This window comes from Lotus japonicus, chromosome 4 (assembly GCF_012489685.1).
Source record: "Lotus japonicus ecotype B-129 chromosome 4, LjGifu_v1.2".
Lineage (NCBI taxonomy): Eukaryota > Viridiplantae > Streptophyta > Magnoliopsida > Fabales > Fabaceae > Lotus > Lotus japonicus.
The window spans coordinates 63,111,284-63,182,424 of record NC_080044.1 but is presented as its reverse complement, the minus strand read 5'-3'; the positions used below and the strand labels follow the sequence as shown (position 1 = coordinate 63,182,424).

The 71,141-nt window shown below is 36.9% G+C and overlaps 8 protein-coding genes and 1 long non-coding RNA gene across 11 annotated transcripts in view; 4 read left to right on the top strand and 5 right to left on the bottom strand.

The window, feature by feature from the left end:
* Positions 1-12,313: 12,313 nt before the first annotated feature.
* Positions 12,314-13,501, bottom strand: LOC130713134 (protein FAR1-RELATED SEQUENCE 5-like). The gene has a single exon (XM_057562930.1). It carries the CDS (start codon positions 13,499-13,501, stop codon positions 12,314-12,316), a length of 1,188 nt encoding a protein of 395 aa, XP_057418913.1.
* A 30-nt stretch (positions 13,502-13,531) lies between these two features.
* Positions 13,532-14,807, bottom strand: LOC130713133 (protein FAR1-RELATED SEQUENCE 5-like). Its single transcript, XM_057562929.1, has 2 exons — positions 14,754-14,807; positions 13,532-14,671 (listed from the first exon to the last, which is right to left on the bottom strand). Exons 1-2 carry the CDS (start codon positions 14,805-14,807, stop codon positions 13,532-13,534), a joined length of 1,194 nt encoding a protein of 397 aa, XP_057418912.1.
* Positions 14,808-26,601: 11,794 nt separating this feature from the next.
* LOC130716232 (uncharacterized) lies at positions 26,602-29,628 on the top strand. Of its 2 annotated transcripts, none has more exons than XR_009011895.1 (3): positions 26,602-26,944; positions 27,026-27,150; positions 28,992-29,628. It is a non-coding gene; the product is annotated as an uncharacterized LOC130716232 (long non-coding RNA). The 2 variants fall into 2 exon arrangements; XR_009011896.1 differs by having other exon boundaries at positions 26,602-26,948.
* A 2,292-nt stretch (positions 29,629-31,920) lies between these two features.
* Positions 31,921-38,876, top strand: LOC130711052 (potassium channel AKT1). Its single transcript, XM_057560491.1, has 11 exons — positions 31,921-32,252; positions 33,168-33,533; positions 33,626-33,683; positions 33,790-34,107; positions 34,188-34,433; positions 34,537-34,635; positions 34,738-34,770; positions 34,857-35,042; positions 35,971-36,171; positions 36,253-36,328; positions 37,736-38,876. The coding sequence occupies exons 1-11, from the start codon at positions 31,936-31,938 to the stop codon at positions 38,641-38,643; spliced, it is 2,808 nt and encodes a 935-aa protein (XP_057416474.1). The 5' UTR covers positions 31,921-31,935; the 3' UTR covers positions 38,644-38,876.
* Positions 38,877-47,749: 8,873 nt separating this feature from the next.
* Positions 47,750-51,472, bottom strand: LOC130714921 (uncharacterized). The gene is made up of 7 exons (XM_057564901.1): positions 51,314-51,472; positions 50,968-51,209; positions 50,083-50,168; positions 49,831-49,977; positions 49,014-49,137; positions 48,197-48,483; positions 47,750-48,043 (listed from the first exon to the last, which is right to left on the bottom strand). The coding sequence occupies exons 2-7, from the start codon at positions 51,152-51,154 to the stop codon at positions 47,951-47,953; spliced, it is 924 nt and encodes a 307-aa protein (XP_057420884.1). The 5' UTR covers positions 51,155-51,209; positions 51,314-51,472; the 3' UTR covers positions 47,750-47,950.
* Positions 51,473-55,792: 4,320 nt separating this feature from the next.
* LOC130711364 (EG45-like domain containing protein) lies at positions 55,793-57,120 on the bottom strand. Its single transcript, XM_057560945.1, has 3 exons — positions 56,953-57,120; positions 56,370-56,670; positions 55,793-56,252 (listed from the first exon to the last, which is right to left on the bottom strand). Exons 1-3 carry the CDS (start codon positions 57,071-57,073, stop codon positions 56,246-56,248), a joined length of 429 nt encoding a protein of 142 aa, XP_057416928.1. The 5' UTR covers positions 57,074-57,120; the 3' UTR covers positions 55,793-56,245.
* Positions 57,121-58,362: 1,242 nt separating this feature from the next.
* On the top strand, positions 58,363-62,975 carry LOC130711363 (uncharacterized). Its single transcript, XM_057560944.1, has 7 exons — positions 58,363-58,750; positions 59,808-59,943; positions 60,504-60,585; positions 61,664-61,839; positions 61,983-62,120; positions 62,207-62,346; positions 62,426-62,975. Exons 1-7 carry the CDS (start codon positions 58,633-58,635, stop codon positions 62,686-62,688), a joined length of 1,053 nt encoding a protein of 350 aa, XP_057416927.1. The 5' UTR covers positions 58,363-58,632; the 3' UTR covers positions 62,689-62,975.
* A 4,790-nt stretch (positions 62,976-67,765) lies between these two features.
* Positions 67,766-69,315, top strand: LOC130715234 (probable histone H2A variant 3). Its single transcript, XM_057565312.1, has 2 exons — positions 67,766-68,022; positions 68,797-69,315. Exons 1-2 carry the CDS (start codon positions 67,918-67,920, stop codon positions 69,091-69,093), a joined length of 402 nt encoding a protein of 133 aa, XP_057421295.1. The 5' UTR covers positions 67,766-67,917; the 3' UTR covers positions 69,094-69,315.
* A 1,773-nt stretch (positions 69,316-71,088) lies between these two features.
* The window catches only part of LOC130711601 (3-ketoacyl-CoA synthase 11), a 2,617-nt gene continuing 2,564 nt past the window's right edge, over positions 71,089-71,141 (bottom strand). For both annotated transcript variants that reach the window (XM_057561287.1, XM_057561288.1), the window contains exon 2: positions 71,089-71,141. This exon is cut by the window's right edge. The gene's annotated coding sequence lies outside the window, so the exon portion shown is untranslated.

Genomic DNA, 71,141 nt, shown 5'->3' with positions numbered 1-71,141 from the left:
AATAAGTTTGAAACATTAAAAACACAGTACATTAAGTTGAACAACACTGAGATTATCGCAGTAAATTGGGGAAGATGTTGATGGTCGTGTTACACGCAACTCATCAAGGAGCGACTGATGCCAGATCAGTTCTGCAGTTGCTAAAGCAATGCTTCTGTACTTAATTTGTTTCCGTGCTAGACTGAGATACTACTGCTTGCTTTTTTCCTGTCCACGATATCAAAACTATTAATTTTGATTGCACATTAATTAAAATTGTTTTTTACGGGTTTTTCATATTTTAAAACATTGCTGCCCGTAAAAAAAATCACTAACAATTATCCTAAAAATATAAAATAGTATATGTAGTGGCTATGAAGTTTGAAATGCATTCATAACAATTTTATTTTGAAAAGAATATGGTTTTAACATGAAAAATGTAAGAAGGAACAAAATTTTAAGAAATATAGAGAAGAAAATAGATCTAACTATAGGGTTCGGCTAACATGGAGCCCGATTTTCGGGCTCCATTGGAGCCCTGTGTTTGACCGGTGATCACAGGTTGCTTTTTTTTATTTTATTTTTTATTTTTTTTCCTAATTGTCATTATGTTTTAATTAAAAAGTGTTTTGAAATAAATAATCTGACCCTACTATAATAGAATATTAGGTTTTGTTGAGGTAATGGGTATCCAATTTGAACTGTAATTGGGTCCGGGATCGAGCATCGTGGATCTGCCCCATCTCGTTGGCCGCCGTTGAAGCTTAACCGCAACGGCCGCCGCTGAAGGTTGACCTCGACAGTGAAGTTGTCTGTGATGGAGGAATTTCCAGCAACGGGCATCGTGGATCTACCTACTCCATGCTCACCTCGTGAATTGCGGTACTGTACAAACTTTGAATCTCCCGGCAATGATGTTCTATATGTTGTATCCATGATGTTCTATATGTTCTATGTGTTATCTCAGTCGAGTACAGGCTCAGATCTTCTGAGATGACAATCAAACGAATATTAGAAGTTTTTTTGGTAGGATTTTTGATGTGTTAAGGTAGGTTGGGCTGGAAGAGGTCCCGGACCCGTATTTTTGTTAATTTGAGGACCCCCTCAATTTATTCGGCTGTAGATATTAAATTTATTTGGGCTTGCAGAGGCCCGAACCCGTTTTTTTTACTAGGTCTGTTAAAAGTTAAAAGTAATTTCTTTTCGTAGCACCTATGTGTCATAGGGACCCATGTGCCATAAGCAGACAAATTTTGTATCCACTATCATCTCCATTCCATTGCATGGAAAAGTAGATTCAGATGTTGACACATGTCCCCACTAACCCCAGTAACCGTCACATATGAGTTTATGACCAGACCCCAACCCAACTAGTGTTTGTATTATTGTTTTCCATGGTCATGGTCAAGAGGCTAGTGGGACCCTAGTGGACCATCTTAAAACTGCCAGTTAATATGCTTCCAGTAGCAGATGTGAAAAAGAAAATGTGTTCCCTTGACTCAGCACATTTTACGAAACGTAGCCTTGCATGCATATATATGGAACTTACACCATTAGTTGAACTTACAAGCATTTTCTTTCACAGTGTAATGGCTGATGTTATTGAGATCTCTAGCGATTCATCGAAGGAGGAGTATGAAGAGTTCCTGCCGGAATGGGATGTTGTGCTAACTAAGCATCAGGCATCAGGGGGATAAACACTGGTATGAGCTTATTATTTTTTATCCTAACCCTTTACATTCATGTATATTTGTTTGCCTTGTTTATTTTGACATATAGTGCCTTGTATGATTTTGATTTCAGGGTATCCCGGCAAGTATTGTGAAACGCTTCCTGAGCCACAAGCCAAAAACACTTCAGATCTGGGTTGACACCGATGGCGACCTTTTTAGGGAACCCATAAGAACTTTTGAATTGAAGTGGTGGGACAATAGACCCAGGGAAAGCTGTTTTGCGAGTGGCTGGTATGAATTCTGCCACGACAAGAAACTATGCTGTGGTGATCGTGTGACTTTCATGTTGGATGGTGATAATGGTAACTGCACTAGTGCAACCATACTCATAACAAGGAAAAGAAAGAGGGGAGGGAGGGAGGGAGGCCCTAGCCAGTAAAACACTGTGTGCTATGTTCTTTACTTGTTTTGGTTGATCTTGTTCAAGTGTTTATTGTACACAAATGAAGTGTTTTAAAGAAATGTTATTTTCGTCGGTGTGTTTATCCTTATTTTTCTAATTACTCAGCTCATTGCACACACATCATAACAAGTTTGTGAAAAAGGACCAATGAAAGAGTTGAACAAAGTTAAAGCACAAGGTAAATAGAAATTATGCATAGAGTATTTTGGTAATACACTCAAATAGTAAGTAATTACAGACATAGTTAAAGCACACATTTAACAGAGTTAAAACCTCACATGAGGGTTCCAAAAGCAGAGTACATTTTAGTTCCCATTGCCATCCATGAAACGAACGAGTCGAACGTGCAATTCTTGTGGGTTTCCAGCATTCCAGAAGGAGATTGTATCACCGTCCTTCATGTTCAGGGCTTTGCACAAGGTGTACCATCCTGGTCCAACATATACTTCCTTTCCCCCACCCCGCTTATAAACCTTAAGCTTAGCACGACGTACATCAGGCATTCCGTTGCAAAGCAAATCAATGGTGCTCTTTCCAGGTAGGAGATAGTCACGGACAATTTGAGCAGGTATATGCTTAAAAAAAGAGAAATAGAAAAAAACTGATTTAGAATAAATTCAAGAGTCCTAAAATAAACGAGCAATAACTAGAGCCCCAATAAGGCAATAACTATTTCAGCAAACAAATGAAATGCTAGGAACAATAAAATTTAGATACACTCACCAAAGGGTTTTTACCCCTAGCAAATTCTGTGGTCACATCTCTATCCCACAATAGAATTTGTTGTGGTTGTGGCTATGGGTTCTCCACAGGTTGTTCGATTATGGGATTTGCAACAGGAAGCACTTGTTCTGGAACAGCAACATCAGCATCTGGTTGGGGGACAGGGTCTGGGTACTGAATTTCTTCCAACTTCTCATTCAGTATTGTTATGTCAAACATACACGCTCTTCTGTACTCCATTCTTAACCATTTGAGACCCCTAAGACCATAAAGATCGACTAGTTTGCATGTCTCCTCTAAATAACCTATAGTCACTAAATTCTGCTGCATCTCTCTTACCATCAACCTAGAGACATTACCTTTTGGGTCTTTTAATTGAACTTCTCTGTTGAGGATCTCTTCCTTATGTAGTTCATAAAAAGTCTTGTTCAAATAAACAGAATTCTAATCATAAAACAGATAAGTTAAGTGTCAGTTATTGCTAGTAATCTATTAAGAATATTTTGTCAAAATCATCAACAAAATAGGTTACTAAATGGCTAAAATTGCAAGTAATTGCTAAAGAAAAAAAAAACACAACTAATGTCATGTAAGTTAGAGAGTAAAACTTACACGGTCAGAACGGATTCTGACAGCGAAAGTAAGCATGTTCGATTCAGTCCCAAAAGAGTCCATTTTGTCACTGCATGAAGACAAAGACACAAAAAAGGTTCTCAATAGGGTAACCCATAACATGTGAAGAAGGTGACAGTGTATGTAGAAAACGATAGTTACTCAAATAAAAACAAATTTTCAACAATGTGAATCTGGGGCTTTTGAGGATAAGTTAAAAAAAAACATTCATGGGTCCCAACAATTTTTTTTGTCAGATATGGTAAACAAAGAAGAGCATATATTCATTGTGCATGATAAAAATCGTTTTAACACCATATAGTTACCATTTTTTCAGTAATAGGTAAGCAAGATCTAACGAAAATTTACCTTATGTTTTCTGGGTTGATTGGATCGATAAGAGGTAGACAATGTTTGGTTTTTGATTTTTACTTCTTGTGGGATGGGATAACTTCGAACTTTATGAGGGAGAGATTGAGTGAATGGTAAGAGAAAAAAATGATGGTTGAGTAGATATGATAATGACGGTTCGCAGTTTAAAAAATTAATTGCAGGAAGAAGGCTTTTCACCTTTCCACGCGTCTTATCACAAAGAACTAGTGTCATGCAATTTATTATTATTACTTACTTAAATTTATTATTATTACTTAAATCTTAAGTTAAAGATTTAGCAAAAAATGTGTACAAAATTTATACGTAAATTTCAATTTAAATTACCATATGTTTTAGTTAGTGGGTTTTAACTTTAAATTAAAATTCCACAATGGTTTTTTAAACAAAAAAGTTTTAGTATAGCCCAATCCTTTGGTTGGTTTTTGTTAACTTCATTTTTTTTATTATGGTTTTTCCCATTGTTTATTAAGATTTATTTGTGCTCGAAAATAGTAATAAAAAAACAGTTTGAAGAAAGGAAAAGTGGAGATAAAAAAACACAAAAAAAACAAAAATTGGAAAATAACATAATTTCATTCATGACAAAGAGGAAGAGGGAAGGGGAAGGGGAAGAGGAAGGGGATGGGGGAAGGGGATGGGGGATTACATTTTCATATTAAAAAAAAAGGGGGGGGGGGGCATGGAAGCCTACTCCCATAAGCCCCCCTGAACAAAACGCCCCTGGTGGCCATTGTTGTGCCAGGGGTAGGAGATTTCGCCTTCACCATCCACCGTCATCCTCATCATGAAAATACCAGAGGCTAGCATCTGGAAGTGCAATCGGACCGGGCCGTTTGGATGGTAGAGGCTGATCACCTCTTTACTGAAGTCTTTCCAGAAGTAAGCATGTTTGCCCCAGCGGCGAAGACGGCAGGAGAAGGAGTTGTCCACAGGGTCGATGATGGTGACTTCATCGTCGATCTCGTCTGCCCAGTCATTCCAGAAGTTTTTTGGGATGAAGAAAGAACGTTGCTGCAGAAAACAAAAACAGAAACAAAGACATTAGTAAACAAACTTGAAAAAATCAAACAGAAAGCAACAAGTGTAGTGTAGTGTTGCAAACTTACATCTTCCCGATCCCACTGGATCGTGAAAGCTCTCCAGTTGAATCCCCAGACGAAAGGTTCCATGAATCTGGTAGTGGAGTGTTCTGGGAAAGTTGAAGACGAGAAAGGAGAAGATCTAGTGTAGTGTTTAGGGTTTGTGAGTTTTCCTTATTTGCCTCATGGAAGTATTTATATAGTTGTGGAAAGGTGGTGAGTGCGGTTGTGAAGGTTTAATAAAACGTGTTTCATTGATTACCCCACTACTTCGTGTTCCGCAATGGTTCATTTTCCCGGAGTGATTTGAATCGTTTTGCCCTTTGGATCCAACCTTTCATTTAATCCTACGGTTTGGACGCGGCCAGGCTTTGACGTTGATTTAATCTATTTAAATGGAACCCTTTGGAATCTTAATCAATGGTGGAGAATGCACGGTTGCACTAATTCGAAGTACAACTGAGCGTAGATAACCAATATTCTAACTTTGGAGGATGAGATGGAGTAATTTTTTTTTCGGAAAAATCTCCTAATAATGACCTCCGAAACAAAATTTAATGTTAATAATATATGTGGGTTTTTATTTAAAAAATCACACATATTTTTATTTAGTTAAATAATGATTGTTTATTAGCTAATTATACAATTACGTAATGAAGTTACAAATTAGTTAGGATTTTAGGTAAAAGTTTTGTGTTTATGAAAGATTAAGGCCAATTAACAAAGGTTGTGTGTTCTAATAGGTTTATGATAATTAAGGCCCATTAGCAAAGGTTGTGTGTTAATAGGATTATGATAATTAAGGCCCATTAGCAAAGGTTGTGTTAATAGGATTATGATGACCTTATGATAATTATGGGTTGCTGACTAGGGTTTGTAGCACTAGAGGTGTGATTAGGAGTTGTTGACCAGGATTATGACCTTATTTAGGGTTTGCTGACTAGGGTTTGTAGAACTAGAGGTGTTCTTAGGAGTTGTTGACCAGGATGATGACCTTATGAGAGTGATTAGGGTTTGCTGACTAGGATAGTGCATGTGTGATTATGGGTTGCTGACTAGGGTTTGTAGCACTAGAGGTGTGATTAGGAGTTGTTGACCAGGATGATGACCTTATGAGAGTGATTAGGGTTTGCTGACTAGGATAGTGCATGTGTGATTATGGGTTGCTGACTAGGGTTTGTAGAACTAGAGGTGTTCTTAGGAGTTGTTGACCAGGATGATGACCTTATGAGAGTGATTAGGGTTTGCTGACTAGGATAGTGCATGTGTGATTATGGGTTGCTGACTAGGGTTTGTAGCACTAGAGGTGTTCTTAGGAGTTGTTGACCAGGATGATGACCTTATGAGAGTGATTAGGGTTTGCTGACTAGGATATGTAGCACTAGAGGTGTTCTTAGGAGTTGTTGACCAGGATGATGACCTTATGAGAGTGATTATGGGTTGATGACTAGGATATGTAGCACTAGAGGTGTTCTTAGGAGTTGTTGACCAGAATGATGACCTTATGAGAGTGATTAGGGTTTGCTGACTAGGATATGTAGCACTAGAGGTGTTCTTAGGAGTTGTTGACCAGGATGATGACCTTATGAGAGTGATTATGGGTTGCTGACTAAATGTCTGATAATTGATATTTTGAAAATAAAAAATTATTTTTTTTCAAAATATCAATTATTAGAAATTCATGAATAGGATAAGTTAAGTGTGATTACGGTTGATTAGGATTTTATGATTAGGATAATTTAGGTTTGAGTAGCACTTGTTATGTAAGATTATTATAATTAAGGGTGTTTCACATTGTAGTTGATTAGGTTAATTGGGTTAATTACTGTGTGATTAGATCTATTTGACGAAGATTATGACGTATAGTGTTCAATAAGACTTGTTGATTAAGATCATGACCCTAATTAATTTAGAACGTCCTAATTTATTCAGATAATACAGTTATCGGTAATGGAAACCGCCTTTCCTCTCTCTCGCTGAAAATGTCAAATCAATTCAAATCAAAGTAGATGGAGCCAGCTTGAAATCGTAGGTGACGTAGGCCTGCGATAGGTTCAGCTGCGTCAGACGTAGCAGCGCCAGCGACAGAGTTGCTTGATTGATCTTTACGGAACCCTATGACAATCAATCACGGTACAAAGTCAGTCATTGCAGCACCACTAAAATGTGAAAGAAATTGAAATCAGCCAATCAGGTCAAGGTTTATATGAGACAAAAAGCAATAAGTGGAGACCTCACATGTGGATGGAGGGTTTTATCAATTGGATTGTGGTTACTGAATTACATTAATGACCCCTCATTAACTTATGGTGTATATGAACTAGGGTAACCCTATGAACTAAAACTTAATTATTGGACCCATATAAGTCATATTAAGAAGCACATAAAAAGCAACCTTATGTTTAGTAAATTTTGTTTCTTACAAAATTTGTTTTCAAAAATTTAAATCAATTAAATTTTGGAATCTCCCTCATTTGATGAACAAGGACAATAGGGTCATTATACGTGTGTAGTGGAATGTAGTAATGAGGAAATGGGGACCAAGTACAGAGATGTGATGTTACTTCTATGAAAACTGCAATTAAAGCAAACTTTGTTTATCCTTTAGGTTGTGTCACATTTAAACAATCACAACGGCTAGTAAAGGCACATTGCCTATATATATGGCCCTTTACTTTTATCCATTTATTTAATCACATTCACCTAGACAAACAAGTTCTTCCCTTGCAAATTAGCTTCTGTTGTGTGGTATGGAGGCTCCAATGATCCACCAGCGTCCAAGATCCAAAAGATATGTGGTTTTCAAGGGTAGGGAGCCAGGGATATACTCTTCATGGGGTGAGTGTAACAATCAGGTTTCTGGATTCTCAGGCAATTTGTACAAGGCATATAACAGTGAGGAAGAAGCTTTGTCAGCATGGAACCTGTACTGGGCCAAAGCAATGTCAACGAAATATGAAATGGCTCATGTGGACATGTCAATTGCTGGAGATGTGCAAACTAAATCACTTCCTGGAGATGAGTGTATGCCACAACTTACGGACATTCAAGAACCAATCAAGAGTTCTCATCCACATGAAGCCCCAACTGTCAAAGAAGAAATTGTTGAAGGCAAACTAACAACTGGTGGTGCCATTCTTTTTGGAATATTCGTGGGTGTAATCCTATTGAAGATATGGCAGCTCATATTTTAAAGTGTTGTTGCCTGATCCACCTAATTGTTGTTAGGACCTTGTTGTTAATTATGCTAATTTGGGTATATATACCCCATCAATGTTTGAGCCTAATCCTATAATTTCCTTTGCATTTCAATTTGTGCCTCTTAATATTTGTGCCCCCCTCACATGGAGATCCAACTACATATCCACTGGATAAAGAATTTATGTGCTGAACCAACTTTGTTTAGATTGAACTAAATAGTTGAACTAGTTAGTAAGCGTTGAGTTGCGTGCTGTTTAGTTTAAGACAAAATTAAAAACAAACATCGTCGTACGACATAAGTAGTTCAAACCAATTATGCGGTGACACGTAACCACACTGGTTTTAGAGGGAAAAATTTTGTTCGGACAAGCTTCTTCCCAATGTGGACCAAAATAAGAGAAACAACCAATCACCATATGGACACGTAGCGCGTTTACTTTTGAAGAAAATTAGGTTTCAGGAGCGAGAGCATCCCAATGTAATAGGTTGGCCGAATGAAATCGTGACACGTAAGCTCACCTACTTTATGTTCAACAAAGGTCTGAAGTGCTTCATTCACATTCTACACACTTGACACTTCTATGCACTGCACCTCTGTTTAAACAATCCAACAACCAAAGTGTCAACAGTTGATCTGAAGATCCCATGGAAGATCCCATGGAAGAGATTGCATCAATGAACTCTGCCGGTGTTGAAGCAAACAACAACATGTAAGTTCACTTAAACCATAAACCCTATTTGTTATTTTTCCCTTAAACCCTAAACCCTCAGCTCAAACTAATACTTCTGTCCTCTTTACTGCAGGTTGGAGAAGGCTCACATAGAGGACAAAGGGCGCGGAAACGGAATGGATGTTAAGGACGATATCTCACAAATTAAAATGGCCATTAAAGCCCTTACTGAAACGGTGACAAAATCACTTGTGCAGAACAAGGTAAGTTTATCTTTTCCAGTTGCTATTCATAAATCAAGTCTGATGTGGTTTAAAAGCTCTAATAAATTGTATTTTTTACTAATAACAGGTGATGAACACTCGTGTTGACGAGTTGAGCTTGACAATGACCAGCATACAACACTCCATTCACATGATGGGGAAATCAGTATCTGCAAGTGATGTAACACATCTGAAGCACACTCCAAAACAAACAACACAAACTGATGGAAGTCAAAGCTGCACCCCAGTGGCTGCAAGTGAGAACGTAACACCAAACACGATTGCTGCTAAATCTGTAAACAAGAAACGCGAGGTGGACCTTATTGGGGATGAAGACCTTGACTTGCTGACATATATTTCAGATGATGAATACGTGGCTGATGACAATGACGAGGTTATGCTTAGCCATGAACAACACAAGAGTGGTGCCTTTTCTATCACATGGGGTCAAAGATTCGTTAACCAATCAGTCAACAAAGCACGCAAGACACCAGAACAGCCTAGCCCTACTCAGATGGTGGTTCATTACCAAATTATTTTTTTATGAATCGTATGTGTACTGTAGTATGCTTGCTGATGGTGTAATATCTTTGTTGTGCATCGACAGAGTCTGATTCGTGCATTCAACGTAGATGATGGACTAACAGGGAAAAAACTTTTTCATTCACCAACACCAACCAAACGCAAGGGCAAAGATTCCAAAGCCGATGAAGATGAAGACCTTGTTAGCGACAGCACTGAAATTTTACCTTCATCAGATCCCCCAAAGCCTGACAAAAAGGGAAAGGGCAAATTGTCTGCTGCAAGTACTCCAAAAAATGGTAAAAGGGGTAAAGAAAAACCACCTTCTTCAGTTGCTGAAACACCTAAAAAGAAAGGAAAGGAGATTGATACTACTCTGAAGCCAGTTGAAGCTATCCTCAAAGAGATGAAAGAACCTAAGGGTCACACATTGCCTCAGGTTGTTTTAGTTCCTTTTTCTTGCATTTTCCTTTGATGCAACAGTTTATGATGAAAATGACATGTTTATGTTTGTTTTGACATAGGGGATTCTATGCTATTTTCCCCCAACAGAGGAAATGCTACTGGGGATGACTGAAGTGAAGCTTGCTTGCTATGTGTTTCATCCAGCTCTGGAGGTAGGGTGAGCATCTTTTTACTAAACATTAACGACGTGAACATTATCTTAATTGTCACATAAAAACATAATTGGATGAAATTTGGATACAGGGAAGTGTTGATGCGTTTGGGAGACATGTCATTGACCAGGCTAGATTTTCACTGCATGTGCCCAGAGATAGACATCAGACTAGAGGTAATGTAGACATTACTAGAAGTACAATCACTAATATCTGAATGTATTACAATCATAACTGTATGCATGACACTTTTCTCCATTAATTCCAGATGGTAACCTTAATGAGCATGAAGAGCACATGCGTGCAACATGATGCAATAACTCCAACGGTGTGGTCACTTCCACCAGCTTTCGTGGTGTGTTACGTGAACAATTATAGTGTTTATAATATAGTAGTACAATATTGGTCAAAATGGAAAATTTCATTGAATTGCTGCTTTTTGCAATGATCATGATGATGTTTTCAAGGGACATTCAATTAAACAACTAACAGAGACATATGCTGAAGTCTGGATGAAACCTTTTGAAAGACTGAAATATGTAATCCCTCAGCAAATCTTGTCAACTTTAATTCAATATCAATGTCAATGTCAAATTGTTTTTGGAATTCCCACGTGTTGACTACAATTTCTTCTTTGTGACACAGGTTTACCTTCCCATAAGAAATGAATATGGCCATTGGTTCTTAATGGTCATCTCCCTTGTTCATCAAAAGGTTTTCCATCTAGACTCATATTTGAATCGGATGGATGTTCTACAACGGTCTGACATGATCACTACTTTGGTACAACATATTAACCTTTGTATAATTGTGAATTAAATCTGGAAAATGTATTAGAAGTTGTCTTCACATTTGTGCTTTAATCAGACCACCGCTGTATCGGACATTGTGACAATGGGGGTGTACCCACCATTGTTGACAAAGCTTGCTGCGAAGTTCCCGTCCTGGAAAATCAAAGAGGCTACGGGCACACCGAACTGGGGAAACAGGTTGGCCACATCATTGTAGTCCGTAGTTGCCAATAATATTTTGTTACTGGATAGTTGGTAATCCATTGACTGTTTAACGTAACAATATCTTCATGTATTGAAGCAAACACTCTGGCATTTGGACAATGCATTGGATGGAGATGGAGGATGCATTCAATCCAAATCTTATTGTCAGTGTAAGCACACTCTCACTCTCACTGCTTTTTTGTTGAATACAATAGCTAAACTCAAAAAGAAGCTTACCATATTTTACTTTCAGATGATGCCAAGCCCTTTGAGGATGAGGTTGACTCTTTCTTTGCTGACTGGATGGTACAATGAGGAGAGGAGGAAGCTACAGACAAGCAGTGAGGCCTTCTGGGATACTCTGACAAAGCTGAGTTGATGTTGGGTGGTAGTAGGTCATGCACATAGTAGCTTAAGATTTTTTGAGAACTAGACGAGTTTTTTGGTACTGTGTATGTTCCCCTCGTACTTTTGGTTTGTAATGTGTATGAACCTGGTTAATGGTCCAATGTTGTGGATCTTGGTGCTTCTGAACCTGCTTAACACTTTTGGCTCGTAATGCTTACGAAGCTGCTTATTGGCCTGGGCCCGTTAACTTTTTATTTTGGGCTGGCCCAGAAAAAAAAATGTAATTGGATCTTTAGGTGTTTCTTTTGACACACTTATGGAAAAATATATGGTTGTTTGTGGCAAATTCTGTTTTTCGTTCATTCTACACTTTTAATTTTATTAGTGCACCTTTAGGCAGCACTCATAAACCCTTTCCTACCCCAATATGAACTGCATATTAAGTCAAAACATGCAAATAAACTACATATTAAGTCAAAACAATAACACAATATGAATCCAACATCAAATTAAACTTAATACACACAATTCAACATTTACTCAATACAAATCCAACAGTAACACAAATTGTTTTGTACCTAATACACCACAATCTAATTATACGCATACTAGGGTTCCATAGAACTAAACTACGTCAGCCTCCGTAAACCACACCAGAAAAGGATCCACAACCTGAAATTTATACGCACATTAAGCACAATGAAACCATTCATTTGAACAACATAAGCACATGAAATCATAAAAGAGAGGATAGTTACCTCCTCAACATCTGTCTCAAACATTTTCATTTTCTTCTTCAAATAGTCTCTGGGTGAGACCAGCACCAATAGATCCCTCTTGAGTTCCTTGTTGAGTTCCTAGTTGAGTAGACGTTTGGCCATCTCTACGTGTGCATGTTGTGCGGTTGTGTCCTGGCTTGCCACAGATACCACAGCGAAGAGTACGCTTACCTTTCATTGACCGTTGAGAGATAATGGCCCCACATCCCTTAGATCTGACAACATCAGGATTCCTAATGTGCCTCTCTTCACCTTCCTCACCCTGTCCCTCATCAACTGTTGCACCATGGTCAGCAGCACCATCTCCAGCTGTCACGTCAACCTGTGAATTACTGCTCAGTCTTTTACAGTGCTCAAATACAAGTGATTTGGTCTCTAGAAATTGTGCACTTGTGCGACAAGCAAGTTTGCACAGGTTTCTACAACTTGCAAGCAATGCAGAATATCGACAGACTGTTAGTTGATCCCATTCATTCATTTCAGTTTCTCCAAAGCCCTCAATAGATTCCTTAGCATTAATAGTCCACCTACCAAGAACAAGGGATTTAGGAATCTCAACCATATCTATGTGCACCATCACAGAAACAATGTGATCACAAGGAAGGCCTACTGACTCCATTCTCTCACAGCTGCACTTTAACTCACTAGTAGGTTCATAATAAGTAACTTGCCAATTCCTTCCAGTTGAGGGGTAATGCTTCACAAAGTAGATAACACACATTGCTGTTCTCTTGAACCCAAAAACCCTCCAGGTTGAAGCCCTTTGAAGAATAGCCCTAAAACGAAGAAATATGTTACGCGTGTAGATCTTTGATGCGGACCTCTCCAGTGCTTTTAGAGATGTCAACAACACTTGTTCCCCATGTGTTGAATTAAAGTCATCTTCAACCTCCTTGAACCTAAAGTAGGTCATGCACCTGTGAAAGTTCTTCAAGAAATTACACAAATTATTTTTATAATTCACATATCTACCGAGCTGAGCATGCAAGCCTTCAACTCGCGAGGTGGTCCTAAAACCACCAAAAAACTGACCGCGCATGTATGCAGAAGCCCACATTTCCTTCTTCTCATACGTCTCCTTCACCCATGGTTCATCTTGAACTTCAAATTCTATCACCATCTTTTCCCACCTATCTTCAAACCCAGCCACCTCATAGTCACCCAACATGCATCTTTTAAACATTTCTACGAATTTGGGCTTCTTCACATTCCTTCATGCGTTCTCCAATAAATGCCACGCACACAACCTATGGTGGGCATCGGGGAATACTCTTCTAATCGCATTCGTCATGGACTTGCATCCATCAGTAATGACAGATACAGGAGCTTTGCCTTTCATTGCATCCACAAATTTTTCCAGCAGCCATACATAGGTTTCTTCTTTCTCATCAGATACAATTGCTGTGCCAAACACAATGGTCCTGTTATGATGGTTGACTCCAGACAATACCACAAGTGGGCAACTATATTTGTTTTTTCTATACGTAGCATCAAATGCTAACACATCACCAAAAACACCATAGTCTCTACGACTGTGTCCATCGCACCAAAACAAGTTCAGCAACTTTCCTTCCTCAGACTTCTTATGGCTCCAGTACATGTCTGGATCTGTGCTTCGCAAAGTACGCAGATAGCCAAATGCACCTCTTGCATCAGGCAACTGGTTTCTCCTCTCCTTATCCAATACATTGTACATGTTTCGCTGATTAAAATTTACATTCAGATACCCACCCGCTTCACCAGCAAATGATGCATAAACTTGGGGAGGTGAAATACCAACTCCAATCATGTTGTTCATCTGGGAAACATCCATGTCGCACATCTTCCTATGACCGGCTAGCAAACCTACATGCTTATCAGGGACAACCAAGTGACTATGGCCATCATCGAGATGTTTAACAACCCAACGTTGACCATATTCAGATTCATCAATATGGACCTTGCAGTGTGCTAAACATCCACACCTAATGTCCCTCCTAGGTTCACGCTTGCGAACTCCATCTTCCCCAAATCTATCTTCTCTGTGACCTTGTTTATGACAGACAAAATTCTGCTGCACAATTTCTCCCTTAAAGTTTTTCTTGACAACGCTCCGACGGGCAGAAAATCCATTAAAGCGAGCATACATATTGTAAAAATCGCAGGCAACATTGCGATTTAAAAACCTGTATTTCTTCATGTCTTCAAATGTTAAAGTGACGAAATTGATGTTACCCATATCTTCAACACCATCTATGGGAATTGTACAAGTTTCTCCAATGGATTGCACAGCATCTTCACCATCACAGAAGTCTTCAATTTCCTCACTACCAGAAGTCTCATTCTCATCATCACTATCGGACTCCTCGTTCACCTGAACAAAAATAACGAAACCATTCGCAATAAGGAACAAGGATAGCATCGTCAATAAGGTTTGAAAACAATAATTACCAAACCTGCAAAAAATCTTCTGCATTATCAATCTTTCTTTCTCCTTCCCCAGTTGCCATCTTTGAAGAGTTGAATAATCGCCGGAGTGCTGCCGGAGCGATCTACAAACAGTAAATCACAAACATCAGTTATGTGTATTCGAATTGAACTAAGAGCATCTCAACATAAAAACGCGAATTGGGGGTTTTCAGATCTATAAACACGACAAACGAAAAATCGTGATTTCGAAGGATACCTTTGTTTTCGCTGCTATGGTTACGGGGTTCGTGGGTTGGATCTGCCGGAGGAGGCTGGTGGGGGTACAACCAGAGGTAAGGAGCTAAGGGTAAAGATGAATGTCCTTCTTCTTGAAATGTGAAATTAATTCCAGCTGAGAATATATACTGGTAATTAGTGCGGAATCATGATTAGCAATTAATGGAATAATTAAAACTTTAACTAAAAACATTTACTTTTAATTTTATTTTTTTTTAACCGGAAGGGTGATGGTAGGTAAAAAACAGGGCTCCAAAATTAGAGCCCGAAAAGATGGGATCCATGGTAGCGGGACCCCTAACTATAACATAAAATAATGTTATTCTGGAATAAAAAGTTAAAAAGTAGAAGAACTTTTTTTGAACAGCAAGTGTGACAGACTAATGGTAGAAGCTTGAAAAAGTTTTGTGCAGGTTATATATAATCCTCTTGTATGAAAATTCTCTTATATTTTTTATTTATATTGATGTCTTGTTAACTATTTCACTCCTCATAAACATCCACATGGGCTCATCTTAGTCATCAATTAATGCATACAAAGAAGGGTTAATCGTCTACTTGGTCCCTGTCTTTGTCTCGCCGTCTGAAATTAGTTCCTCCCCGGAAAATTTGCAAATCTGGGTCCTCTCGTTTGCAATAAGTCTGGAGCAGGTCCTCGCCGGAGCCCGGAGCTCCGGCGAGTGATGAAGTGGCACGATGACTGTGTTAATAATGCTTACGTGGATTTAAAGAATAAAAATAAAAATTACACATCAGAAAATTAAATTAAATTAAATTAAGTTAAAACCCCAAACTAAATTAAATTAAATTACACATCATAATTTTTTTCTATTTCCAGAAAATAAAAAATCTTCATCTCCTTGTTCATCATCTTTATCATCTCACAAATATCTTCATCTTCTCCATCCCATCATCTTCATCCTCCTTTTACAATACCCAAATTGAAAAAAATTAAGATCTAGAACCTATCAGAACACGAAACAGGTACCAATTAAAAAACATAAATCCAATAAGCTATGAAGCAACATTTCCACCTAGAACCAAAAACCAGATCCAAATCCCCCCACATGAAGAGCAACCCGCAGCCAGAAAAAGCAAACACAGTGGCTAAATAATTGCCCAGGATACGTTGGCCCCAAGCCCCCAACATCATCAATAATCATCATTCCAAGTTTAATAAAGAGATGCACCAGTGGTGCTACAAACCCAGTTTAATTGGAAAAAGAGGTACAGGAAAAGAAAAAATGCACACACGGCATGGCACAAATAGTCTCAGCCTTACTGTTGCAGAAACCAGCAAATCATCCTTCCATGTTCATCAAGCTCTTCACCATTTTCATAAAATCAACTCCTCAAACCCAGAAACAATAAAACCCCAGAAAATAAACCCTCAAAAGTCATATACTTCATCATTTTCATCTTCATCATCTACCTATAGAAACCATATTTCACACATCAAATCCCAAACCACCAAAACATCCCAGAACACAACACAAAACACAAAATTCCTAAACTTTCAAAACCCAGAAGTCCAACAGAGAGAGACGATATCGAGAGCAGGGAAGTCATGATTTCTCCATCTTTTCACCTTCCACCCTCTCCCACCATACCCACCCACTCCCCACCGCCACCCTTAACCCCAACCTCACCCCAAACCAAAAACTCATAAAGCCAACAAACCCAAATTTATTTCTTCTTCTTTCAATTTCAGAAAACCGTACCCAGTATCGAACCCAGATTCAGGAGAAAAATTCAGGAGACTCAGATCGGCGTCTCCCTTGCAACGGCGGAGACTACGACCCTTCAGTATCTAACTCCCTCATGTCCGCCATCATGTGCACCCAGGACAACCAACGCCGCCACCCCAAGAGCTCCTCCAAATTATGCAGCAACAGAACTGGGCGGTGGAAGACGATTCGCAACTCTGAAAGGACCTAGAACAAATCGCTTAGGACAAAAACACAAAGACGATTCGCAGATTGATGCTCAGATCTAGAAACCGTGTGTGGATCTTGGCGGTGGAGGACGGAGGTGGTGGTGTGGGCATGCAGGCGCGAGTTTCGGTGGTTCTGGGTTTCTGATTTGTTGAGAGGAAGAAGATGAAGGGTGAGGGAGGTTGGAGATGTCTCGGTTTTCTTGGAGATAGAAGGAAAATCAATGAAAGAAGAGCATGTGTGGGTGAGGCAATCTTGAGGTTTGAGAAAGAAGGAAGAGAATGAAAAATAAGGGGTGGACGGTGGAGGGAGAAATATTTGTGAGTGGAGAGATTAATTGATAAAGAAGAATCTTGATGGGTGGGTATGTTTTTCTGGGTTATGGTTGATTTTCTGGGTGGGTATGCTTCTGATAAATCCCAAATTGATTTAGGAATTTTTTTATTTGGGGGAAATTGATTTTGTTAATTAGATTAGGGTTTGATTTGTTAATAGATTTATTATTAGTTAATTTGATTAATAAATATGACTTGTTATTTATTTTTTAATTTTGTTTAAATCCACGTAAGCATTATTAACACAGTCAGCGTGCCACTTCATCACTCGCCGGAGCTCCGGGCTCCGACGAGGACCTGCTCCAGACTTATTGCAAACGAGAGGACCTAGATTTGTAAATTTTCCGGGGAGGGACTAATTTCAGACGGCGAGACAAAGACAGGGACCAAGTAGACGATTAACCCTACAAAGAAATTGACACATGAGAGAATTCACTCCCATTTCATGAGGTGTTTGAGTTGCAAAGTAAAAGCGAACCACCCGGTTGTGGATGAAGATGAAATATGAATTAGAAGTGAGATTGAGTTGGGGTCTATCAATAATTGAAAGCAAAAATAAATATAAAAATATAAAAATATGTGATTTCATCCAACAAATATTGCTACCTGGAGTAAGAAGTAGTACCAAAAGGGCCGACCTAACACCAAATGAGACCTAAAACGAATTTTAATTTTGAGGGCCTAGAGACATGTTTGACCTAAGATAAGATTTTTTTAGTTTTCATTTTGAGGTACGGTCTTTTTTACTTAGTAAAAAAAATTTGGGGCATTTTTTACTTAATAAAAAAAACTTGGAGGCCTAAAACCCTTGTTTGGGTGACTTTACCCTTAGGCCGGCTCTGAGTACCAAAGGGGTTGCTTAACAAAATTTGAGTTTTTGGGGATACTTAAGGTAAAAATAGAAAGCTATGGGGGCAATTACTATTTTGTGGGGACAATTAATTAAACACTTAGTGTCATAATAAATTAAGAACATAGCATAAGCATTAAATCCTTATTTTTATTTATGAATTTAGTCTATATATAGTTATATACTCGATCATAGTATAATTGATTTTACAAATGTATTCAATTATGTTCTTCTATTTTTATTTTAAATATTTTTAAATTTAACTTTAATTATGAGAGATAACAAAATAATGAATTATAATTAGGGGAATGTTTAAGACTTTTATTAATTTGTTTTTAACTCATGGGGATCAACGAATGGAAGATTATACCTATGAATATAATCCGTACATGATTCTGCGTATGATAGTGTTCTCTCTAAAATCAAAATTAAATATCAAACATAACCAAATCATACCTGAATGTAACTCAATTCAGTTAAAAAAATGACCATATAAAAATAATTATTCATTACTCTTAGCTTTATTTTTTTTCTTTTTCCATATTATTCTCCGTGCGACGCACAGGTTCAGATACTAGTTAGGGGAATGTTTAAGACTTTTTTTATGCTGTGATTGTATTAGACTATGCAGCTCACGGGTTTAAACTAGTAAAAGAGACAAATGAGATTGTCAGTAAATCGTGGTCATAAAAGAAAAAAGACAAATTTTCATTTTGAAAGTGATTCCAGAGTGTAACATACTGTTTGGTTCAAAGGAGGGGAGAGGAGGGGAGAGATTTTAATACTTATTACGTTTGGTTCATAGGAGGGGATGGGAGGGAAAATAACTTATTTTTATTTGGTTCATGAGGGGAGGCAAGAGATTTTATAATTAAAATTACTTTTATCCCCTTTTATATATTTACTTGAATTTAACAACACCCCACAATATAACATCCTTCTTCATCAACAATTATTCTGCATAATTTATGCCTTCACCATAACCTCACAAACCAAAATCAAGCTTAATTATTCTGAATTACGTGATTTCAATTATTGTACAAAAGAAAAATTGACAACCCAAATCCATTTGGCATGAAAACTTGTAGATCAGATCAACCATGTAGCTTCGATATCTGTTTCCAAATACATTTGAAGGTGTTTTAAGTTTTAACCAAGTACTTAATTTGGAGCCTGTTCGCATGTGGACAGCCCTTATTGGATGCCATTTTTCTATTGTTAAATGCTGGTTGAATCAGATACAGTGGAGGGAGGGAGAAGAGAATTCCAGATGGAATTGCACCCAAAATCTCAACTTTTTTCACTGTTAATTTCTAATTGGCTTAATCCTCAAATTAGTCCTTGTCTTTGTCTCGCCGCCTGAACTAGGTCCCTGACCGGAAAAATTTGTGGAATAAGTCCTCTATTTTGTAAAACGTCTGGAGCAAGTCCTCGCCGGAGTCTAGAGCTCCGGCGAGTGATGATATGGCATGATGACTGTGTCAATAGTGCCTACGTGGAATTTATAAAAAAAAATAAAAATTACACATCAGGAAAATAAATTAATTAAAATTTTCAAAGTTAATTAAAAAAACCCAATTTCCCATAAATTAATTAAAGTTAAAAAAGAAAAATTTATTAAGCAAAAACAACCAAACTTGAACCCAGAGAAATAAATCATCTTCCCTCACATTCTTTATGTTCTTCAACAAACAACTAAACCCAGAAACATGAAAATCAAGAATAACCCCTCCCTCCAAACCCAGAAAATTTACCCACAATTTTTTTTAATAACCCAATAATATATTAAGGAAGTACCAAAACCAAGAACAAATCTCAGGATTATAGAAGCTAGAAACAATAGTAAAAAGAAAAAGAAAGAAAGAGATACAAGAATGGTGCTAAATTACCCATCTCAGGATTACAGACGCTAGAAACGGAACCAACACTAAATCAACCAAAGCTATACTAGCAATACTTAGAAGGTTTTTGGGTACAAAGGGGTGCCAACCCTTACAAAGGAACATAATAGAGAGGATACAAGGGGAAGAGAGAAAGTAAAATACAGTAGAAACAGTGAAACCGAAAACAACAAGGAGTCCTACAAAATGAGAGCCAACAACAATGCTTGTCCATCCTTCAAACGGTTACATGATCCACCAGAAGAAGACCAAAGCACGATGACATGACCAGGTCTGATTTGATCATTCATCCAATTATTCCAATTATGCAGCCAGCAACCTACTTGTTCCTTTAGCTATCAGAAAATCCACTTCACACTATAAAAAATATGGATCCAACATCCCTGCCTAGTGCCTAACATTCTTCAAACAGCACAGAGCCAAGGCTAATTACCCCACACTTCTGATGTATAAAATAGGTTCTGATAGCCATTCATAGAAGGAGAAATGGAAATCCTTGACCTTCACCTTGAGCCACAACCATGCTCGAAGGAATGGAGTTGCTGGAGAATGCTCAGCAATCCTTAGAAGGTAAAAGTAGCAACCGAAAAACCAGCAAGGGGAAGAGTAATTCCAACACGCTGCCAAACCAAAAACATGGGAACCACCAGATTGTTATAATCACGCACGCCCTGTCCATAAACCCCAAAACCCCATCTGCTTCATCTCCTCCTCCTTCATCTTCTTCTTCTCCAACCAACCCCCAACTGCAATCGGAACCCCAACCCCAGCCCCACTCCCACCTGCAATCAAAGGTTCAGAGGGTCCAAAACCCCAACCCACCTGCAACCGAAGGTTCAGAGCGTCCCCAACTCAGAGCGTGCGATGGTGATGACGGCGGAGCAAGGGCGTGGGCTCGGAGGAGATCCCCAACTCAGATCTCCATCGATCTGCTCTGTCCAAGTTCGAGAGAAGACCCATCGTGCTTTCGGAAGTGGTGGTGGTGGCCAAGCCGTGAGTGGTAGTGGTGGCGGTGGCCATGGAAGAAGAAACCCAGGAGATTGAGACCCAGAAGTGGTGGTGGCCAAGAATCTCGTTCGAGAGCCCTAGATCCACGATTGAGAAGAGAAGAAGAACAACAGTATGAAGAAGAAGAACAACAGTAGAATGAAGGAGATCGGGAGAGGGAGAAGAAGGAAATATTATGAACCCTAATTTCTGAGTTGATGAAATGGGAATTGGGGTAATTTGGTGGGAATTAGGATTAGTGTGGGAGGGGGAATTAAGTTGGCTTAATTAGATTTGGGTTAGAATTAGAATTAGAGTTAATTATGTTAATTATATGATGTGTAAATTAATTTTACTTATTTATTTATTTTTAGTGCCATGTCAGCTTCATTTACATAGTCATCATGCCATATCATCACTCGCTGGAGCTTCAGACTCCGGCGAGGACTTGCTCCAGACATTTTACAAAACAGAGGACTTATTCCACAAATTTTTCCGGTCAGGGACCTAGTTCAGACGGCGAGACAAAGATAGGGACTAATTTGAGGATTAAGCCTTTCTAATTTGAACAAAACTTAATTTAGATGAACTAACAAACAGTAACACATCAAAATTCTTCAAATCGTGTACAACATGACCGATTTCTTCTCTATTCTTTCCACAAATTAAGTACATGTAGAAGGGGCTGTTAGAATCATGCTGCTAACACATACTTGGGTTGCGGGGATGAAGGGTCGGCGCCGCTGAGAGAGACCGGAGAGAGGGGCAGCAGCGGTTGGTATGAAGAAAAAGGAAATAACGTGAAATAAAGAAGAAAAACTCTAGGATAAAAAATTGGAATTTTAGATTTGTGCAGGGTTATTTTTGTCTGAAATTTATTTCCCCTCCTAATTCTCCCACTTTTGAAGGGATCAAAAAATTGAGGTTGAAGGGATTTTGCTCCCCTCCATTTCCATCCCCTCCCCTCCTAAAGCTTGAACCAAACAAAATCAGATTTTAAAAATCCCTCCCCTTCCCTCCGTTCTCCCTCCAACCAAACAATTCCTAAAAGCCACTGAAGACAAGTCACAAGAAGAAAGAAGGAGGCTGAGATATTAACTTAATATTATTTCAACGCTAAAAAAATGAGAAAGGAGACAAAAATATATAGAATAATTTTTAATGATATTTTTTTAAAAAAAATTAATTTGTTGACCTATTATAACCGGTCAAAGTAAATGGTGTAAAACTGCATTACTATAAAAGTGGTGCATATTAGGGAGACCCTCCTTTTTGGTGACCTCTAATATGCACCACTTTTATGCTTTGTTTGATAGAGAAGAGAGAGATAGAGAAGAGAGAGTAGGGAAGAGAGAAGTTGAGTAGAGAGAAATATGTGAGAAATATAGTGGATTTAGAGGTTGTTTGGTATGATAGAGATAAAAGAGAGAGAAGAGAAAGAATAACGTGTAAAGTTATATTTTGTGTAAAAGTTCATTTTTATCTTAACATATATAATATTAAAAATAGAGATAGTGATAACTTTAAGGGCAAAACAGGAAAGAAAAAAAAGTAGCATCAACTTTATTGATCTCTCTTCAAATTGAAGAAACTCCAAAAAGCTTTCCATCTCTCTCTCCACGGTCCCTCTCTTCTCTGTATCATTCATACCAAACAAGGTTAGTATTGCCATCTCTCTTCCAATTCTCTCTTCAGCATCTCTCTCTCTCTCACATCTCTATGCTAACAAACATAGTGTTAGAGTGGTGCAATTTTACACCACTTTTTTTAACATGTTATAACATATTAACACATCTTTTTTAAAATAAATTTAATATATAACAAATTTTTAATGATATTTTTTTAAAAAAATTAATTTGTTGACCTGTTATAACCGGTCAAAGTAAGTGGTGTAAAACTGCACCACTATAAAAGGAATAATGTTTCATTCACACCTTACTTGGAGGTGGAATGAGGTGGAATGAAGAGAGAGATAGGAAGAAAAGGAAAAGTATGTGAGGGAAAGTATGAGATGTGATATATGATAAGAGGAGAGATGGAAATAAAAATGAGTGAAAATGAAGTGTTTTAAAAATGAGGTGTGTATATATCATTGCCGCTATAAAAGTGGTGCATATTAGGGAGATGCTCCTTTTCCTTTTTGGTGACCTCTAATATGCACCACTTTTAGAGTGGTACAATTTTACACCACTCTTTTTAACCTGGTATAACAGGTCAACACATCTTTTTTTAAAGAAATTTAATATATAATAAATTTTAAATGATCTTTTAAAAAAAAATTAATTTGTTGACCTATTATAACCCGTCAAAGTAAGTGGTGTAAAATTGCACCACTATAAAAGTGGTGCATATTAGGGAGACCCTCCTTTTTGGTGACCTCTAATATGCACCATGCAAATTTACACCACTTTTTTTAATTTGGTATAACATGTCAACACATCTTTTTTAAAGAAATTTAATATATAACAAATTTTTAATGATATTTAAAAAAAATTAATTTTTTGACCTATTTTGACCGGTTAAAGTAAGTGGTGTAAAACTGCACCACTATAAAAGTGGTGCATATTATGGAGACCCTTCCTTTTTTCACAGTAAATTTCCTATTAATTATGCATTAATATTACCCGCTCCGTCAAGGTTTTCATAACCACTTTTTGGTTTTTATTGTTATTTTTTCTACTCTCATTGTGATGGAGACTTAATCCGTCACAAAATCTTAGGAATAATAGAAAATAATTTAATTGCACTTTTAATCCCCAAATTAAGGCGAAGGTGCAATCGGAGTTCTTAAATTTCAGAAATCGCATTTTTTTTTATCTCAAATGTTATACAGTCAACAATTTTGGTCTCCCATTCATAATCTGTTAGAAAACTAAATGTTTTATGAAAAATTCAGCATAAATAATCATCATCTTCAAATATTTTCCCATCAACTTCATCATGTTCTCCATAAAATATAAAAATCATCATCTTTCATCCTCATAGTCTTCATCTACATTCTTCCATAATCAATATGAACAAGAAAAAAAAACATAAATTTTGCAAAAAACAACCCTTAAAAACCAAAGAATAAAAATTGCTAGGTAAATTTTGTGGTACCCGCATTTTTTTCAGTGTGATACACATTAGGTGATCTAGTAGATTATTGACATGTGGTAATTGAAATTATAATTCTCGAAGTTACAGTTCTGGTGCAATAACGTTCTCGTTCATTGGGCAACTCAGTTGTCCTCCAACGACCTTTGTTAGCGTCGATCACGACCTTGAAACAGATGTCGCGAATCTCGATCCTAGCATTGGGCATGAGCAACATGGTTTCGATCAAGGGATGTGCCTAACACCGATTGAATTGATGCCATTAGTCTTAAGATACATTATTGGGAAAATAAAATCGCTGACTCATGTGATAGATGGGTCTTTATTACCATGCCAACTCATTTTAGGCATGATACCTTAACCTGACTTAAGGTACCACAACAAGCACCAAATTGCTATCTTTATTCTCCCTCACCTAAAACCCATATATCAAAGCTCCATTATACCACCATGTTTTAGTTCATGCTGCAAATTCCAATCAATACAATTAGGAATTTTTTACAAAAATCAACTTCATTCAAAACTCATATCTGATTCATTTCGTGAGAATCTCTCCAACCCACATATGATTCTTGTCCTTTAAAGAGAAGGGAAAATATCCAAATTTCCCCTTTCTAAATCCAAAGATGACGACCTCCACGATTGACATCTTCAGCTCTACAATCAGCAACCCTAGAACCATCCAGTACTACAATCAGCGATCCCAGTGAGAGGAATAGCCTAAAACACAAACAAACCCAGATAAGGGAGAGATTGAGACAATGATGGAAGCTGGAACGACCTGAGACGACGGTGGCAAAATAAAACCCCAACGACGACCCTGGTGGCTTGATGGTGAGATATACGGCCCAAGCATCGGGGTGGCTTCGATCTGCTAGGCTCGATTTGGCTTCGATCACCGGGCTTCAATCTCTGCTCCCATTTTAGATCTAGACATGAAAATTGTAATGTCTCAATTTCTCAACCAGGGATAACATTAGTAACGCAACAAAGTCGAGGGACTAACTCGAAATTTTTCAAAAAGGTTAGGGTTTTTCGAAAGCAACCCATCTTCACCAAAGCTTTCCTTAGTCACCAGGAAAACGAGGTGTGTCACCATGGACAACTTAAGTACTAAAATTTTCCTTAGCCAGAACAACCCAAGAACTTCTCACCAAGATTAGAAAATTTTATTTGTCGCATCGCTTGAGAAAACAATTTCAATTTTAAATTTCAAAATACGACTTATCTTTAATTATGATAGAATAAATACCAAGATAAAATAATACAATATAAATTCAAAATATTTATCTTGGACCCATATGCTTCAATAAAAACCAAAGAAAACTAAAATTCAAAATAGTAGATAATGAGATAATAGAATTAAGGTTTCTTCGTAGCCACCACATCAAAGATAAAGTCATAAATCTGCATCTTCACCGCCTCAAGCTTCTCGTCAATTCTACGGTCAATCACCGAGTGATTCTCCATAGTCTAAAATGGCGTTCGACGCCTAAACAACAAGTAGCAAACAAAAAGGATTAACTCAAACAAATACAATTCACACAACAAGAGCATACCATTCAAACTTAAATTCATATTGATAGATAAAATAACGACATCATTCAAAAATATTATCAGCGAACTCAAGATATAAAAACATATCAACAATTCAAAAATATTATTAACAACAAACAACATATCAAAAATTCAAAAATATTATTTTATATATAGTGCAACTATATGCTCAAAATTAGCCCCCAACAATATGTGATAACCAATAATTTATCGAAAAAATCCAGCAAGCATTACCTTCATGAAACTTGCTCAAAAACCACGACAAAAAAGTCCCAACAATTGCAAATTTTCGATAGAAAAATCAGCAAGCAAATTCATGATGAATTCAAGCTAAAAACTCGATTAAACAACATATTAACTAAGAGAAATTGCTCAGAAACTTTAGCAAGCAATATAATCAACAAATTAAAGCATGCTACAACATCACAAAACAACAACAGAATGATAACACATTCATCTCAAACACATGTAAATTGGCATAGGCACACAAGACGTACTATATTTTTAACGCTTTAGGATCGAATTACTCTTGCCTCCTTTGATAGTAGTGCATAAACAGTTGGGAACCTAAAAAGCCTACTATATTTGTGTAAAATAAAAGAAAGCAAGGCAACACTTCAGTATTATTATTATATAAGGTATTCTCACAGCCGGTAGTTTTTTTTGACAGTTATGTATATACTAGCTAGTATGAGGCTATCAAGGGCACACTTTTGTACCTATGAATTTAGTCTTGTTAGTAAGAATTATATTAACATATATACAAGAATTTTATTACCAGATCATCATTTAACTCATTCACTCCCTGCTATTTCTCTTGTAGAATTTATTTTAATTGAAGTAAATATTAAAGAAAATATTATATGATGTGTGGCCATATATTGCATGATCATGAATAAAATTAAACAAAGCACCTTGGGGCAGTTGTATATGCTTTGGTTTCCTCTTCTCTGCTGTATTTTATGAGAAAAAGGATAAGTAGAGCACTGACTTTTCTTGTTGAGCGCCAAAATAGGCAATGCTGAGTTGTTTGTTTATTTGTTGACTGGCGTATAGTACTTAGTTCCACTAGAGTCAAGATTATGCGTGTTAAAACAATAAGAAACTTACGCTAACTAAATGTCCAGTTTCTTCATACGAGCAAGGATGTGATAGGAGACACACCAAATAATGTATTTATTATTTGTTTCATTCCCTCTTGAGAAATGCTTCATTTTTGTCAAATTAGTTTTGTTAGTTATGGTTGCGGTGTTTCCAATGAAATATCACTGTCCCGGCCGGGTGGGTCAGTTTTGCCTTCTGATTTGCATATATTTCCTGAGTTTACTCCAATCTTAATAACAAGTGATTCTCTTGCAACAGTTCATGAAGCTCGAGCACAGAATGGCCAAGAAGTTGCTGTGAAAGTTTCAGTTGTTGAAGAAAGCATATATCAAGTATCAACTCTTATAGGTGGTTTGTTGATCGCCTTTCTCTAAATTTCATAGGTAAGCCTATAAAGTAGCTAGAGAGGAACTAGAATTATAATCCTTACTTTTTTTTTGAAATAAGAATTATAATCCTTACTGATGTATCATAAAATATGTATAAATGCATATGGTATATTATAATTACTTGACAAATAGAAATTTCATGCTTTTTTGCGATTAATTCCTTCAATTCTCTCTAATTGTTAAGGTTATATATTGACTAGACATGCTTATAAAAAAAAATAGACAACAATCCTTTATCAATTAATTTCCACATTTAAGCTAACTTTTTGGCACGTTAGGTTTAACATAAATTCTAAGAGTATCATAATTTATCCTAGGTGGCGAGAACATTTGATGGGAAAAATTACTGACGATCTCCACTCTCGGTCGGTGGCAAAAACAATTAAGAAAGAAAAAACGGAAAAATTTATTATGGTCCTCTAAAAACTTGTGTAAAGTTACACTTCTACCTTTTAACCTGCCACTTCAGGTTTTTTGTATTTTTTATATTTTTAAAAATTAAAATAGTTAATATATTATACAATTATTAAATAAATAGTTAGAGAATGATTAGGGTTCATTTAAGATTAACCCATGTGGTAAATAATTAAGGTAATAATTTATCCTTAATCTTTTCCTCTTATCTCTCCCTTCTTCATCTCTTCTCTCTTCAACACCAGATCCAAACTCTATCAATATCCAAACCCCAAAACCCATCCCACCATCTCTGCAAAGCCAATCATCATGCTTTGTTCTTCCTCAACCCAAAGAAAAAAATTCAGGTGCAACACACGACACAGAGGAAAAAAGAAAAGAAAACCCATATGGGGAGTTTGAGAAGAAAAACAAGAATTCAGAGGACAAAATTAAAGGAAGTCATATCTAATCTGAAATTCAAAGATGCTGTTCCAGAAATCAAACGAGGTATCGATTCAGCGGAATATCCGTCCGTACGACTTTGAAGCACCAGCGGAGACAAAGAGCGGTTCAGGGAAGGGAACCTCTGATAATTATTCCTTATCAATTCAATTCATTTTTCTGTTCCTTTGGCTTGTTAAAATTGAAAACCAAACCATCATCATTACTTATCAAACCCAGAAAAGAAAAGAAAAGAAAACCCAGAAAGCAAAATTACACTAAACACCCACAATTTTCCTTCACTACCCATTCTCTCTTCATCTTCCCCACAAACCTTTCTCCTTCATAGAATCCATAGAAAGCTTGAATCTACCAAACAACAAACCCAGTACCAACAGCAACCAAAACAACAGATCTGTAAAGCCTTACTTTTCTCATCCTCTTCCCCTCTCTTCTTCTCCAAAAAGACCCTAACACCTCTGCCCAATCCAGCCGCCGCCTCTCTTCCCAATCTACACGACAATCATCTCATCTCATCTCTTCTCAATCCACACCTCAGTCATCTCTTCTCTTCTCAAATCGACTTCAACCGCGATTTCTCCTCTTCCCTCACCACTCTCCACCGCGATTTCTCCTCAGATCTGGTGGTTTGGGTTTGCGGGTTTTGGAATTTTCTGGGTTTGTTGGTGGTTTTAGGGTGGGTTGGCTCGGTGTGTTCCAGATCCAGATTCAATTTGTATAACGTGGCTGCTGGGAAGATTAAGTGGTTTTATGCTTCTTTTATCCATTTGTATAATAGTGGATGCTGGGAAGATTATGGATCTGAGGAGGAAGAACATGTTTGTTTGGTATCTCAGAAAATAAATCTGCAGGAGGAGAGAGGACCTGAGGAATTGTGGAAGATGATGATCAATAATTATTTTCCTAATTATATCATAATATATTAAATATTTTTATTTTTATAAAATATAAATTACCTGCTAAACTTTCTATTGCAGGTCAAAAAGCAGATGTGCAACCATGTACAAGTTTTTAGAGGACCATGATAAACTTGTTCAGATAAAACTTACCAAAAGTTGTGACAATTATGACAGTAACTGTCGATCAGTTCACAAGTCACACCCCTCGAGTTGACAAACTCGCCCCCTTTCCTACGGACACGACCGTCAGTAACTCTATTAACTGTTTATCAGTACCATTGATTAACTTACCAACAGTGTAAACCAACTGTAAAATGAATCTTTTATAGGTTAATGCTGGCAACCTATATAAATGAGACGTACCCCCACACATCTTCTATTCAATCTGTTTTTTTTGGTACATCTTCTATTCAATCTTTCTTTCCAATTCTTTAATATTTGTTTTTAGTTTTTAATTTTTATTTACTTTTAGATTTTTTTCCCTTTATTTTGTAGTATAAGTATTTGCGTTTTGAAGGGCATCTCTATACCGTCTTGCACGTCATCGGATTAGCATGACTATGTTTATTCATATACATATATTGTGGGCGTGTATAATTATTTGAAAGTAATATTTGTTTAGCATGTAAGACTAAAATTGTATGTAATTAATTAAGTTGTTGTTGGGGAGACAGAGGAGTCCATGGGTCGAGGAGCAAGATACTAAGAGATATCGACGCCACATCTTAACCCATTAGACACTAAGAGAATGGGTTAAGATGTGGCGTCGATATCTCTTAGTGTCTTGCTCTTCGACCCATTGACTCCCCTGTCTCCCAAACAAGTGGCATCGAGCCGATGGTTCGTGAGACCATGGTAACGGCCCTTGTGCCGAAAGTCTTCCTAGCAGTGTGGCTAGACGGCGGGTTCCGTTAGTAGCGAACAGCGGTACAAGGGTGGATATGTTTCCGAGGAGGGGGGCCATGATAATGTGGAGGTGACTCGCACTTGGGGGGAGATTGCTGAGAATTCAAGTGCGGAGTTGGAGTCTCACACTGGTTAAGTTTGGGTGAGGAGAAGACTTTATAAAAGATGTGACTCATAATCCTAATGCCTTAAGGTTTTGGATTAAGATGTGACGTCGATATCTCTTAGTGTATTGCTCCTCAGTCATGGGCTTCCCTATCTCCCATATTGCAAATATATGTCTTGTATGGATTTTGTTTTATTGTAAAGATGAATCTTTTAACAATGGATAATAAGTTTTATAAGTGGGAAAAACTTAATTTTTAATTTATTATATCTTTTATGACAATATATATTGTAATCCCACTTATCTAAGATTCATATTACATTCTTTATTCTCAAACAATCATAAATTAATTGTCATTTTATTAATGAAATATTTACTATATAGTGAAAATTACTAATAGGATGTAAGTTGAATTTTGAAAGGCCTTCAAATTATTCATTTATATCAATTTAGTCATCCAAGATGATATAAATTAATTTTTCATATATATGATCCATTCCTTATAAAAAAAAAAAAACTCTAATATCCACTAGTTCAATATGCCTGGGTAGTATCAATATGAAATTAGAGTGTGTGTGGGTTCACATTTGATGGTGAACAATTGTGAAAGAATAAATGACAAATAAAAATAAATAGGGGTATTACAGTCTAAAATTGTATTAAATAATGAGTTCTTAAACAAGAGTAATGATATATACACACCTCATTTTTTAAACACTCCATTTTCACCTCTTTTTATTTTTATCTCTCTCCTCTTATCATCTATCACATCTCATATTTTCTCTCTCTTACTTTTTCTTTTTTTTCCTATCTCTCTCACCATTCCACCTCTCCACCTCAAAAGAGAGGTGTGTATTAAACATTACTCCTTAAACAATGTTCATTGTGTTAAAAATTAAATTTTAAGGCCCCATCCTAGATCTTTTATCTGACATAATTTTGATTTCTTATGTAATTAAAATCCTATAAATTTCTTTGTTTATAAAAGGAACCTCAAATAGAATTAATTAGAAATAGGCCTCCACTACGTCAACGTTCGCCAACTACACGACCGCTTGGCGAACTTCTTCCACTCAAGCGGAATTGAGGAAAGAACTCGCATTCTTAGTAAGGAAGTTAGCTATGCTATTACTAGTATGACGTACAAAAGAGAGCGAAACGAAATAAAAAAGAGACTCATAAAGGAACGACAGTCAGCAACAGCACCGACCAAATTTTAGCAACAACACCGACCAAATTTCTTACTTCATTCTACCTATAATCTCTAACATCTGACGTATTCTAGTAGGGGTCGATCTCTTCCTAACACGAACAACTGCATCATCAGACTTCTTTTTTGTTTTCTACTTTTCTCAAACAGTCACATTTAGACACTTTAAGCGACACATATTGAATAGCTACAATGAATAAGCCGCATCCAAATTAAATAAATTAATTTTATCTAAAAGTTTATTTAATCAAAAAGATTAAGCTCATCCCAATCAAAAAGTCTGATAAACCTAATATATCAACTTATTTAAATAAATTTTGTTAATATAAATATAAATTCATTTTCATTACAAATAGTGTAGTAGAATAGAACAAGACAAATCTATTTACACGTGGGTAAAGTAATTTCTTTATTTAACCTATTTCCAGTGCTACCTAGAAGCAACAAGGTAGAGTAAGGTAGAGTTGATAGAGAAAGAAAAAATGTGAACCCTAACGTGGACCACTTTTAAAGTAGTATAATGTTAGATCACTTTTTTTAACTTGCTATAACAGATTAACACATCTTTTTTTAAAAAAATTTAATACATGATAAATTTTTAATGATATTTTTTCTTAAAAAAAATAATTTGTCGACCTGCTATATCCAGTTAAAGTAGGTGGTGTAAAATTACACCATCTAAAAATGGTACATGTTTAGGTTCTCCCAAGAAAAAAAGGACAGAATCTGCAACTAGTAAAAAGGTAACTGCGCATTCGTCTGTCTTGAAGGTGATGTATCCGTGTATATATATAAACGTCATGGGTCATGGTGTCTTGGTTTCGCAATCACTCTCTTTCTCTCACACACAGAAACACGGTGTTCACACATTGTATCAATTTAGAACCGCCACAACTTCCATTCATTCATGCCGCCTAAAACCCTCTACTGATAACACACAGAACAGAAACATGGTGATGCCGGCGATGATGATGTGCGGCGAGGAAGAGCTTGAGCTGTCAAGAGACGGCAGCCACTACAGTCTCTCCACCGGGATTCTGCCTTCTCTCGGCGCTAGAAGTAACCGCCGGATTAAGCTTCGGCCTTTCATTGTGTCACCCTATGACCGCCATTACAGGTATTTCAATCTTCTTTGCATGTCAGAGAACAACAAGAACAAGAACAAGAGCTTCTTCAATCACTTTTTCTTTAAGCTTGTTTGGTTGTTTGTTGAACACTTTTTAGTTCTTTTTTCTTTTCTGCTTTTTTGATTTAGTGCTATTATTTTATTAGATTCTTCATTCTTGTGACCCTTCCTTGTTCCCTACTTTTTGTTCTTTTTCTTTGGCTAAATGCTATTATTTGGCTCTTTTGATGAATTTCTCTGTTTTTTAGTATCTTTCCATTCCATAAACCAAAATGAACAACATAGAGTCCTTCCTTGCTGATTACTAAAAAGTTGAAATTCATTCACTTTCACTCTCTTTCACATTTCATGATTTTTTTAATTACAGGCTTCATCACTTTGTCTTTGTGAACATGTTCTTCAATGGGGATCTTTTTTTATTTTATTTTATTTGTTTGATTAGAGTTTTCAAGGGAACATTCACATGTCACCACTCAAGCTATAAAGTTTGACTTTTGTGGTTGTGGGTAATAATAGCTATGCATGTTATGGAAGAGTTTGAATTGAATTTGATTTCATTCCACTTAATAGTAATGAAAGAGTTTGAATTTGATTTCATTTCACCTAATAGTAATGGAAGAGGTTGAATTTGATTTCAGATTTCATTCCACTTAGTAGTAATGGAAGAGTTTGAATTTGATTTCAGATTTCATTCCACTTAGTATAAATGGAAGAGTTTGAATTTGATTTCATTCCACTTAATGTTGACACGGGTTAATTCTATGTACCTGTTGTGTTATTGGCTCTGTCCCTGGAACTTGAGTTTCGTGAGAAACTTTCTTTTCTCAGTTTTTAACAAATAAGTGTTGCATTTGGAATTTTCAGTGGTTCTTTGTTTGAGTAATCAAAAGTTATTGGCTTTTGCAGGATATGGGAAACTTTCCTTGTTATTCTGGTTGTTTACACTGCTTGGGTATCTCCCTTTGAATTTGGATTCCTTAAGAAACCTCAACCACCGCTTTCTGTTACGGATAATATTGTCAATGGAATCTTCTTTCTGGATATATTTCTCACCTTCTTTGTAGCTTATGTCGACAAAACTACCTATTTGTTCGTTGATAACCCGAAACAGATTGCTTGGAGATATGTTCGTACTTGGTTCGCCTTGGATGTTGTCTCTATCATTCCTTCGGAGCTTGTTTCAAAGTTATCGTCTTCTCCTATCCAAAGTTATGGCCTATTCAACATGCTTCGGCTCTGGCGTCTTCGAAGAGTTAGTGCTTTGTTTTCAAGGTAAGATTCAGAGCTATATACTGAAATCATACACATATTTTGTTTCTTTGTTAGGTAGCTTATAACAGTAAATATTATGTTTTTGAGAGCAGGCTTGAGAAGGACAGAAAATTTAACTATTTCTGGGTTCGGTGTGCTAAGCTCATATGTGTAAGTTTTTGAATTTTATATATTTGTAAGTTGTAACACTAAAAAAAGGAGGATGGATTTGTGCCAATTGGTATATATTGACTGATTCTTTGAATGATTTATGTAGGTTACCCTCTTTGCTGTTCATTGTGCTGCATGCTTTTATTATCTTATTGCTGCACGTTATCATGACCCCAAAAGGACATGGATTGGGGAAACTATGGAAAATTTCCTTGAGCAAAGCTTGTGGACAAGATATGTGACGTCTATTTACTGGTCTATTACTACTTTAACAACAGTAGGTTATGGAGATTTGCACCCAGTGAATGAAAGGGAGATGATATTTGACATCTTTTACATGCTCTTCAATCTTGGATTAACAGCATATCTGATTGGTAATATGACCAACTTAGTTGTCCATGGCACAAGTCGAACCAGAAAATTTGTAAGTATGAGGTTAATTGAGTTAGTGATTTCTAGTTCATGAGGTTGTGAGACTTAAATGCTTTTTAATTAAATTCTCAGAGGGATACCATACAAGCTGCCTCTAGTTTTGCTCAAAGGAACCAATTGCCGCCGCGTCTGCAAGAACAAATGCTTGCTCACTTGTGTTTGAAGTACAGAACAGACTCAGAAGGGTTGCAGCAGCAAGAGACACTTGATTCTCTTCCTAAAGCCATTAGATCAAGCATTTCTCATCATCTTTTCTATTCACTGATTGATAAGGTCTACTTGTTTAATGGAGTTTCACACGACTTGCTCTTTCAATTGGTAATTGCAAATTTTGGTCTCAGCTTGTAATTGACAATTACATATTTATTTAATCTTCAACTGGCATTGACGGCTTGTATTTTGTTTGATTCAACTACAAAAGGTGTCAGAGATGAAAGCTGAGTACTTTCCTCCCAAAGAAGATGTAATTTTGCAAAATGAAGCCCCCACTGATTTTTATATACTAGTCACTGGTGCAGTGGTAAGAATCCAACTAACTCATGTGATTGTAATAAAACAAGATATCTTCCTTCCTCTGAAACATTCTTACAGTGTGGTTTCTAATGCTATAATTATTTTACAGGACCTCCTAGTTCTTAAAAATGGACTTGAACAGGTAAGTTTATTTATTAGTACATGCTAAGAATAAGTGCTGGAATGCATAATATGAAACTCAATCTGAATGTTACAAACTGATTCCAGGTTGTTGGAGAGGCAAAAACTGGAGATATTTGTGGTGAGATTGGTGTTCTTTGCTATAAGCCACAGCATTTCACTGTTCGAACTAAGCGTTTAAGCCAGCTGCTGAGGTTGAACCGCACTACATTCTTGAATATTATTCAGGCCAATATTGGGGACGGAGCCATTATCATGAATAATCTCCTTCAGGTCTGGATAACATCATAACCATTCATTAATTGTATGTTGACAATGGATATATATTTCTCTGTCTTGGTTCTTTATTACAAGATTAGATGAATAGATATACTAAGCCTTGCAATATTTTAGGTTATGTTTGACTTGATGAAAAGAAATAAAATCAAATAGAATAGAAAAACATTAGTTGCCAACTATTGTATTATTTAAAATAAGATGAAATGAAATGGAATATGAGATGGGATGTATGCCGTTCCTCTCTATGTAATCCCTCCATTTTTCTCCCCTTTTAATTTTGGGGTATGAACTGAGACCCCACTTTAGTAATACTAAAACTATACTCTTGTCTCTTGACATGTAGTTCACTTCTCAAACAATGAACATACACCTGTCTCTATTTCATCATAAAACATCAAAATAGTGATGTATTATTCTGCTCCATTATATTTAATCCATGATTAGATATATCTAAACATAGCCCAAAGCTCCTGACTCCTCACCTGTTGGTCATGTGCTCATTTGGTTGAAACAGTAGTGATATTACCCTCTCAAGGCCCACAATGGTGGGAATCTAGGGAACTGTATGTGATTTTTTTTATAGATCTTTGAAAAGTAAGCTATATTTTTCTGGTTTAGATGTAATATATGTGTAGTGTTATCGGTATTGAGCAACTTCACCATGTTATAAAAAATCCTTGTTCACAAGCATACAAAATTTGGTTAAGTGGTTCAATTTTTATGTGAAAGTGAGAGGAGTGATTCATGACCACTATAACTTTGAATAACTTTTAATCTTGACCATCTATGTATATGATCAATATTCATTTCTCTCATTCTGACCTTAGAAATCATTTCTCACTAGATACATCCCTTATATATTTAAAAGCACATTCAATCAAGCACTTTGTGATTTTTGTATGTGGATTATTATGGTGGGCAGCATTTTAAAGAGCTCAAGGATCCAATAATGGAGGGAGTCTTGGTGGAAATTGAGAACATGTTAGCTCGTGGTAGGATGGACCTACCGCTACCGGTAAGTCTATGCTTCGCAGCAGAGATAGGAGATGATTTGTTGATAGATCAATTGCTAAAACGAGGTCTGGATCCAAATGAATCTGACAACAATGGGAAAACAGCTTTGGTGGGTGAATAATTCTGCCTTTGATCTTCTTCGGTTAATTTTTTTTTTATTTTTTCTAATCTCTTGTCCTTGCAAAATCAGCATTTAGCAGCATCCAAAGGAAAAGAGAACTGTGTTCTGCATCTGTTAGATTCTGGGGCAGATCCTAATATTAGAGGTAGATATTTCTTGCCTCTTAGCTAGTTTTTGAGTAAAAGCAATTCAATTAATTCTTCATGATGTTTATTCATGCTTTTCTTCTTTTACTTCATGAAATTCTTTTGGTTAAGTAAATTATAAGTTTATAAACGAGTATATATACAGAGTAACCAATGTGAAGAACTGTGGTGTGGAAGATCAAGATTTTTAGGCTTGAAAATTATTGCTTAGGCATAATTACAAATTAATTAGTAAGCATTTGAATTGTTGTCAATTATTTTGAAGTCTGCCAGAATAGGACGTTAGTGCAGTGCTCAAGACTTAGAATAAATGGTTCTTTAAATAGACAATGACAACGAATTATGATCCTATCTTCTTTAGTCGAAGAAGAAAAAAAAAATGAATTGTATGCTTCCAAATCTAATGAATTAACGACAAGGGTTACACTTACTAGTAGTATTAATCACTTCTAAATTATTGATCCTTACATTGACTTTCCTCATTGTGTTTTGTTCATCATTGTCATTTTGACTTTAACAGTGGCCCTTAGCAAGACCCTTTGAATGAAGAAGAAATAAAAAATAGTTTCAAAGAGATAATAAAAAATGATGTTATTTATATCTTTTTTCTGGGTCAACTATGTTATTTATATCTTAATAATATGGTTCTGTCTCCATCTTAATGACAAGTCTCAGTCAGCAACTTACTAGTTGTATGTTGACATGTTACAATATCAAGATAGGGCCCATGTGGTTACATAATCCAGACTTGCCCATGCCTATTTTGGCTAAAGACATATTTTTAGAATATAATTATTTTGAGTGTGTTTGTGGGCACATGGTTCTCTTCATTTCACTTAATAATAGCAAATACTTAAAGAACTAGCATTTCTCCTCTTACCAATGCCGACCTTATCTTGCACAGCCCATTCTATATTCAATACTACATTATTGTTGACTTTGTTAAACAATTTTGCGTTGACTTATGGACCTTATCTGCATTTATTGTTAAGAGCACTTGCCAAATGCATGCAACTCTTAAAATTAAGAGTTTTGATTCATTCACACTTATTTTTGTTCATTCCATTTCCACACGTTTTTCTTCATATATCTCTTCTTTTCCTCTCACATCATGTATTATCTCTCATTTCTCTCTATTTTCTTCCTTTCTCTCTCTGGATGTGAGTGAGATTTGAGTGTGAATAAAAACATGATTGTAAATTATATTACCTCTGAAGTAAGTAAATAAAGTAATATCCATCATTAATTTAATTTTAAGTATATTACTTTTTGGTTTTTACTTTACAAAAAGAGCTGGCTACAAGAACATAAGATAAAAATCAAGAATTTGCTTCAACTCATTACTTTCTTTCTGTCAAATGAAAAATAGAAATGGCAATGATCCTTTGCACTTAATCTAACTGCAGATTCGGAAGGAAATGTGCCACTGTGGGAGGCCATAGTTGGTGGACATGAATCAGTGGCTAAGCGGTTATTACAAAATGGTGCAACCTTGCGCTGCGGTGATGTGGGTCAATATGCATGCACTGCAGCAGAACAGAACAATCTCAACTTGCTCAAAGACATACTGCGTTACGGAGGAGACATCACACTCCCGAGCACCAACAATGGGACCACAGCTTTGCATGTTGCAGTCTCAGAAGACAATGCTGAGATTGTCAAGTTCCTTTTGGATTGCGGGGCGAACGTGGACAAGCCAGATAAGTATGGTTGGACCCCAAGAGAGCTAGCAGATCAGCAGGGACATCAAGAGATTAAAGCCATTTTTGACTCCAGTGTGGAGCCAAAGTCTCAGTCTTTTGGTGCTATACCTGAGGGGCAGAGTAATAAGATCAGGTTCCTTGGTAGATTCACAAGTGAGCCAACAATGCCTTCACCAAATGAGGGCTCATTTCATCGAACAGACGGCAGTTGGAACCAGAGCCGTCCAAGGCGAAAGAGCAATAACATCCATAACTCACTCTTTGGGATCATGTCAGCTGCACACAAAGGGGAAAATGACCTGCAATTCCCTCTTGACGTGACTAGCTATACAAGGCATAATAGTGTGAAGAGTAGTAGAGTGAGCCAAACTAGAGTAACAGTAAGTTGCCCTGAAAAGGATGAGGTTGCTGGGAAGCTTGTGTTGCTACCTGGAAGCTTTAAAGAGCTGCTTGAGATTGGAGCCAAGAAATTTGGTATCTTCCCTGCTAAGGTTGTAAACAAAGATGGTGCTGAAATTGATGACATTGAAGTGATTAGAGATGGGGATCATCTTGTTTTTGTCAGTGTTGGGGTGCAAGAGTCCAATTCTCCGAATGGGGTACTTCCTTAAGGGAATGGATCCTCTCGCGTGACAATCACTTGAGAGAGATCTTTCCCATTACAAAGATTTTTTAGTTCTTTTATAGGTTTTAAATGGATGAAATCTCTCTTGGTAACGTTACTCGAGAGGATCCATTCCCTCCATGCACATAACACTCATTATTGCTATTTTTTTACCTCGGTCTTTTCTGCTCTCAATTGTAAATCCCACTGGTTAATTAATGCAAAATGAAATTTTTTTCACCTTCTCGTGGGCCACCTCTTTTCTGTCAAGGAGGAAGACAGCTACAGTGAAGGAATGTGCTTTGTCGAATAGAACTTATAGAAGAACATTGAGTTTGTTCACAGCAAATGACAGCACTTATCATTGATCGTTGGAGGGAACAAGGGGTTAAAAACTAAAAAGAAGTATGTCCATGACGAATTCTGCAATGACATGAATTCTGCATAATCATTTTGGATACTCAAAGTTTTGATTCAACTACACTCCACATTCTTTTCTATCTCATTTCCACCCATTTTTTCTTCATCTCTCTCTAATCTCTTCTTTACATATAATAACAGTCATTATATATTTTTATTTCTCTCACTTAGGTTCATGACTTTCTCTCTTATTGTAAATGTAAAGAATGTGAACAAAACATAAGTCATACTCAAATTAAACTTTGAGATTTTTTTTTACAGGCAATAAGAATTATAATGAATAGAAGTACAAGGGGTACTTCAACCCAATACAGAAGAGAAAATATACAGACTAAGAACTAACAAGTACAAAACAAAGATCCTAAAGTGACGGAACTACCCCACCTAATACTTTCAAGAAAATAGACTTAACAAAACAAGCCTCATTAAAACCTTGCTAGGATAAAACCCCATTGGGAAAACCTAACAAGGAAAAAGAGTACCAATTTTGAAAAGCCAAGAGGATATCTTCAAGGAAGCTTACAAAGAATTCTAATAACCCACCCCAAACCCAACTGATAGTATTAAATTTATTTTGATATTGTTTTGAACTTGTAATTAGTTATATATACTTATATCTAATAAATACTCCCTCCGTTCCTTAATATAAGTCACAAAAAAAATTGTTCCTAAATATAAGTCACTTTCTAATATCTAGGAAGCATTAAATAATTTTTTCCAAATTCACCCTCATATTTAATATGAAAGAGATTATGAACTTTTTAAATATTAACTTGGAGAGAGAAAATCATAGGAAAGTAAATAAGGGTAGTCTAGGAAAGCTAATCATTTCCTTTACAAATTTATTATTACTAACTATTTTTCTTAATTTAAGAGAATTAGTTATTTGTGACTTATAAATAGAAACAGAGGGAGTACTAACTTATGCTGGGGTTACTCTACCAAAATCATTTACATCTAATTGTTGTGTTGATTGCTTGGTTAAATGTGGTACAACATATTTGCTTCAAATTTGAATGATGGCTACTAGGATTTTGAGTCGTCTTCTCAGAAAGAGGATTTGCAGCTATGTAGTACGAAAAAAGGGAAGACAATAAGGGCCCGTTTGGTGCGACGTATAGTATAAGGCCTGATAGTATAAGACCTGATAGTATTAGGCCTGATAGTATAAGCCCTGATAACTTTTTTATACTATCCAGCGTTTGGACATACTCTGTATAGTTTACCATATCGTTTAAATTAATGCAATTTTATGTTTAATGAAGTATTGAATAATGGTATATAATAAAAATCAAATATGGAGGTGATTATAACGGTGGTGGCGGTGGTGATGGAAGTAGTGGTAGGTTGGTGGTGGTGGTGGCAATGGTGGTAGGTTGGTGTTGGTGGCGGTGGTGGTGATAGTGGAGATAGGTTGGAGGTGGTGGTGGCAGCGATGGTGGTTGTGGTGGTGGCGATGATAGGGTGGTGGTGGTGGTGGTAAGGCGGTGGTGGAGGCAATGGTGGTGGTGGTGGCGATAGGGTGGTGGTTGTGGTGTCGGTGGTGGCAATAGAGTGGTGACGACGATTATGGTGGTGGTGGCGATAGGGTGGTGGTTGTGGTGTCGGTGGCGGCGGCGGTGGTGGTGGCGGTGGCGGCAACATCGGTGGTGGCGGTGGTGGTGATCGGATGGTGGCAGCGATGGTGGTTGTGGTGTTGGCGACGATAGAGTGTGGTGGTGGTGGTAAGGCGGTGGCGGCTTAGTAAGGTGGCGGCGACGGTGGAGGGTGGAGGCAATGGTGGTGGTGGCGGCGACGGTGATCGGGTGGTGGCGGTGGTGGTGGTGGTGGCGGTGACGGTGATCGGGTGGTGGCGGTGGTGGTGGTGGTGGCGGCGACGGTGATCGGGTGGATGCAATGGTGGTGGTGGTGGCGGCCACGGTGATCGGGTGGCGGCGACGGTGGAGGGTGGAGGCAATGGTGGTGGTGGTGGTGGCGGCGACGGTGATCGGGTGGTGGCGGTGGTGGTGGTGGTGGCGGTGACGGTGATTGGGTGGCGGCGGCGGTGGTGGTGGTGGCGGCGACGGTGATCGGGTGGTGGCGGTGGTGGTGCCAATGATGGTGTAAGTTGACAGCAATAGAGGGTGGTGGTGATGGTGACTTATACATCACAACCTTATCATGCCTTATCCATCACTCACATGATGGATTAAATAATACGTCATTTTAACGTATAAGGGGACTTTGATGGATAAGCTTATACAATACAATGTCATCACCAAACAATGGATAAACTCATAATGTATTGTATAAGCTTATACTATCATGCCTAATACGGCGTGCCAAACGAGCCCTAAATATTGATGGTCATCGAGAGGATGAGGTGCACATCAAAGCCACTGTGCTGTCAAAAGAATAACATGAGATGTCTTTGAAGATGATGATGACCTACTGGAGAATAGATGGTATAAGGAGATTGAAAAAAATGATGACGCTAATAGAGTTTTGGATCCTTGTCCGGAACTCCGGATATCAAGTCTCCAAAGAGGAATCTGAAATTTGGTGCAAGCCATAGAAGTAGACATTGGTTGTTAAACATTTGGGGTTTGAAGTTAATATACTTCTGATTGAAGCTAAGACTTGATAAGTTTCTTACGGTTAAAGGGAGTCTTCAGATTATTGATATGCCTCAAGACTATTTACTGGCACATTTCTCTAATCAGGAGGATTATAATCATGCTTTGTTTAAGGGGCCATGGAGGTTTGCAAATCCCTATAAGATTGTTCAAAGACTGAGGCCTTTTTTCCTCTCTAATGCGAGAGATAATACAGGAGAGATAATACAGGATAGTAATACTGATGTTAACACTTAGCTTAGTTTGTTAGTTTGTTACTAGAGTAACTGAATCAGTTACAATTGGTTAGAGTCAGTTAGTAAGTTTGGTAGTTAGTTACAAAGTCTGTTAGTTTGTTACTCTAGCTTAGCTTAGTATTTAATCTCTAATGAGAGAGTGATGTAAACACGTTTTTTCATTTTTCCTCTTTTACTGAATACAATTTCATCTTTCTCAATATGGTATCAGAGCTCTCTTGCATAACTCTGATTCATTCCGTTTCTTCACAGAAATTCCGTTTCTTCACAGGAATTCAACCACGATTCATCTTCGATCTTCGTTTCTCTCGATCGATCCATCTTCGGTCTTCGTTTCTCTCGATCGATTCATCTTCAATTTGTTGGTTCTGCCTCAGATTTCGTCTTCGATTCAGCGGTCGATTCATCGTCGATCCCTCTTTCTTGCTTCAGATCTCGTTTCTGGTTCGATCTGCATGATTCTTTTTTCTTCTGCGATTGATCTTGTTTCTTCACCATGGCAGCACCTTACCCTTATTCTCTTGAAGATGTGCAAGTCACTTCTTGCCCTCTGTATGTTCATCCTAATGAGAATCCGTCGATGATTCTCGTTTCTCCACCATTGTCAGAGAACAATTATCATAGTTGGTCCAGATCGATGAAGATGAGCTTGTTGACCAAGAACAAGCTTGGTTTTGTGGACGGTTCTCTTCCTGAACCAGCGGAAGATCATGCAATTTATCATTCCTGGCAATGCTGCAACACTATGGTTCTTGGCTGGCTCATTCGCTCGATGAACGCTGAGATTGCTCAATCAATCTTGTGGCGTGAAAAGGCTATCGATGTTTGGAAGGAATTGAAGGAACGATTCTCCCAAGCAGATCTCTTCCGGATTTCGGAGCTCCAAGAAGAAATCTACAGTCTTAAGCAAGGAGATTTATCGGTAACAAAGTATTTTACTGCCATGAAAATTCTGATTGATGAATTAGATGTTCTGAAACCTTTACCTTCTTGCACTTGTGATGCTTTGGTCAAGATCAAAGAGGATCGAAATTCCGATTATGTGATTCGTTTTCTTCGTGGCTTGAGTGAGCAATTCTCTGGAGTTAGGTCACAAATCATGCTTATGGATCCTCTACCAAGTATCAATCGTGTCTTTCAATTGGCGGCACAGCAAGAAAGGCAGTTTGCAGTAGAGCATGTTCCTAAGGCTCTCATGGCAAGTGCAAATGGAGCATCAGATTCTCAGAAGCATCACAATACTGGAGGAAAATGCAGCAACTACAGTTCTGGAAGTTCTTCTGGCAGCAGCAACAATCACTTTTCTCGTGGTGAGGCTAGTTCTCATTCCAGTGGCTATCGTAATCAACCTCGCAGGATCTGTTCCTATTGTGGACGATCAGGTCACACTGTGGATGTATGCTACAAGAAGCATGGATATCCACAAAATTTCAAGTCCAAGAATGGCAATGGAAAATCCCAGGGTCCACAGAAGCATGATAATATGACTATGGGTGCAGATTCTGGGCAGAACACTGAAGATGAAGACACTTGTTCTGATCATGGAGATCATTCCAGATTCAGTCTTACAGAAGCACAATACAACACCTTTCTATCTCTGTTACCTACACAGGATCAAGAGCCACAACGCACTGCCAAGGTCAATTTCGCTCCCACAACCAAGACCGTTGTTGTTGCTCAGCACAACTCTGTCAAGGTTCCAGCTAAGAATGGTAAACTCAAACCTGTTCAATGGATTATAGATACTGGAGCTACCGATCATATTTGCTGTAGTTTAGCAGTTTTTGTTTCTTACAAAAGAATTAAACCTGTCCTTGTGAATTTGCCTAATGGCAATTCTCTTGTTGCACATTTTTCTGGTACCATTGCATTTACAGACTCCTTTTATCTGGTTGATGCTCTTTATCTTCCAGCTTTTCATTTCAATTTGATATCAGTCACTAAACTTGTGAACACCCTTGGCTGTAGGCTTACTTTTCTTCCAAAATTTTGCTTGATACAGGATACCAGTGCCTTGAAGATGATTGGTGCGGCTAAGGAAGTGGATGGTCTCTACTACCTTGCAACCCCAACCCTGTCTACTCCTCACTTGACCTCCTCACCTAAGGTTTCAACTTGTTTCTCAGCGACAACCACTCCAAGCTTATGGCACTATCGTTTAGGACATCCTTCTTTTGATAGGCTTAGTCTTTTGGGTAAACAATTCCCTTTCATTCAATGTAATAAGGATCACATTTGTGATATTTGTCACCTTGCAAAGCAAAGGAAATTATCTTTTCCTGTTAGTGACACTAGGTCCAATAAAGTGTTTGAATTGATTCATGTTGACATTTGGGGTCCATCCTCTGTTTCTTCAATGCATGGTCATCGGTTTTTCCTTACTATAGTTGATGATTATTCTCGCTTTACATGGTTATTTTTGCTTTCCAATAAGTCTGATGTTCAACAACTTATACCTCAATTTTGTGCCATGATTGAAAACCAATTTGGTAGTACTGTGAAAGTGATCAAGTCTGATAATGGACCAGAATTTTTCCTTACCAAATTTTACTCTTCCAAAGGAATTTTGCACCAACGAGTTTGTGTTGAAACTCCTCAACAAAATTCTGTTGTTGAGAGAAAACATCAACATTTACTTAATGTTACCAGATCACTACTTTTTCAAGCCAATTTGCCTAAGGTTTTCTGGTCCCATGCTGTAGCTCATGCTACCTTTCTTATCAATAGGTTACCAACACCTATACTTGGTAACAAAACCCCATATGAATTGTTGCATAATAAAACCCCTGATTTCAGCTTTCTCAAGACCTTTGGTTCCCTGTGTTATGCTTCTACGCTTTTGAGAAATCGTACAAAACTTGATCCACGAGCATGACGTTGTGTATTTCTTGGTTACAAAAATGGCACAAAGGGTTATTTGTTGTTTTATCTTAAGACTAGGGAGGTTCTGTTGTCAAGGCATGTTGTATTTCATGAATTAGAATTTCCTTTTCAGTCAATTACTCATAATCTTGATATCTCTTCTACATCACCATCCTTGCCTACCTCTATGGGTACTGAAGACATTGATTTTTCCCCTCCTCCACTGGGGACCCCTCCTTCACCTACAACACACTTTCCTGAGAACTTGCCAGTTCCTCCACCTGTTTTGAGGCATTCCACTCGTTCTCGTCGTGTGCCTCACCATCTCAGTGACTATCAATTGATTGTTCCACCTTCCATAGCTGCAGCACATTCTTCTTCTCGGGCTGAATCCTCAGGTATCACTTACCCTTTATCTTCAGTTGTCTCTTATACCTCTTTGTCTCCTACCCATTTTGCTTTTACCGCTAACATTTCATCCATAGTTGAGCCCAAGACATATGCTCAGGCTGCTAAACACAAGGAATGGCAGCAGGCCATGGACCAAGAATTAGCTGCTCTCAACCGTAACAACACTTGGAAGATTGTTGACTTGCCTCCTTCCAAGAAGCCAATTGGCTGCAAATGGGTATACCGGATCAAGCACAAACAGGATGGTACTATTGACCGCTACAAAGCGAGACTTGTAGCCAAAGGCTACACTCAAATTGAAGGATTGGATTATATTGACACCTTCTCTCCGGTTGCTAAAATGACTACACTACGGTTGCTTCTTGCACTTGTAGCTTCTCAGCATTGGTTTCTTCACCAGCTTGATGTTGATAATGCTTTTCTCCATGGCTCTCTTGATGAAGAAATATACATGCAATTACCTCCCGGCGTATCTTCTTCCCGGCCTAATCAAGTATGTCATTTGCAAAAGTCCCTTTATGGACTGAAGCAAGCAAGCAGGCAGTGGTATAACACCTTGGTCGCTGCTCTTAAGTCTCTTGGGTATCAGCAATGTCCTCATGACCATACTTTGCTCCTCAAGCGGACTGAAACATCATTCACTGCCTTGCTTTTGTATGTTGATGATGTTCTTCTCACTGGCAATAGCTTGGCTGAAATTCAAGCTGTTAAGTCTTTTCTTCATCAACAATTTCGCATAAAAGACTTGGGTGATCTCAAATTTTTCCTGGGATTAGAGGTCGCTCGTTCAGCCAAAGGAATTTGTCTTACACAGCGCAAGTATGCTTTGGAGCTCCTCACTGATGCTGGGTTACTTGGTTGTAAAGCTGCCAAAACTCCAATGGATTCTAATCTTCATCTTTCTCAGCATGAGGGCACTCCGCTCGCTGATGCCACTGGTTATCGTCGCTTGGTTGGCAGACTTCTCTACCTCACCACCACGAGGCCTGATTTGAATTATGCTGTTCAACAATTGAGCCAATATCTTGCTTCTCCTACTGATCTCCACCAGCAGGCAGCTCAACGCGTTCTTCGTTATGTGAAGGCTGCACCGGGACAAGGTCTTTTTTTCTCTGCTACATCTTCCTTGAAGCTTCAAGCTTACAGTGATTCTGACTGGGCTGGTTGCCCCGACACTCGCCGCTCCATTACTGGCTATTCCATCTTTCTTGGTTCTTCCCTCATTTCGTGGAGAACTAAGAAACAAACGACTGTGTCGCGCTCTTCCTCTGAGGCAGAGTACCGCGCGCTTGCTGCTACTGTATGTGAGATTCAGTGGCTCACTTATTTATTCCGGTTCCTCCAGCTCGATGTCCCTCTACCAGTTTCCTTATTCTGCGACAACCAATCCGCCATTCATATTGCCCAGAATCCAACCTTTCACGAGCGGACGAAGCACATCGAGCTAGATTGTCATGTTGTTCGTGACAAATTGCTGGCTGGTCTTGTTCATCTCTTGCCAATTTCAACTCACAATCAGCTGGCCGACATTTTCACGAAACCACTACCTCCTACCTTGTTTCCATCATTTGTAACCAAGCTGGGACTGCTTAATATACATAGTCCAGCTTGCGGGGGGGTAATACAGGATAGTAATACTGATGTTAACACTTAGCTTAGTTTGTTAGTTTGTTACTAGAGTAACTGAATCAGTTACAATTGGTTAGAGTCAGTTAGTAAGTTTGGTAGTTAGTTACAGAGTCTGTTAGTTTGTTACTCTAGCTTAGCTTAGTATTTAATCTCTAATGAGAGAGTGATGTAAACACGTTTTTTCATTTTTCCTCTTTTACTGAATACAATTTCATCTTTCTCAATAAGAGATGTTCAAAAGGTTGTTGTTTAGAACAGAATTCCAAATTTTCTTTTGAGTTATATCACCATATATTTTTTATGGAGAGTTGGATTCACTTTAGGTAGCATGCTTGAAACTGATCATCTTACTTTCATTCATTCAATGGGAAAAACAAATAGTAAGACTTTGGTGTTAATGTGAGAGGTATATTCGAGCTGTGGAGGTTGGTAAAACGACACCAACCAATTACTGGAAATAAAGGAGAATATGGTTATAGTGGTTCACATCGCAGGTTATGAAGGTGAGGACAAACTTATAATACACAACTTCATCCCAATCAGGAAAACCCTCATTAAACCCAAGACATATTAATATATAGTTTTCTAAATAAATTATGCGGATAACACCTTTTAATTCAAATTATTGATAATTAAGTCATTATTTTTAGCAAAATATGAGTTAAATAATTCAAATAATATAATTATTACATCGGGCGGATATTAGCACCCTCATCATCCCCGCCCCCATCTCTTCAGCTTCAGGTTTCTAAATCCGGTCAATGCAGGTTTTCTTCATCAAAATCAGGGTTGAGGATACCCACGTTTTTTACTTGTCCTTATAAAAGTATTGGTAGATGCCTCATCAGAAATCACAAGCAATTAATGAAATGGAGTCCAGTGCATGGACAAATAACTGCTTTATATTTGTCTCAATTTTTTCCAATAGTAAAATTGGCAGTATACAGAATCTGGTAAGGATTTTCATTTAAAAAGAAAAAAGAATCTGGTAAGGATCCAGATTAAATAAAAAACATGATGTAGACGATTTCCAAGCTCAAACAAGGTTGTTAAACATAAGAGATGGTAATTATCGACTAGAGCAACAACTTGATATGTAAATCATTGAAAATCACATTTTTACAGATAAGTGTTCAGTGAATCACAAAAGCTTAAGCATTTTCAAGCGAGCTTCATGTTCAGGGTCTAACTTTGGTGGGGAATAACATCCTCCAAGATCCTCCACTATGTACTCCTGAAAGTATTAATAACAAGCAAAGTAAAATCAGTGTGTCAGATACAGACAGAGTACAAGGATATTTATTACATAGTATATCAAATACGAAAATCATTATAGTAAAAGATATAACAAGAAGGAAAATCAACATAGTGCTAGGATATTTATTACCTTTGTAAGCTCCCTCTTGGTGAGGATATGGTAGTGCCTCTGCCAAATTCTTTGAATGGCCATGGTGGTTGCAAGAAAACCGTAAGCTATACCAAGAATTGCAAAGATGACAACAAAAACAACCACGAGAGCGAAGCACGCTTCCACTGATGCAGGAAAGCAATCCAGGATGCCCCATCCATAACAACAGTTCTGACAGCCAGCCATTCTGGGATCATTGGAATTGAGTGAGGAGCAGTGCAGTATGAGACCAAAAAATCCAATCAGTACAAAGAAGGCCAGCACTCCTGGTAACCATCAGAGAGAAAGAGATGAAGAGAAAGCAAAAGCAAGAGCTTTCAAACAAATACAACCACCAAGGGATTAGTGAGTAACTCGTGTTAAAATTAACTTTTCAGCATAATGCGCTTCCACTTTTCTCCCTCCCCAAGAGCAATGAAACTTATGAAATTATATTTTTTTTCATATTAATGAATATTCCCCAAATAGATTTAGCCTCTAATGTTACTGACTTTTATGGTTTTATTCAAATCACAATTTTGTTTGTGCATGTGTCTTTTTCTCCCCAATGTGACTATAATGTAACACGAGAGGATCCAGACACTACTAGGCACATGATGGACAATAATCTCTTTGCAATGTTCTTTGGGCTAACAATTAAATATTAAGGTGGCAAATAATAAAAGCAGGTTACAAATATCTCAAGATAATATGATGAAATATGGCTCCCTAGTTTCAGTAAAAATGAAAAGGATAAAGCAGAGGAATTTCAACCATTGGTTAAAAGCAAATAAATTGAGTAGCCATAATAGTTTACCTATACAATAATAAAATGGTATAGGATGCTTTGACAGTATCCTATCCCAACCATCATCAAATGAGTTTCTGAAGGTCCCATCTTTGTCCATGATGTAGGCAAAGCCACCAATAGCAGCAATCACCTGTCAAATAAATACATACTTCCAAATAAGATACTTCTCGTGTAACCCCCGTCCCAAACAAAAGAACAGTTTAGATAACTCGTAAACAAATATTACAAAATATGACAATATATGCCAAACAAATACAGTTCAATCCTGGAATCAAATTTAAAACATTTTTTCAAATAAAAAGAAAAGCAAAGCTTAAGAGTGCCAATGAAAATAAATTCTTTCAGGAGGCATAAAATTACCAGTACAGTGGTAAGAAATAAAAATACCACGGTATATATATAAATATATTCTTATTAGCTATGCAATTCTGTATTTCATCACCTCAGACAACTTACTAATAATTTGAGCCCTAATAACTTCTCTCATCTTATGTCAATTGGTGTCTCCATACCACACAACCAGCTCTTCTAATCTAACCATTCCTAAGCCCATAAAGATGAACATTTTGTTCTTCAATATCTATAGATACTATGATGTCAATATACTGCTATGGAAGTTCAGTTTAGCAATCCCTCAAGATAAGCACCATCCTCTTTCTGAAAGAAGAGCTCTTACAAAAACTAACATTTCACCATGATGACAGATAGGATTAAAAGAAGAGCTTCTATAGCACATGTACAAGAATTGAAACTGAACTAATAAAAGTAATGCAAAAATACTCATTCAATATGAAACAAAGAGTAGAAAGTTAATAATACATACAGTTTGTACAGCAACAAAAACAAGGAAAACATCCCTTGCCACAAAAAGTCTGAACTTTATTTTACGCCAAGAGTTGTCCTCATACGATTCAACTCTAAGATGAAATTGGGCCTTGCAGGTGGTACAGTGTGAGAAGGCAAATCCTTCCTAAGAAGCACAAAATAAAAAGTTTACGTCATTATCATTTGATCTCTCAACCAATCAAGACTAGCAGTTAAAATTACACACCAAAACCAGTGTCAAAGTATATACCTTAACTGAGCGCCAGTGATCAAGACATGAACGATGGACGAACTGCTGGGTCCCTTTGCACATGCATGGAGATATCAATTCATCTTCTACAAAATCAAACAACAATTTGGTTTAGTGAAACTAGTGTTACCTAAATAATGAGACCCATAATTTTGTTTGCTAACATCATTCGCATTTATCTGATGCATTGTAGCATCAACAATATTTCTCTGATGTCTCGACTCATGTTAAATGATATGCCATAATCTAAGTGAGGAAAAGAAAAACTTCATCATCATTCTATTTTTTAGGACTTATTGGTAAATGCAGAAGATATTTTGCTTTACTCTAATCACATTATTGATTTTCACAAACTAACAACAATTAAAATGGAAATGTATTCAACCTCTACGCTATCAAATTATAACATATAAGAAGAGCTAAATTGTACAATTTCAGCCTCCATTGTTAGCTAAAGTTAGCACAACAAGCAGTACCCACATACAAGCTTCTAATTCAGAAACAAAGCAAAACACATCGATTCGAGACATTAGTTTTCAATTGTATGGAACAATCAAAGCCACATAATGCTAGGGAGGAACAAAAACCACAGTATTTGATCGAAACGTCACCAATTTAGTGCCGGCATCAATCCACTGATTCATATCTTAAGGACACACACACACTGCATTCTCCAAAACATATGGTTCAAAATCAAACTCTACCTAAGTAAGTCCTTATTTGATCATTCAAGGAAATAAAATTTTGCATACAGGGTTAAGACTTAAGATAAGAACTCTTTCTACAAAGAAATACCCACAATTCAGAAGTTAACACTCACATCAAACTCCGATCAGAAAAGAGTAAATACAGCATAAATTTGCAAACTTTGGTAAGAATTTTCACCTGGGTCGGAATCGCTTTCGAGGCAAATTCGACAACAAGGGAGTGAACCAGCCTCAACATCCTCCTCATCCTTAATCTCAGCAGAGCTCAAAGGGGACTCATCCTCATCATGGTCAAGGAGTAAAGGGTCGGAATCACTAGGGTTTTGCATAATCGGAGGAGGTTGGAGTTGCACTTCCCCTTTCATTGATGAACCAATAATGGGTACTTTTTGATCAAGCAAGCTTCGAAATTTAGAAACCCTAGCACAATTTCAAGCTTAAAATTCAATTTCAACACTTCATGGATGGAACGGAAAACTGAGAATGAAAAGGGTCAATTGAAAAATTGATTTGAAACAAGGTACCTGGAAATTACAGAGAAATTCAGAGGGGTCAGTCGGTGAATCGGTGAATCCTGAGGAATATCGAAGATAGCAATGCTGGGTGAATAATGGTATTCTCAAGGAAAGGATCCAAATTACTGTTTTGGATTTTTGTTTGTGCTTAATTCTTTAAGTTTACACTTTACATGGTGAATCAAGATGGTAAAGCCCCACCTACTCCTTGATGTTTGACTTTTTTTTTTTTTTATTTGATTGTATTTCTAAGGTATTAATAGACAAAAAAAATTATGAGTATAAGTAGAGTAAACGAAGTAGGGAGCTCGATCGTCGTTCCTGGAGTGTTGGGTGCTATAAGACCCTGTTTGAGGTTGAGGGCCTTCTGTTGAGGGACTCCCTCTTAGTTGTGTAGTTTTATTCGTTGCTTTGTTAGCCATTTGATGTTGTTTTTCGGAACATTATCCACTTTTGTGCGTTGTGATGTAGAGACTGGGGATTTGATGATAGCACACGACCCTTCTGCTTTCATGCAACATGGGCTACTCACCCCTCTTATGAGCCTATGGTGCGTGATACGTGGGGGAAAGGAAACCACTGAATTCGTTAGTAGGGAAGTTGAATATGGCGAGGGACGCCTCTATAACTTTCAACAAGGAGGTTTTTGGTAGTATTTATAGAAGGAAGAGAAGTGTTGAACGAAGCTTGTAAGGCAATCAGGATGAACTCAAATGGAGGGAGAATGGGAAATGGAGCCCATTTTGCGCTTGGAAAAATCGTTGAGGGAAGAATATGAGCATATCCTATTGCAGGAAGAGTTGATGTGGTACCAAAAATCTCGGGATAATTTGGTGAGATTTGGGGATCGAAACACAACTTTTTCACACTCCATGGTATGTTTGTGGGAACTGAAGTTTGGTGCACGAAGCCAAAGGTGTTGAAGGAGAAGGCGCTCTGATTTTTTAGTAACACTTTTTTCTATTTATTGGTAGGTTTGTATGACTGTCATGTCCATGCACTCTTTTAAAGCATCATAGGCATATAGATTCCATGCATTTTTCTATAAGCTATATTGGTCCATTCTCGGGCATGATCTCCATCGCATGGGGGCATAAGCTTTTCGAAATGGCAAGACGAATGCTTCTCTTTTTAACACGTTGATTGTGCTAATCTGATGAAAGATTTTTTACCACTTTACGTTTGAATCTCTCAAGACTCAATTGTAATATAGTAAAGAGTTTTGTCGTATCCACAAGAGGTGCAATACTTATGTTGTTCAATAGTTAACACACTTAAATGATGGTTTACAAAGATGATTGGTTGTTTAAGAACAAAAAAAGTAAATGAAAACATATAAAATGATGGAGAAACAACAGGTGAGAGAACTTGTTGGGATTAGACTTCATTGAATGACCTTTGTGCATTCTAGTGGTTCAAATACAAACAAATCATAAGCATATGATTCATCTACACCAGTTCAACCCTACGTCATTGATGTCTCGCATGAGTTGATAGCAATAATTCTCTAATCCTAAACATTGATGTCTCACATGATTAAGAAAGAAAGTTATCATGAAGTTTGGGTGTTTAGTGACTAACAAACCTAACTCTATGTCTAGCAATTAAGATTATTAGTTGATTAACTCTAGTTCGGCGTTGTAGCTTCCGCTCACAAGTCGAATCAAGCAAAATACCCTAGGTGATCAATCTAAGATATAGCATGAAGATCAAGAGATAACCACTAAATCATAGACATAGAACATGATTTATATTAAGGAGAATCGCATAGAATACATAAGTATCAAAACAATTTCATCTAACCCCAACAAAAGAGAGAAATTAATTATCCATTTCCATGGATAGCTATACAAACATGAAAAAAAGTCAAGAAGAACCAAAGACTCCGCGATGTCACGTCGTCGAATCCGGCATCCAAACCTCCTCTCCAAGTTCTCTTAGCTTTCTCCCCTGTTTTCTCCTTGTTTCAGGTGCAGAGAACTAAAAAATATCAAAAGGAATGAAAAATTCGAAGAGACTATTCGGCCCTGTTTCTGGCTTTAAATAAATGTGCAGGGAGGTCAGGAGCGCTCAGCGCAGCTTTTTGGGCGCTCAGCGCCAAGGTTACTTCATGAAAGAGGTTTTCTAACCGCCTTTGGTGCTTAGCGCCACTTTTTGACCGCTCAGCGCTGCTCCTCTTCAGAACCTTACTTTTCACTAGTGCTCAATATCTTTTACTAGTGCTCAGCATCACACTCTTCTCAAATGATCATTTTGTACCAAAACTTGATTTTTACTTAGATTTTCTCTCCTGCAACAAAATTTGAAATAAAAAACACAAGTTAAGCATATTCTAACTACAAACTACATATTTACGAATTCATATCAAAAGAGGGTTAATAGGATGTAAAACTCACATGATTAACACAAATAAGTGCCTATCTTTCTATAAGAAACTAGGTAAATTTGACACTTATCATAATCTCCAAGGTTAATCCCATTCGCTTTAAAGATTTTAGACATATTTGCAGTTGCAATGAGGCGTATGAGGCAATAACTATGGGTCCTCTTCAATGGAGATTCATCTCGGGGAGGGGGACTAAGGATAACATCATCCGATCTCAAGCGGTAATGCATACTTTACAAACCCATAAAAAAGGGGTGAGGTCTTGTGGCTTTGGAGTTAGACTTGGAGAAAGCTTATGACTAGGTTAGCTGGGACTTCTTTCGCACCACCTTGCATGATTTTGGTTTTCCTCCTTCAGCAGTTGACTTGATTATGTGGGAGTTCAATCGGTTAGTATTTCCATCTTATGGAATGGCTCAAAGCTTCCACCCTTTACTTGATAATTTTTAGGTTTTTTTTTCTTACACATGTATAAAGTTGTTGTCTACTTTGTAAATTCACAATAGTCACCATCTTTTAAAAACATCTTCTATCAACATTACTTGACTGTGGTAGAGGAGGAGGAAGTGAAGTGGATGTTACTTGGTGGCGGTGGCACTGGTGGTCGAGGGGGCAGAAGCAGCGATGTCGCAGTTGTGGTGGTTAAGGTTAATGATGAGGCAGTGGCAATAGTGGATAGTGGTGTCTGGTTGTGGTGGATGTGGTGGCAGATTGTTGTTGGCGGTGGTAGTAGTCGTCGTCAGGGTGACGATGATGGTGATAACGACGATGATGGTGGCGATGGAAGTTAGTGCTGGTGTTGTGGGTGGTGTTGGCGGTCACCAAGTTACATATTGTTGGAACTATAAAGTATAAACCATAATCACAAAAATGCTTTTTCTAATTTAAAAAATTAGACGGAAACTGTTTGACATTGAGTCAGGGCCGTGTATAGAGATTTTGGGGCTTAAGGCGAAAATGTTAAAGTGATTTTGTTTTGACAAGAATCTTAAAGAGACCTGATATATCATATAAATTATCAATTTTTTATATTAACCTTTTAGTTTCATACCGAAAATTAAATCAAAATTATGAACAGTAGAACCAGGAGCAATGAAATAATGTGAGATTTTGCAACACTTTGATGTCAAATATCTCATTCGATAATTCACTTCAACGTAGAAAAATAAAAAATTTATTTTTTTGGAGAAGATACAATGAGTGAAGTATGTGAAAAACAAACTTATACAATACTATAGATACATAAGTCATAAAAAAACTAACTGTTATGAGTAACAAAAATTAATTTTTCAATTTTGAGAATGTAAAAATAATGAATATTTTATTAACTTATTTTTTGGAAAATGTAAATTTGCTCATTCAAAATACAACTACTAATAACTACCAAAGTTGCACTTTTCACGTTACACTTCTAAATTCTCACTTTTGCATTTTTTATGGTGCCATTAATATTACCTAATTTTTCATTGACTTATTACCTCTCTTAAGTCTCAGTAGTATGAGGAAATAAAAACCGCTAGAAAGAAACTCAATCACATTCTTGGTAACGCCTCTTGTATCATGTACTCTCTGTGTGCTAGGGTTTTGACCTTCTTGCTTTGTCAGCGCCGCAGCCGCCGCCTCCCTTTGAATCTTTATTGATATATATCATTTTCCTTTCTGAAAAAAGTCTCAGTAATATACACACTATTTCTTTTGGGGCCTAAATATTTATGATAGCCTTAGACAATTGCCTAATTGGCCCCCATATACACGGCCCTACATTGAGTTAAAACCATTCCAACTCCATTTATTTTTGAACATATTTTGTTTTCAAATTTATATTTCAAAATCATAAACTAAAAACTCATCTCGAAGAGCCCTTAAAAAACATGACTATCAAAATAACCCACAATTATAGCTAGGTGCTACAAAGCTGTGCTGCTTAACCAAGTAAATTGAGTGTCAATGATCAACAGAGTTCATTGTTAATGTGTGTTTAGACGTAACCATGACCCAGTGAAGGTTGTACTATGGAATGCCGAGACCTATTGACTATTGAGATGTTAGAAGGAAAGCATGAAACTACCATTATTATTCGTTTCTAACAGAACAAAAGAAGAAGAGGGAAAGTGCTTTAATTTAATTAGTATCAAATTATATACGGCCAAAGAAGCATTCAAAGCCAGAAAGTGACGAGGAAATTTCCCAAGTAGCTTCTCCCCTGTACACTCTTTCACTCTTTGATTCAACTATAAACAGCCAAAAAAATATAACACATTGCAAAAACCAGCAAATTTTGGACACACGAGCTAGCTTTATCAAAACAATAATAATATTAATAACTCATTAACTACTCCAAACCCACAAACAAAATTGTTCACACCCATCAAATTGCCGACACCTTTTTGATGAATCATGAATGGAGATATATCTTTCTCCTTTGAATTTTCTTTCTGACAATCTTCTAAATCAAAGAGCTAACACCAATTCAACTTCATCCCAAAATACTGAAATAGCATGTACCAAAACTGAACCTGATATAATTAATTTGTAGTACTATACTACTATATCGATCACACCCTGCACATAAAGATGAACATTCGTGCACAACATTAGCAATTAATCGAGTCTCATTAATTCAATTACGTTTTATGTTTAAGCCAATTAAGATAGACAGAGTAAGAATATAGTACTTACTGTTGAAATTCAATGTTGATGAAGGTGGCAGATGAATTAGCAATAGTCCCAAATGCCTTGTCAGATAGAACGATGGTGGTGCCGGAAGCAGAGGGATTAGACACCGTAGAGGCGGCGTAATCAACAATCTTAATCTGAATGCTCTGTCCCGGATGGCAAGTCCTTGGCTGCTCTGCGCTGATGCACCTCACCAGATACTGCCTCCCACACGCCGCTCCATTGTCCCATATGCCGTCTCCGGCCGCCCCGAATAGATTGCTCGACGGAAACTCTGTCGCCTCGCTCCCGTAACACTTAGATGCTATTAAAAAAAATCATGTACGCATTTAAGTAAGAGTATGTATGTGTTAATTTTTAGATACCCGTTATACAATTTCATGATAATCATTAACGACTTGCATTGAGTGCATTGTTTAAAGAATGCTCTTTAGTATTATACAATGCATGTTTAAATACACGATATATAGTTTAGTGAACCAAAGTCACAATAGATAAATTATAACAATTTTCTTAATTTTTGTGGCGGTTCACAATGATTTTAACTTCATTGTGCGCTACATGTATCCAAACATATCATACTTACGTAAATATGGAGCAGAGTAACGTGCGGCGGTGCCTACATCTGCGTTCGAGGGGGAGGAAGAAAGGAAGAGAACTAAGAAAAAGATGAAGAAGGACGTTGAGGTAAGTGTTGTTGCTGACATTATCGGAGGTGGTTGATGATCATATGCAAATGATGTTATTGATATAGTCAGTAGTCACGCAACGAATTAATTAGCTAGTTGAATAATTAAAAGCAGATTTTTTTTCTAACGCCGATTTCTCGAGTTCACACTTGACGTGGGATCGGGTTCAGGTTCAATTATTTTCCAGTTTGGATCAGAATTGTCCCATGATGACAGTGAATACGCGTTTGATAACAGTCATTGATTGAGATGATTGTTATGGATGAAGGAGGAGAAGCTTCCTATGTCAATGGATGCACTATTGTTAGACCTACTCTTAACGAAACATTGACTTCAGTTTTGCTTTAAATACACCAACTGTCTGCGCGCTTTTTAGATTGATTCAATTAATCAAGTTTTTTTTTGAACCACAATTAATCAAGTTGAAAAGCAAGATTGATTTGTCTTAACCATTCTAGATAGTAATCAAAAAGTCTAATATAATTAATGTACCCGCTTTAACAATATTTGCTTAATAGAAATCATACTTTCCATTCATGTGTTTTGTTTAAAATTTAAAAGTTGACAACTAGTACTCGCAACCTGCAATGATAAATCTCAATAAATACTACAACAATGTGCGAGTTTATATATGATAAAGAATGAATATGTACACTCAAACTGATACGATTAGTAGAAAAATATAATGCAAAACCTTAAAGACCAAGCGCCCTAAAAACCGACGAACTAGAGAAGCTAATTGACTTATAAGTGAAGAGAACATACACTTTTAAACAACGCTTACAAACAACTCAAACGATTATATGTTATAAACTACACGGTTGTCAAGAAATCCCAAAATGGCTTCGACATCACTAACATATGTTAATCGCACAACTCTAATAAACATGAGGAAGGCAGAGAGGCTCCTGAAGATTTCAAACATGTCTCAGTTGGATATGAGTAGGAAAACAAAAGTGTCCATTACGAAATGGAGGCGATAGAGATGATAGCAGCACAAAGGTGACTGTAGAAGAAGGGATCACCGCAACATGAACTGAGGAGAACACATGAAATTGGTGGTGGTTGTCAGCCGCGGGAGGCAGTTCCGGGTGGTGGCTCGAGGTCACAGATGGCGCGAGGTGCTACTGGTGGCCTATATCCAATGTGGTTGAAATTGGGCCTATCCACCTAGTAAACCACCTAATGTTGACAATTTTCGAACTGGGCCTTAGCAACCTATTGACCTTCCCATTATGGGCTTGTGAATTGGGCCTATAGCCCATTTAGAAATCTGAAGGTGGTTTCTTCATTCCACCACCCCCTCCGTCGGGGAAATGTATCTTCGCCTCGTGCCTAGATCAGACTCTCCCCTCTCTTCCTCCTCTTCCCTTCATTTCCTCAGCTTTACACACTTTCGTTTGCTATCTTCGTTGTTTCCTTTTGGATCTGAATAAATTTTAGGGTTTTTTTCCTGATCGAATCAATTTACACTGTCACACAAAAAATAAAAATCGCATAAATTTCCATTGTTTTGGTTTTATCTTTAGCTGTAAGCTAGGGTTGTTGAGTTGCTACTATAATTGCCGCATTGGGGGATGGAGAAGAAGAAGGTGGCGGTTCCGCTGGTGTGCCACGGCCACTCTCGTCCGGTGGTGGATCTCTTCTACAGTCCCGTTACGCCTGATGGCTTCTTCCTCATCAGTGCTAGCAAGGGTAACCACTAACCTCTCTTTCTCTAAGTTCTGGCTATTCAATTCTTCTGATGATGGATCTGACTTGTTTTCAGATTTTTTGGGGACAATGACTTAGAAATTTAATTTTAATTAAGCGCTTATTCATTAGCTAGTTTTAGAAATTTATTGAAATGTGCTGAAAATTGTTATGAAAGAATAAGCTAATATGAACAGCTTATGAAAATAAGCTCGAAACAACTTATCGATAGGTCCTAGCTGTCCCCGTAGGATAGCTCAAGTGGTAGGAGCTGGAGGACATATGGGTTGGGTAGGGGGAGTTTCAGGGATCAATTCCTGACAACGTAATTTATCTTTCCGATGTACCGAAAAAAAGATAGGTCCTAGCTAAACACGTGCATAAGCTTATGCTATAAGATTAGTTCTAATAAGCTCTTCTAAACAAGTATTTTTTGTTTGAACATGACATGTTGCTGCTCATTTGTTTTGTGTACTTTTAAACTAGAATGAAAAGGGCACAAGGTTAATTAAGTGATACGTTTTTAGTTGCGCCTAATGGAACTGTCAAGAGAAGACTAATACCCTGTTTGGAAGAGCTTATTTGAGCTTATCTTATAGCATAATCTATAAGTTGTTTTGAGTTTGTTTTATAAGCTGTTCAGATTAACTTTTGGAAAAGAGTTTATACTTACCTATATAACCTATTCTTAGCTTATTTCAATAAGTTTATCAAATTAGCTCATGAATTAGCGCTTATGCGATAAGCGCTTATTTCCATAAGCGTTTAATTAAGTTGTTTACGCATCAGCACCTCAAATTACAACATGCCTGATTCTCTTTTTTTTCCCCATGTTAATCTTTTCATGTGCCAAATACTACCTTTTTATTTCAAAATTCATATCATTTTGCTGGGTTTTCCATGTTAATTAAGTTGTCAGGCTGCTTATCATGGTGTGTTTAATTGGGTTAAAAATGAACAGCTAGACAGCACAGATGTACTTTTTCAATGTTTTGATTTTGAAATTAATTTTGGTATAGCATAAAGTGTAAGATGTTATTTGAGTTTTTCTTTTGTTCAGACTCTAGCCCTATGCTCAGAAATGGTGAGACTGGAGACTGGATTGGAACATTTGAAGGGCACAAAGGGGCCGTGTGGAGTTGCTGCTTGGATACTAATGCCTTACGTGCTGCATCTGCTTCTGCTGATTTCTCAACGTATGTGATTTTATTTTATATATTTTTAAAATAAAAATACATTGTTATTCCCTACCATATGCATTTTTGGTGTTGCCAGTTGACTTTTTTAGCTCAGAGTTACTTATCACCTGCTTTGATGGAAAGAAACTGTAATATGTGCCTGAGATTCATCCATTTATGACATAGTACGATGTTTTATTATAAACTTGTTTCCCTGCCTGACTGTGTCCTCTTGTGCACCCTTTTGTTGATCTGCATCATTACTTTAGGAATATAATCATGGGTTATGAAAGCTATCTTGAAGTATTCATGTGCTGATCTGTATTCAGTAGCGATGGCTACTAGGTTTTCCTGCTGTTGTTTGTGTTTTTTAATTACAATTTTGGACAGTTGATTATGGCGTATGCACTAGCTTTTGTTTTTCAGTAGTGCATGAGAGTCACTCTTTTATATCATTTGTTTCGGCATCGTTTGCTACACATGGTGTGATATATTTAGGCCAAGCTATTAATGGGTGCATGGTATTGTAAAGGCTGTAATTCATCGTAAAAAGCTTACATCTTTGGTTTAATGTGCAGGAAAGTTTGGGACGCTTTGACAGGAGATGAATTACACTCTTTTGAGCATAAGCACATTGCTCGAGCTTGTGCTTTTTCTGAGGTAGGTTTGGGGATTTTACTTTAATACTGCTTACTGTGATTTCTCTTGATATCCATTTCTGTAGGAGGAACAATGTATGAGTTGAAAAAGTACAAAATAGATGAAACATGGTTGTTATAATTGCATGAACAGCAATTCAATTTATGCAATTTTGAATTTATTCTTTGTTTTTGTCTCTTTGTTTTAGAATTTATTCTTCACTCCACATTCTTCTTCCACTTACTTTCTATCCCATCTCAATGGTTAAATGTTACTTTTATAATATCATATAAATATTTTGCTTTAGAAATTTCTTATCCATGTCTAGTGAAAATTCTTTTGCAACCTATTATAGATAACATCCAGTGAAATTTTGTGGATGTTGGGAGTTTTTTATCGAGCTCAATGACGTAGTGTGATCCATATAGCCGACTATGTAGTCAATCCCAACGAGATCCTGCAGGATTCCGGAGTCCCATCCCATCGTGGCTAGGAACTGGGACAGCGCTCACCATCCCATTCTGTTTCATTGTCCTGGCTGGGACCGCAGCCCATTTTGTGGCATTTCCAGTGCGAGAAGGAAGTGTCTCAAATTTCCAAAAATGTCCTCCAATTTCAAACTGTTGGGGTGGTTTTTAGGGGCACTTCCGGGTTTTGCGACGAGAAAAACTCTAGATGGGAGGAAGAGTTCAACCCTCTCCTCACTTCCCTCTCTTCGCCCTGTCAAGACCTTATGCTTTTATTGCTAGTTTGCTACTACAAAAGTATGAATATGTTATGAATTTCAAGTAATATTTATTATTGATTTAATATATATGTATATATATGATATAAATTATTTATCATTGTTTGTGTATATATATATATACACACACACAAAATATAGACAAAAATTCACTATCCCGGCCATCTCGCTATCCGATTTTTGGGGCCGGCTGCTACGCGCTGAGATGGGATTGACAACAAAGATACCCTACCTGATTTAGTGGAATAAGGCTTTTATTGTTGTTGTTGTTGGAAGTTCTTTATTCTTTATCTGGACCTTGCCTACAAGTTCTTCTGTTATTATATGCATTGATATTTTTAATTCTGGGAGCAGGATACTCACCTTTTGCTCACTGGGGGAGTAGAGAAAATTCTCCGAATCTATGATATGAACCGGCCTGATGCACCACCTAGAGAAGTGGATAAATCCCCTGGTTCAGTGAGAACTGTTGCATGGCTTCACAGTGACCAGACCATATTGAGTTCTTGTACTGATATGGGAGGTGTCAGGTATATCCATCAAAACGTTTAGTGCTGAGAGATTGTCCTTGTTTGCAAGTTTTGCATATTTGCTTTCTTGTTTTCCATCTATGAATATATCAACATTGTATTGGAGACTATACATTTAATTTAATGTAGTTGATATTTCACAGGTTATGGGATGTAAGAAGTGGTAAAATAGTTCAGACACTCGAAACTAAGTCATCTGTGACAAGTGCAGAAGTGAGTCAAGATGGCCGATATATTATAACTGCTGATGGTTCTACAGTTAAGTTTTGGGATGCAAATTAGTAAGTATCAAGCCCTGTTGGTCAATTTCTTTACCAAAAATTGCTTGTGCGGTTCTTGACTTCTTCATGTTACCTTTGTTTTTCAGCTATGGAATGGTGAAGAGTTATGATATGCCCTGCACTGTGGAATCAGCTTCATTAGAGCCAAAGTACGGGAACAAATTCGTTGCTGGGGGAGAAGATATGTGGGTTCGTGTTTTTGATTTCCACACAGGCAATGAGATTGGTAAGCTATTGACCATTAGCTCTTTGATATTCTTGTGTTTAGAAATTATAAATGTTTTGATGATCTATCTGACTGACAGCATGCAACAAGGGCCACCATGGTCCTGTCCACTGTGTCCGTTTTTCTCCTGGAGGAGAATCCTATGCCTCAGGATCTGAGGATGGAACCATCAGAATATGGCGGACAGGCCCATTGACTCATGATGAGTCCGAGGATTTATCTGCAAATGGATCAATTGATAAGGTGAAGGTAACTGCCGATGAGGTTTCACGCAAGATTGAGGGTTTTCACATTGCGGATGAGGGGAAACCCAAAGAAAAGGAAGAGGCAGGGGAGGAATGATGCTAATAACTGCTCATTTTTTTTCTGGCAGTGTTGGCATTTCCTATCAAGTGCCTACTAATGTAGTAAACTAAGTTATGTAAATTTTAGTTTGTATTGGACACTTACTGAGTTGAACGAGCTTCCTGTTTTATGTTTGCTTTCATTTCAACTCTGTTCTGGGACTTTTAGGTATATAGGAATGACTTGGCATAGTTGTTAAAAAATCATGACCATTGAATTTGGCTTGAATCCAGAGATGATTATGTTAATCTTTGCCAGGATACAGTCTAGTGTTTTCTTCTTTCTTTTTTGTTTTCTTGGGTTACATGCAATCTATTTCTTGTTAACTATTTCCATTCGGGTTTTATCCAAAATAAAGCCTAGTTATTCCAGTTGATGCTCGTTGAAGAAGGCGTAACCCCTAATATACACACAAAAATCTGTGTAAGGTTGCACCACCCTTTATGACATGCTATTGTAGGTTCCCTCCAGGTCAACCTATTTTAAATTTAAAAATTTATCAGTATACTTCTTGATCCACATTTACCTTAAAATTCTATTATTGCCCCAAGTGATGTTTCAGGTTATCAGGTAGTTCGAAGTTGGTTCTTAATTTATATTGTGGCCCCTCCTCTTACCCATTTCAACTTCTTCCTCGGTCAAATGAAATATTGAGCAGGTTCGTACACCAAACTTGAAACAATATAATTATATAACAGTCACTATAAAGGGCAACAATCCACAAGTTGAAACAGTCACAATGTAACAATCCAATTTTTACTAACTTCGAAAGTAAATATCAAAAATTAACTTTAATAAACAAAGGGAGAACCTAATATGCACCATTTTTAGGTGGTGTAATTTTACACCACCTACTTTGATTAGGTATAGCAGGTTGACACATTATTTTTTTTAAGAAAAAATATCATTAAAAATTTATCATATATTAAATTTCTTTTAAAAAACATGTGTTGACCTGTTATAGCAGGTTAAAAAAAGTGGTCTAAAATTAGACCACTTTAAAAGTAGTCCATATTAGGGGTCACCTTCCACCATAAACAAAATAACTTTGTAACTGAACTAATAAGACTATTTTAAATTTTTAGTAAAATTACAATATATATAATTTTTTAATTTTCATGCTTAAATAATTTTTTTTTAATCTTCTATGTCTTTACGTTAGTTTTTTTAGAAATAGTTGGAAAAATATTTCTAAATGACTTATTATTTTTAGTACCTTATTTAAATAAGTCTCTAAGATTTTTCTTAATTTAAGGGCATGGTTCTTATGCTTAATCTTGGCCATACAAGTGGCCATTATGATGGCAAAATCCTAGCCCTCATTTCTAGATTTTTGTCTACATGAATCTTGAAGCAAATCATGACCATCCAAGTCATGCCTTTGGTGGCTACATCTTAACCATCGTTCCTTTATTAAATCGTAGGCTTCCAAGTTGCCATATGATGATTAAATCATGGCACAAGGGCTTCAACCATAGGCGGATTCACCACCTGGCTTGCCTGGGCCTTTGCCCTGGCTCTAGGAATTTTTTTTAATTTTTTCTTTGGACTAGGTCAGTTTTTGGACCAAAAAATAGAAGAGAGAAAGCGCAAAATTTAGGGAGACAGATGTGTCGCTGTAGGTGAGGGAGTGAGGCGGTGGGAGGGTGGGTGAGTGAGTGAAGAGTTGGTGAGGTGTAGCTCCTTGGATCCTCAACAAAATTTACATGAAGGGTTTCTTGCACTGAGAATCGATTACAGAGCAAGGGCAGACTCGATTTTGGTTGAAGCATCAGAGGGTATCTTCCCTGAATTGGTTCTCTCAAAGGAGTTTTTTACCTTTCCCTTTGTACCATTTTTCCCTTCATGGCTTCATCATCTGTCCTTCAATTTCTAGATCCAAAGTGCTCTGTTCAGCCCTGAAAAAAATCCCTTCTTGCATGTAGATCTCAGCAAAACCTGTATCTACTTCTTGCATGTAGATCCGTGGACGGTACTGAAGACGTGATGTAGATGGTGTCGACTAGGGGTGTTCGCGGATTGGATTGGATCGGTTTTGAGGAGAAAAATCATCCGATCCGATCTCATCGGTTTTATGATTTTGTCATCCAATGGATTTTTTACTAAATTCAAATCCGAACCAATCCGATCCAATCTATAGCGGTTTGGATTGGATTGGATTGTTCGGTTTTTGTTTCATTTTTTATACTTTGAAATTGTGTTGTATAAATTTTAAAAATATATAATATATGATAAATACAATGATACATAATTTATAACATTAATATAACATTCATAAATTATAACATAGTCAACATATTTTAAAATTATGATTATAATTGTTTACTTTGATGCATGTATATAGTAAACTTTGATGCATGTGTGATATAATCAATATATATATATACAATAAATATGTACTATGTAAGTGTAAATGGAATGATATATGTATAACTAAAAGTATACATATTTGTGAATGTTCGGTTTGGATTGGATTGGTTCGGTTTTGGAAATCAAATCCGAAATCCGATCCGATCCAATAAATAATTTCGGTTTTTTCAATTTTCAGTCCGTTCGGTTTTTGGTTTGATTGGATTTCGGTTTTTTTGGATCTGTTTGTCGGTTTTGTTTGGATTGGTTCGGTTATGAACACCCCTAGTGTCGACCACTGTGAGGGATAGTGGAGAAAGAGCAAAGGTCGTGTAACTTTGGGGAGGGGAAGTGAGAATTTCTGATGTGTGACTGGGTAAGGTGAAAGAGAAAGGAAACAGAGGATAATTAGAGAATTAGGAAAGAAACGTAAATAATTTGATTTGTGTGGTCCTGATTTTTTAGTCTAATTAATATTAGGAATGGAAACATTTCCTGGACCTAAATAGGAAGGAGTCTATTTTGGAATGAATCTAATCACTCAGTAAATGAAGGAGGGAACGTGAGGTAAAGATAGAGGGGAATTGGAAAAATAAATTAATGTAAAATTGACTACATTTATTTATTTTTATTAACTACATTTTGTTATAAGTATTTTTATTAACTACATGATATTTTTTATTTTGTTATATTCTTGGATGTTGCAAACCACATGTATGTTTTTCATATATTATTTTTGAATTAATGAAATTAATTAATTTATTCATATACTATCATTAATATAATGAAATTCAATGAATAAATTAATTTATATTAATTATAGAGTTAAAAAAATGGTGCAAGCCTTTTATATTAATTATATTGTTGATATTAATCTATATACCCCTTCTTTACTGCATAATTTACAAGTCATGTACCGCGTACTCGTACCACGTATCAAAGCGTATGACGAACCAGGTAACTATGAACTTGCACTACAAAAATTTCGGGGTTTTAGCGGCGGTTTATTTGTTGAGAATGGCACTACAAAAAATGTAACTATATATTTGGGTTGTGTGATTAATTGAGAATGAGACATATTTGTCATTGCAACACGCTATTTATGCTGCAACCCCGTAATTTCCGCAACCGCAGCACCTGAAACTGTGACCGCAACCGCAATTTAAAATCTTAGGTCACATGTCAAGTGTGGGCAATTAGACTTGGACTTAATCTTGCCCAGGCTCAAAAAAATTCCTAGCTCCGCCACTGGCTTCAACTATAAATATGTAACTTCATCTTCACTTCTCCACACACCTTTTACTCACTTATCTTCCCAATAGTCTCTACAAAATACTTCTCGCACTTATCACTTGTACTTTATCCTTTTTAAGGATGGACCTTCCCATTATTATGATATATTTTACGATGAAATAACATGTCACTTAAATGTTTCCTAATGATGGGAACGTCCATCCTCGAAATAAGGTAAAGTAAGAGAGATATTCATTACTTCCCCTATGTTGACTTGCTACTCGGTGTTCAGCATGAAATACCATAAGTTACTCTAAAGAGAATAAGGAAGTTATCGACTTGATGTATATCTTATCCTTGGTTTGTTTCACCAAAAAGGTAATAGTCTAATGAAAAACAAATTAGATTTTCGTAAGAGTGGGGTCACAAAGATCAATTTTTTTTAAAGCCAAATGAAATTAAATAAGCGTAAGGGGTGCTTCAATTCACATACAACAAGTTATTTAGTAAGCAACTATCAACAGGCAATCATCCGTAATTACAATAACCCATCCAAACATTTAAGTGGTCACAAGATCGAATAATTATGGAGAGGGGCCGCCATCGTGTCCTGAACACGATGAGAACTGTCAAGGAAAAAAAAGGTTTTGTTTCCTCTTGCTGCATCCATCCAAGTTCTAATGTTCATCCGTAAATCTAATGTTCTAACTGTCAATAAATTTGATTGGGCTTCACATTCTTGTTCTATAACAAATGGACATCTAAATAATTTGATAGGGCTTTGGTTGAGAAATGAGATTGCATCTCGATTTTCTTCATACATCGTGCAACTAGCTAGGTCTTCTTATTTCTTAAGGAGCATTCTTTACAGTTTACACCCAAATATTTCACTAGCAATATATTCTTTTAAACACTCTTATATATGATTGATTTATTTTAAAATGTGTTTTTAAAAAATATGTTAACATTTTAAAAATAAACTAATAATATATATATGGAGTGAATTCAAAATATATAGTTTATTGCAAGCATGTTTATTATTTATAATTACTACTCATACATACTCTTAGTTTATTTGGCTCTTTTTTCTTATTTTATAGGAAGAAATAGCAGAACTTTTGTAAGAATTAAAAAGCCAGCTTTCAATATGTGGTGAGTTTGCTTGATATAAACTACTAAAATAAGCTACTAAATTATGAATGCTTGTAAAATAATAAAATTAACCATGAAAAAAGTAACAAAAAGTATTGATTAAAATATAACACACAACCCAATTAAGAATATATCTCATTACTATTATTATTCATAAATCATGACAAACGTACATAAGCATTTAATTTAATAAAAAATCATTCAACAAATCTCTTATGCGGATACTTTTGGTGTGTAATCTATTATGCGGATATGAATAGATTTAGATATCAAACAAATTAAATTTTATGATATAGTCTAGATATAAATTGCAATGGAAAGTGTTGAAGAAGGGGTAGATATGTAATTTAAGATAAGGTAGAAGAAGGGTTGAAGGGTTTGGGAATTGAGAGAGAGGATTAAGATCGTGATAACATCGTCATCCTCGTTCGTTCGACACTGCAATTGTTGTTATCTCTGTCTGCAACGAGGTTGTTTTTTGGCGGGAAAAAGATGTCGGGAAAGGGAGCGAAGGGGTTGATAACCTCCGCCAACAACAAGGACAAGGACAAGGACAAGAAGAAACCCACTTCTCGTTCTTCCCGTGCCGGTCTTCAGGTCAGATCTCTGTCACACATTCTGTAATTGTAATCAGTCCCTTCGTTTTCTCTCACTGCTTAATTTAACGTTGTTTACTGTGATTGTTATTCAGTGTGATTGTGTTTTCTTATTCCTCACACTGCATTCTAGGTTCTGATTTGCGTTTTCAACTTTTGTTTAGTGAAACCCAGAAATTAAAATCAAAAGTTTGTATCTGATTGTACACCTAATGATCTATAGATGAATCAAGCTAACTAACCTTTCTAATTCTATGTGTAAATTATAAAAGAAATAATTGTAGCAATTTTTACTATCCTCATTATGTACCCAGTTCTGTTACCATTTGTCAATTTGAACTAATGGCTTATTGATGTTCAGTTTGTACACTGGATTACCTTATTGGGCAGATTGCACATGGAGTATTGTTTATTTATGTGCTTTTAGAATTTTACCTTTCTTGTTATATAGTATGGACTGTCTGCTGTTTGGATACCGCCTTATTGGAGCTTATGTACTGGAAAAGGCACTAAATAAACTCTAATAAGTGCGCTTTGGTTTGTATCCAAACGGGTTAATATATTTAAGAGATATGTAATGATGGTTCAACAAAACAAGTTATGAAAGATTATGGAAGTTTGTTGGAATTTCACAATCTGAGTAGGTTTTCATGTTTTCCTAATGTGTTTTGTTGATGGTGATAAGCACATCAATAGAATTGGGCAGGCGAATTCTTTGAATACTGCATTAACTATTTGATACCTCAGGCAACTGACGTTTGTGTGAAATTTGCAGTTTCCGGTTGGAAGGATCCACCGGCTTTTGAAGTCAAGAACCACGGCTCATGGTAGAGTGGGAGCCACGGCTGCTGTCTACTCTGCTGCTATCTTGGAGTATCTGACTGCTGAAGTATTGGAGCTGGCTGGGAATGCTAGCAAGGATCTCAAGGTTAAGCGTATTACTCCCAGGCATCTACAACTTGCTATCCGCGGTGATGAAGAACTGGATACGCTGATTAAAGGAACAATTGCTGGAGGAGGTGTTATTCCTCATATTCACAAATCTCTGATCAACAAGTCTTCCAAGGAGTAGATTACTAATGGATCGTTGTAGCTGCTTGATGGAAAATTTCTGTCTCTACTAATTCTGAATCTCTTAGATGCTCTAGCTAAAAATGTAGGACCTATTATTTGTGGTTATGGTGCTGTTGACTGTGGATAAAACTTGATTTTCTGTTTCTCAGCTTATTATGGAACGACTTTCGATTGGGGATAATGTCATTTTTCTTCAATATTTGGATTTGCAATTTCATCATTTAATGTGCTGGAAAGTTGCTGGTTGAGGAGTGCTACTAACACCCTTTTAACTATACTCTAAACCCACCAAATTGAGAGTAGAACCTGTATTATATTCCATCGATCTCATGAATTTTAGTTAATAAAATAGTGTTAGAAAAAGTGTATTAAAGAATGTGTTGCTAGTATGCTTAGACATGAACCATGGTATGTCTTGTTTTGTAATCAAACCTCCTCTTTGGTCTTGTTATGAGGCTTTATGCTTGTTACCTGTTCATACTTCTCAGAATTGGGAAGCCGTCGAGATTATTTTCTGGTGACATTTTTGTATCTTATGTAAGTTTTTTTTCTCCTTCACTTAAAACAAGAGTGAACTCATCCTTGAAAAAATTAAAATATGTTAGTCCCTGAAATTTAAATTACAGAAATTCATTTGAGTAATGAGTTTTGGTGGACAATATAGTACACTCTCTGTTTCTATTTATAAGAACCAAATAGAAAGTGCACTTGGTCCTTTTTATAAGAATCAATTTGAAGTTTGTGGAGAATTAATTATTTTTTGACAAGAATGTCCTTATTTAATTGAATTTCTCTCTCTTTCCACTTTCTATAGCATTAATGATGCATAAAAATTAAGAATAATGAGTGGAGGACAACTTTGGAAAGTTGATATAAATTGAGAACAAATTTAATGTTTTTATCTAGATTAGCTAAATTTCTTAAAGGGTGTGAAGTGGTTGTTTGGTGACTCATTTGCTAAGAACTTGTATGATTTACAATTTTTTAGAGATTAGATTGACCAATCACAATTTTTAAAAGAGATGAAAAAAAATGTCAATTTACTTATGAATTGACTAGCTTTAATTTTTTGCGGGTTCCATTGGCTTCATTGATAGCCTCTAGGAATAATAAAACACTTCCCCCAAGAGGAAGCAAGAATTTTCCTTCTACTTTCTCCTTTTCCCCAAGTCATTGAATGTATATATTTTATTTGCATTGGTACTTCAAAAAAGTGGAAATTACTTACTACACCCTTCATAGCTTTCCTCATTTTAAAAGTTCTTCTGAGAGGAGAAAAAGAAAAGATAACTGTTATGAGAGACTAGAATCAGGTTCCCTCAAGTTGGGATTGCAATGAACACACTAGTCTAAGCGGAGAAAAAAACAAATTAGATGTTACTTTGCTTCAGAAAGAAGAAATACTGGTGTGAAAGAAAGGAAAGGAGGACATGTACCATTTTTTGAATGCATAAAAGTATACTTACTCTCTAAGACTTGCGACCTATATGAAAGGATTAGTAAATAATGCCATATCTAAATACAAGAGCTTCTGTATACAAATAACTGGTTGACAACTGTCATGCAGCTGAAAAGGACCTCATGTAGTTCATAAATTGTGTGAAGCTGTTGGTACAGATTACTAACCAAGAAATTGACTTTGGAGTTTGGCTTTCAGCATCAACACATTAAAATATGTAATGGAGATGTTCAGTTCCAATTTCATCAGAGAAATCAGAAATGGATTTCCAGCGGTCGGGAAATCCATACATTCATGCAGTCACACAATCTAATCTAAGTCGTTAAATTAAAATTGGTCGGCTCAGATTTTAAATTTATATCTACCATCAGATCTTATTGAAGTATATGGAACAACTGATTTTTATTCGACGACTCAGATTACGTAATTGCGTGAATGCACGGTATCCCTAATTGCAGGGAACCTGAATCCAGAGAAGTCACGCTTGAGATTTGGAACTAAATTTCTGGTGTCCTACCAATTTCACCATCAGAATCCAAAGACCATTCAATAAATATATTCCAGAGAAACATACACTTCACAGCAAT

Coding starts and splice junctions, on each gene's coding strand:
- LOC130714921 (XM_057564901.1), bottom strand. CDS start 51,154: ATGAAAGGGGAAGTGCAACTCCAACCTCCTCCGATTATGCAAAACCCT. Junction 50,169..50,967: donor CGAAAGCGATTCCGACCCAG/GTGAAAATTCTT, acceptor TTGATTTTGTAG/AAGATGAATTGATATCTCCA. Junction 49,978..50,082: donor ATCACTGGCGCTCAGTTAAG/GTATATACTTTG, acceptor TGTGCTTCTTAG/GAAGGATTTGCCTTCTCACA.
- LOC130713133 (XM_057562929.1), bottom strand. CDS start 14,807: ATGGCAACTGGGGAAGGAGAAAGAAAGATTGATAATGCAGAAGATTTT. Junction 14,672..14,753: donor ATGCAGAAGATTTTTTGCAG/GTTTGGTAATTA, acceptor ATTTTTGTTCAG/GTGAACGAGGAGTCCGATAG.
- LOC130711364 (XM_057560945.1), bottom strand. CDS start 57,073: ATGTCAGCAACAACACTTACCTCAACGTCCTTCTTCATCTTTTTCTTA. Junction 56,671..56,952: donor TTACTCTGCTCCATATTTAC/GTAAGTATGATA, acceptor TTTTTTTAATAG/CATCTAAGTGTTACGGGAGC.
- LOC130713134 (XM_057562930.1), bottom strand. CDS start 13,501: ATGTTTAAAAGATGCATGTTGGGTGACTATGAGGTGGCTGGGTTTGAA.
- LOC130715234 (XM_057565312.1), top strand. CDS start 67,918: ATGTCGGGAAAGGGAGCGAAGGGGTTGATAACCTCCGCCAACAACAAG. Junction 68,023..68,796: donor CTTCCCGTGCCGGTCTTCAG/GTCAGATCTCTG, acceptor TGAAATTTGCAG/TTTCCGGTTGGAAGGATCCA.
- LOC130711363 (XM_057560944.1), top strand. CDS start 58,633: ATGGAGAAGAAGAAGGTGGCGGTTCCGCTGGTGTGCCACGGCCACTCT. Junction 59,944..60,503: donor GCTTCTGCTGATTTCTCAAC/GTATGTGATTTT, acceptor TTTAATGTGCAG/GAAAGTTTGGGACGCTTTGA. Junction 62,121..62,206: donor AAGTTTTGGGATGCAAATTA/GTAAGTATCAAG, acceptor TTTGTTTTTCAG/CTATGGAATGGTGAAGAGTT.
- LOC130711052 (XM_057560491.1), top strand. CDS start 31,936: ATGGGTCATGGTGTCTTGGTTTCGCAATCACTCTCTTTCTCTCACACA. Junction 34,771..34,856: donor TTAAAAATGGACTTGAACAG/GTAAGTTTATTT, acceptor AACTGATTCCAG/GTTGTTGGAGAGGCAAAAAC. Junction 36,329..37,735: donor GGCAGATCCTAATATTAGAG/GTAGATATTTCT, acceptor ATCTAACTGCAG/ATTCGGAAGGAAATGTGCCA.